This window comes from Malania oleifera, chromosome 4 (assembly GCF_029873635.1).
Source record: "Malania oleifera isolate guangnan ecotype guangnan chromosome 4, ASM2987363v1, whole genome shotgun sequence".
Lineage (NCBI taxonomy): Eukaryota > Viridiplantae > Streptophyta > Magnoliopsida > Santalales > Ximeniaceae > Malania > Malania oleifera.
In genome coordinates, this window is record NC_080420.1 from 50,168,258 (window position 1) to 50,240,346 (window position 72,089).

Sequence of the window (72,089 nt, forward strand, 5' to 3'; positions counted from 1 at the left end):
AACAACTCAGTTGAATTCGTGCACAATATGTGAGCTTGAGAGCGAGAGAGAGCCTTGAGAATTTGAAAGCAATTTGAGAGAGACTTTGAATTTTTTCAGAATTTGAATTCTTGGTTCATTGATTCAATGATCTTTGAGGCTTATTTATAGACTTTAAAAAGTGTATAACTTGATCCCCAAGTGTCTTGGAGTATTCCCCAAGTTTTTACAAATTTTGAGCCCCAAGCAACCTCTTTTAAAAATTTGTCCGTTATGAATATTTCAAAACAGCCGCGTGGCAGATGACTGTCCATTTCTGGCAGTTGTCTATCCAATTAAAACAAAGGGGCAGAAAGGTGGTAGTTGGCTGTCCAAACCCACACAGATGCCTCAAAGTGCACTGGCAGTCGACTGTCCAGTTCTTGACAGTCGTCTGTCAACCTGTCAACTTCGAGCACCCTTCAGTAGTTTGATCATAAATTTTTCTATATAACTCCAAATTTGACGAGCTTGATGTAAAAAGAAATATAAGAAAATATCCTACAACTTTCATGTTGAACATATTTTAAAATAAGGAGTTTTGGATAGAGAAAAATATACATCAATGCAGATGTAGAAAAATTGACAGCATTTGAGAAATCCTCTTTTTGGTGCTCTTCATTCCAAAAATGATTCTAACCTTTTTGAAACAATTTTTGACCTAATAAAAATATTTTCCAAGTATATTCAAAGGTATCTAGGCCCAATAAATTTACCTAAGAGTTTCATGCATCTATATTGAAATTCTTTGAAGTACTTACATGAAATTTCCTAGACTTTTTCGAATTTTCAATTCTTGAATTCCTTGAGGTCTTTATGCTTGTTTCATCTTTCTTTGAGCTTTCCATGTTGATCACTTGGGCTTTCATTCTTTGAATCTATTTCTTTAATATCAATGCTCTCATGATCTTCGGGCTTTAAACTTTAAATTCATGTTTTAAACTTGATATAATCATCCTTGTCTGAGGTATAAGCTCTTATGAATTCTTTAACCTTGCATTCTTCATTTAGTCCTGAAAATACATCACTTAACATAGCATGTTAAGATCCTCTTGTTCGTTAGCATCAAAATAAGATGTTAAACCTTATAAGGCCAACAAGTATATTCAGGATTATGTTTTACAGAATGTACAAACAGGAAAGATGCTTTACAGTATACTATGATTATACAGTTTTACAGAACCATGACATGCAGATTTACAGTTATTTCAGAAGTACAGTTGACATAGATACAGTTTATTTCAGCGTCATGGTTAATACAATTATTACAGAATCATAGTAAAACAGATAATTATATAAAGAAACATATTATATAGTATCAGACCCTGATGGACCATTATAGTTTACAGAGCACGGTACCGTAGCTATATACAATTCAGAGTGTAACCACGTATTTAGATAATACGTGGTAGATAAGTCGATCGTGCCTAGTTGTGGACAGGCTCCCCACTAGATATGGGTTAAGGAGGGCCGATCTGACTGGCGGAGTATAGTGGTTTATCCTGGTAGGCCAGTCAGTGATAGATCCCACCTATGGGCCGCACAACCCTGTTATGAGGGGTTAAATCATGACATACAACTATCCATCCAGGGAAGTTTTTCAGTTATTATTATGTATATACAGTTGTACAGAAACAGAGGATATATGTATGTACATTAGAAGTATTATGAGTAAAAACCTAAAATACAGATATGTTAAGCAACATGGATATAGGTGGTGGTTTTATTATTTGTACCATATTTTTTCAAATTCAGTTATACATGATTATATAGAACCAGACTTTTATAGAATTGTAACTCATTTGCCACACACTAGCAATAACATATTTCGTCTTACTGAGCGTCGTCTCATCCCATTATTTTAACATTTTTTAGGTGATCCAGTTAGGCGAGCAGATCAGGCTCGCAGGTAGAGGGGCCTTAGTCCTACCCTATCAGTAGAGTGAGTATTTTTAGGAGTGATTTTTGTATAGCTCTAGTACAAATGATGGTGTTTATAAGGAATAGTTGTATATGTATATTTTAGGGAATATCTTAGCACTCTAGTATTGTGTATTTACGATGGTTATATGGATACAGCTTCCTACTGCATAGGTTGATAATTATATATATATATATATATATATATATATATATATATATCTGAAGGTATCAGAGATATGGAATTTCATAATATTTATTATTGGAAAGCCATAAAATATTGATTAAATATAGCAGGTTGTTACAATAATAATGTAGTTATGCTACGTAGCACCACTCCGATACCTTGTATATTAATATCTGTCATCATCATAGCCCGGAGTGGGTGCCGTGATAACCTGTGCATTCCCTGTATAACACTTATACAGTAGAAAAACAAAATATCCAAAACATATCCTAGAATACATAATACCAGAGTACTACAGTCCCACCTCTATATATACACACACATGTACATCATTTTCCAAAAATACCAAAATGCTAAGGGCTATGCTACTTAGCCCAAAACTCACCCCAAAACTATGCCAACTCAGTCGCCTCCTCCTCTATCTTTGAGCTGGCCCTGCACGTCTCTCTGGGTTACCTGAAATGTTCATAATGCTGGGGTGAGACACCTCTTAGTAAGGAGAAACATGTTATTACCAGTGTGTGGCGTATAAGTTTACATGTAAAACATAATCTTTAATTAAAACTGTAAATAAGCTATTAAGTAAAAATATTTATACTATAACCCACATCTATGTCATTTAAAATATAGTAATTCTGAGTTATCTATTCAATTATTCTTCTAGCTATAATAAGTAATCTCTGTTCTCTGTGTATACTATATATGTACATAATTCTGGAAACTCCCCTAGATGGTGTATGTCATGATTTAACCCCTCATGACAGGATTGTGTGGCCTGTAGACGAGACTAAACACTGGTTGGCCCACTAGTGTTAAACTAACTCTATTATTGTATATGTTTGTAGTACGAAAGGCCAGCTTTGTAACGCCCCAACCTGAGTCTGCCAGGGAGCACTGCATCTCTCCTCCTCCACCTGGACCAGACAACAGGGGGGCGGGCGTTATCGGACTAATGACTGGCCCCACAGATCAATACGTGTCATTTTCAGTGTGTTTTGTCCTCACTCACACACTTCCTGAGAAAATTTCCCAAGAGGTCACCCATCTCAATATTGCTCCAAGGCAAGCATGCTTAACCGTTGAGTTCTTATGGGAAAGCTCCCGAAAAGAAAGGTGCACCTTGTTGATATGGGTAGTAACATCTAATCCTTTTAAGTCTTTCATCCATGGGGTATCACAAGCTCCACCTGGTCCGGACGTCAGGGAGCCTCTACTCTACCTGTGGCATAATCAGCATTCAACAACATACTCTATCTAAGACGTATGATTGCATTATCTATATTGTATAGCTATGGTACCGTGCTCTGTAAACTGCTATGTTCCATCAGGGTCTGATACTATATAATACTATTTCTATATAATGTCTATCTGTTTTACCAAGATTTTGTATCAACTGTATTAACCATGATTCTGTAATTCTCTATATTAACCATGATGTTGTAATAACTGTAAATCTGTATAATCTGTATTTCTATATGTCATGGTTCTATGCACTGTATATCATGGTTCAGTAAAACCCTGTATAATCATGGTTTTGTAAAATACTGTATATTCAAGATTCTATGAAATACTGTATATCCATGACTCTGTAATCTAAATTTCATGGTACTGTGCAAATTGTATGTCATAATTTTGTATAAACATGTAAACTATAATTTTGTAAAATACTGTATAGTCGTAGCTCTATAAATAAATTGTATAATATGTATATCATAATTCTGTAAAAACTATATAATCATAATTTTGTAAATCTGTATAAAATTCTGTAGTATTCCAATATTTATCATGCCACACAATTAAATAAAACTCATTAAATATAATTTGTAAAACTTTATAATTTCCATGCTCTTATTTATTAAAAAAACAATACCGTATAACTCATAATCAAATACTATACTTTACTAGTAAAATTTCTAATTTAACTGGCATAACATATTTCTCTTACCTGACTATCTGAGAGTTGTTTATTACTTTCCTGATTCACACTTGCGGTGTTCGTAATTTCAACGCCCTAAAATTATACACATGTATTTTCCCTAGTCAATCAACTGAATTTCCCAAAATGATAATATTACAATTTTCAGAACCCACATATTCCTAATTTATTTAATGAATATCAAACAAAAAAATATTATTATTTTTACCTTATTTCCTAGGAAAATATCTGCCAAAACTCAAACTCATGCCTGCAGCTTTTACACCATAACCATGTATTTCAAAAAATTCCAATTCCTTAGTTCAACTCCAAAACTATATTCATATTTACATTTCTAAGTCTATACATCCAACAATCCAGATAAACAACCCATAGACACTCAAATAACACCCTTACCTTAGTTTTGGGTCGGTGCCCTGGAACCCCAAACTGAAATTTCACTACGCCTATGTTGTAGAGAATCTTCCCAGGAACCCTGTGGTGGTTCCTAATTGTTGAAACGAGGCTTAAAGGAACCGTAATCGAAGGAATTTGAAAAAGGGTTCGTAGGGTTTGGGAGGAGAGAGAGAGAGAGAGAGAGAGAGAGAGAGTGTGTGTGTGTGTGTGTGTGTTTAATTTTATGTTTTTTTCCAATGACTCTCGGGTTCCTTTATAATTTCAGCACTGCAACCAAAAACTGTCGACGATTTTCTCTTATTCTCAGAAAACCATCGCTGATTTTTCCAAAATTTACTGTTTACTATTTACCATCTCGTGGTTAAAACCCAATATTGTCGCCAGTTTTCTTCTCCCTTCAAAAAAATCATTGCCGGTTTTCTTCCCCCTTCAGAAAAATCGTCGGCCAAAATTCCACTTTTCCTATTTTCTTTTATTTATTATATTTTCGGGTCTCTACATTATTCCACTTTTCCTATTTTATTTTATTTATTAGATTTTCGGGTCTCTACATTATTTTGTAACACCCAAACCTGGGTTTGTTAGGAAGCACTGCGTCTCTCCTCCTCCACTTGGACTAGACAACAAGGGCGGGCCTTATCAGACTAATGACTAGCCCCACAGACAAATTCATGTCCTTTTCAGTGTGTTTTGTCCTCACTCACACACTTCCTGAGAAAACTTCCCAGAAGGTCACTCATCCCAAGATTACTCCAAGTCAAGCATGCTTAACCGTGGAGTTCTTATGTGAAGGCTCCCGAAAAGAAAGGTGCACTTTGTTGATATGGATAGTAACATCTAATCTTTTTAAGTCTTTCTTCCACAGGGTATCACAGAGAGACTCCTTTTTTTTTATCCACGTAGCAGTTGCAACATGAGACCATATCAAATCCCAGTTTCCGCACTCTCTCATCTACAAAAAGACATTGGAACATGGCTTTCCACATACGCAGCGGTACTTTTTTAGGAAGTAGTTTATGTCAGACCCACTCCATCCATGGGCACTGCTCCCCTTTAATTCTTATCACCTCCCAAGATGAAGGCTGTTGAAAATTTTCCATTTATGGAAGGCTTCCAAATAAACACATCAGACCTCGTTTTGTGCTTTATAGACGACAACAAAATCTCATCCATCTTAAGGACCCCTACCAAATCTTTTAGCATATCAATATCCTAATTCTCAAACTCTCCGTAGTCTTGAATCTTTAACTCAGGATGCTAGATCGTGTAAGAACACTCGGCAAGGGGACCACTGCTCAACCACTTATCAAACCAAAAAGAAGTTTTTCCTTCTTTAACCTTCACATAAACATTATCATATACCTCTCGAAAAACCTTTAAGATTGTCTTCCAAAACCGAGAGCCCGTATGAGTAGAATTGGTTGAAACCATGTGACCTGATTTAACATATTTAGCCTTAAATAAATGGATCCAAAGATTATCTAACATCATAAGTCTCCAAAAAAACTTCATATGAAAAGATCTTTGAACGTCATTATGATCTCTAATGCCAACACCCCCTTCATCTAAGGGTTTACAAACCTTTGACTAAGCACGTCATTTCATTTTTACCCTACCATTACTCCCCACTCCCCCCCAAGATAAAAGAAGAGAGAATTTAATTAATATTTCTTATCACCACCAAAGGAACTGAGAGAACCGCTAGCATATGAATCGTCATGCATGATAAAACATGTCGAGTAAGGATGAGACGACCTCCCTGAGACAGCAACCTCATTTTCCAACTCACTACCTTATTTCGAATTTTTAAGACCAACAGTTCAAGCATTCTAGTAGTAAGGCGTTCGGAAATCAAAGGTGCCCAAGGTACATCATTGGAAATTTTCCTTCTGAAAAACCCGTCAATCGAAATAGCCCCTTTCTTTTGGAAATGTTGATCTTGTTGGACATAAAGAGAGCTGATTTCTCCTTGTTGATTAATTGGCTAGACCAACTTTCATAAAATCCAATGTCTTCAATAGAATCTTTAAAGATATTCTTTCTCTGTTAGCAAAAACAAGCAAGTTGTAACGCCCCAAACCCTTAAACCCGGGTCTAGTGCGTTATACCTGATAAAAACCTGATAATCCATAAATCCATAATATACATACGCAGTGGAAAACATAAACATAATCTCTATATAACATATACTATAATACTGTAATACCAGAGTTTACTATTTTCTACCTATAATCCATAAAATCCATCCATCACTTGCATTTCCAAAAATACATACATCCCTAGAAAATTTCAGTATTTTCACAATCATCCTTACTCAACAGCCATAAAACATAAACATATACATCCCCAAAATATGATCAATATATACCCTTTCTTATATAGTCTTAAAAAATGCTAAAATACCCTCGAGCTCCTAAGCCCGACCTCAAGGATGTCCCGAAAAAGAAACATTCATATTTGGGTGAGACACATCTCAGTAAAGGAAGAAACATACATATTAAAACAGCGTGTGATCAACATGAGGTAAATAGATATCATTTTAATAACATTTGAAAAAACATTATCATAAACACTGAAATCATTTTCAGAACCTAAAAAATCACATGCAAATATTTAACCCACGAGATTACTTGAAGATAGGGGTGATTACCCGCCCATACAAGTAGCACCTCTCTGCTCTGATACTTAAGTAACCCTAAGGTCACAACTAAAGTATACCAAGGCACTCACCTTACTTAGTAAGCCCTCAAGTGTTAACTTGGTCTCGTATTCACACATTCAACAATAGTTTACCGGCAAAGGCCCTAAGGATAGAAATTATACTCGCCCATACAAGTAGGTTCCCTCTGCCCTAGTACGTTATGCAGCTATTGCCACATCTAAAGCTACTAGTGCACTCACCTTTCTCAGCAAGCCCTCAGGCAGAGAGTTTGCCTCGCCTAATCGTAATATGTTCTATATACATAATTACTTCTAATATCGTAGTACATTCTTCCTTTTTGTCATTATTTAATTCACACATATCTATTCATGTTCATAGCTTAACATTACATTACATTTCACTCTACGTAATCTTCAATATTTCATCGTTCACATTTGTCATTTCATTCCATTATCGTTTCATTGTCATTTCATAACGTTTTCATCTTATTCCTTCGTACTACAGCTGGTCTTTAGCCATCATCAGTTAGTCTACAGCTCCTTTTAGCTGTCATCAGTTAGTCTACGCAGAAGTGTGCTAGAATCTGCTAACATGACTGTCTTTCAGTTGTCTTACATTTATATGGTTGCATTTAGCATACACAAGCAACATAGTCCATAACATATTTTATTCTTAATACTTTACTTACTTAGCCTGCATCTCATACATTTAACATATATTTGCACATAATCTCATGTCACACAATTTATCAGTAAAATTCATATATATATTTCTCGTAAAAAAAGTCAACCCAAATTTAACATTTATATGCTAAAAATACATTTCATTTCTTACGTAATTCCTCAGAAATTACTTTTCACTTTCATCCATTTACTTTCACATATACATATCTATATAAGCAATCCTAGGCTCAGAAAACACAGTTTTACATGGCTAACATTTTATACCCATATGGAAACATATATACTTAAATAGACATAATCCATTTTAATTTATGAAAAACTTGATTTAATATGTAATTTCCCCTTACTTGAACTATGCTGGCAGGATCCCCGAACCAATACCCGCAGCGTTCACTTGGACCCTGGATCAAAAATTCTATTTTAATTAAAATAAATTCCAACTAACTCAAATCTTAAGAAAAATGCTTATTTACTACTTCCTAGACTCCAAATAACAATATTCGTGAAGGAAATCCCAAAATAACTCACTTATCCTAATTTTGGGATGTTTTCCAAACCTCTCAAGCCAACAATCAGCTCCTAGAGCCTTACAGAGAATGATCCTACGAACCTCGTGGTGGTTTTGGATCGTCAAACCAGGTCAAAACCGGCTTGAAATCGAAGAGAGAAGGTTGGAAAACCATTTTAGAGAGAGAGAGAGAGAGAGAGAGAGAGAGAGAGAGAGAGAGAGAGAGAATGGTTCGCGAATTCCCTCGCTGAAATGAAGAAAACTCTATTTATAGGCAGGACTTCATCGACGAGACAAGTGGGTTTGTCGACGAGGCACTGTAGAGATTTCGTTGACGAGAACATACATTCGTCGACGAAATTCAGAGTTTCCAAAATATACTCTCTCGGGATTCCTTAGTCGATGAAAAACTGAGTTCGTCGACGAGCTTTAGAAGGACACTCATCGACGAAGACAGGACATTCGTCGACGAGGCCTGCTTTTCTTTTGAAAAATTCTTCATTTCCCCCTTTTTATCCATCAATCCATTTCATTCATTATATTTTCTAATTATTTTAATTTCCGGGTCATTACACAAGTCATCCGCATATAATAAATGAGATATTAAAAGAGCTCCCCTCGGAAGATAAAACTTCCAATCCCACCTTCCTCAAAATTCTTTTTTAATAATCTAGAAAGAATCTCTTCCATCAAAATAAATAAATGTGGAGATAGTGAATCACCTTATCGAATGCCCCGTTGGAACTTGAAAAAACTCCTATAAATACCATTCATCATGATTGAAAACCATGGGGTTTTAACACTGTCTGCTATTAAGTTACAAACTTGACTAGAAAAGTCAAAACCCTCCAAGACCCAAATCACCATGTGTATACTCCACTACTCTATAAATTTTTTTTTTTTCAATTTGAAGGATTAATTATAAAAAAAATAGATAGAATTCGAAGGGAATTTTAATTTGAGTAAGAGAAAAATAAATAGAAGGGAATTTTTTAACAGTATGGATAGTTAGAGTTGTATTTCAATTTTATTTTTAATTTGAAGAAATAATTGGGGAAGAGAAAATAGAAGCTAAAGGGTATTTTTAATTAGATTAGAGTAGCTATAGGAGTGTTCTAGGATTTTAAAAAACCACTTCAAACAGTTCCACATAAGGTATCCAACAAAATATTTTTCAGGAGAAAATGAAGGGAAAACAAGACAGAAGACTCACAAGAAAGCAGTCCAAAGCCACTTAAGATTACGAATACTATATTTTCTGAATTGAAGTAAAAGATAAGTAAATAAACTAAAATAAATCCAAATGTCCAACACCAAAGTTATCAAAAGTTACAAACTTGGATGGAGCCAAGTGAAGCAATTTACTGGGCTAGAGTACGCTGTTCAATCTGCATGAGTTGTTTTGCTGCATCAATCATTGTTGGCCTATCTTCTACTGTTAAATTGATGCACCTCAGGGCAACTGTTGCAAAATCCTGCAACTGCTGCTCCATCCCAGGCCTTCCAGCTGCCTCTTTCAATACTAGTGGATCACGCAACCTGTTGTTCTCAACAAAATACTTCATGGGGTTGGATACTTCATCAAAATCACCTATATCCCAATCAATTTGGCGCCAGTCGTACCTTTGTCCAGTCAAAAGCGCCACAAGAAGCATACCAAAAGAATAAACATCAGCTTTCTCGGTCAAACAACCGGTAGTAAAGTTCTCTGGTGCAACGAATCCAAACGATCCATAGACAATACCAACTTTTACTTGTGTTTCACCTTCAGGAATGGATATGCAAAAAGAGAAATCAGACAATTTGGCAGAATTACTTTGATCCAGAATTATGTTCTCAGGCACAATGCGCCTGTGGATGACGGGTCTGGGAAGGGCAGTGTGTAGGTATGCAACTGCATTTGCTACGTCCACTGCGACCCTTAACCTGCATCTCCATGGTAGAGGTTGCCACTCTGCTGTGTAGGACACAAAAAGACTACGGCTCAAAGTTCCCTCAATCTCCGCACACTCGAACACTGGAATAGGGATTTCGGTCTCCAAGCAGCATCCTAAGAGCTTCAGAACATTCCTATGATTGCTCATCCAGGATGCAATCACAATCTCATTAATAACTGAACTAATATTCTTAAATGTTGAATATTCCTTGATGCAAATTGGTCTACCCTGAAGAGAGCCCTTGTAGAGTGTATAATTTGTATAATGGCCATCTTTTTTAAAAACATGGCGTTGGTCACAGATGTTTTTTGCTTTTTTAAGTTCTTCGACAGAGAAGCACCGGATAGGACAACATTTTCCATAGGAAGAAGCAATCACCTCTTTGAGTAACATTGCACCATTTTGCATCAATGCTGTCTCAGCTTCTTTTCTCCTATTTCTTTTCAAGCATGCAGTCAACATGTTTCTATTTGCAAGCCATCAAACAACCAAGAAGTTTTGGCCTTAAAAATCAGATAAGGTGCAAAGATATACAATTAAAGTAATTACTTACAATAGGCTTCATTTTTGTATGAAAATCTACTATTCATTAAGAAAATTCAATTTAAAAAAAAAAAAAAAAAAAGATTTGTGGAGGCAAAATTGTTTTGGTGAAAAAAAGGGCATCAGCTGCCTGCCTTCAAATTGATAGACCAACGAGTTATTTTTCTTGTTCTTCCAACAATTTCAAAAAGGAAAAAGAAAATAAAGAAATTACAGCCAAACATAAACCACAAATATACCAGATAAAGAGTAGGGACATCAAAAATATGAAATGAAAACTAGCACATGAACCAGACTTCAGCTATGGTAAAATTAAAACAAAACATAAATAGAAACAAGATAAAGGTTTGAGAATTCATGAATAAACACAGCCAAATTCAAACTTCCATTCAATTCTCTTTCAATTTCCAGTTGTAAAGAATTCTTTCAAAGCCGTTACAGACGAAAGAAGAAATCAAATTACGCATAAGAAAAAATCATCCATAAGTGAAATAAATTCCTAAGGATAAACGATCTTTGATAGAGAGAGTGAAAAGAGATGCACCTTTTTAATTTGAAGGTCAGAAATATAGATATGATCCAATGCCTGATGTGCCCACTGTCCTTGCTGGTGAAAGAAAGAGAGGAAAATAAAGAGAACTAGCAGGAAAATTATGCTTTTAAATATTTTAGCCCATTTGACCAAGGATTCTTCCTTTTAATTTCTTGGAAAGTTCATGTGCTCTTCTCTGCAACCACTTGTTCCTTGTGTGGAGTTTTTGCCTGGTTTATCTTTTTTTAAGAAAAATATATTAAATAATATCCTATTCTGGAAAGTATTTCCCAGAATAATAAATATAGGCAAATCTCGCTACTTGGTCTAACGAGATTTACTTGTCACGCATTTAGACCAGATTGGGCTGTCATTTAAATCTCGCTACTTAATGCAGCGCTGCACCAAATAACGAGATTTGTTGTGCATATGGAATTTTTTGTGTTCTCTTTTATTTATTTATTTATTTATTATAATAATGATTAATTAAATTATTGGAGGGAATAATTATTTATTAATTTAAATTTTCACATAAAATAAATTACATTTTGTAATTTAGTTAAAAATATTATTTTTATCATAAATTAATATAACAGTCATACATTATAAATATACACTAATAGCAAGATTATATTTAATTAAATAGAGAAATCTTCTATTATTTTATTGAGTAGAAAATATTTAAATATTAATTAAAAATAATTATTATTGAAATTGTTAACTAAGAATCTTAATAATTCTAATTTGTTTTTTTTTTTATTTCTTCTAGCTTTCTTCCCTTCCACAAAATCTTAGATGCAAATAGAGCCTGACAGTTTTGTTCATTCTACAAATCTACAAAATTATCCAAGAAATAGCCCTCATCTAAGAATTTTTTGAAGACTTTAGGTTTAGATCTCAGTGTCTATTTATTTGCATGGTAAGAGGAAATTATCGCCATCCCCTTTCTTTGTAACAGCTTGCACCATGCAAGACAACCCTCCACCAGGAAAAAGGAACTAGCAAATAACATCGATACTACCTTACTCTACCTTAAGAATACCATTCCAAATATCTCTTGGAAATCATCCATCGGCACTATGAAATTTGCATGTCCCACCCACTGTCCAAGCTTCATAGTCACTTGCTTGGCTACTTCTAGAGTACGCTGAGCCGCGGAACTGACCACTTATATACGTCCTAAATCCTCCAAGTTCAAGTTACGTCTCTATGCTTCTTGCTTTTTGACAAAGTTATGTGTAACCCTAGTTTCCACCATTGTAGAGGTCCTCTTCCCATTGATTCGCAGATCCAGAAACATAAAGTCATACACTTGGGTAACTTTTGGTACTTTTTTCCTGCCTCTCCAACACGTTGAGTAACTGCACTGCACACATCCTCGGGGTCATCCTCATCATCTCCATTTGCCCCCTCTACAATGGAAGCTTCCTAGACATTGAGCGATGACTTGAGATAGCAATCAATAACTTTGTGAGGGCCTCAACATAGTTATTAAAGGTCCAATCTCATCCAGTGCTACACGCAGAAACTCCTTGGACATTTTCCCATTTCGATCATTTGGTACCGTTTTCAAAGCTGCCTCCAGTGGATGCATTGAAAAGATTGAAAAACATGTTTCAAACAACTACAACTAGAAAAAATTGGCTATTTGCATCCGAGCACGTCGCAATTAGGAGTTTGCCCTTGTACTTACCGTACAAGTGTATCCTGTCCACATATATGATGGGAGGGTAGTGACAAAAACCCTGAATAGATGCTACAAATGACCAAAACACGGATACAAAGGTTGTGGTGTTCTCGCTACCTGGAACAAGACTCCACCTCCACCTGACTATAGTCCCAGGATTATACGCGCACATCGCTTCCATTCACTTCGGCAACGTTTGATAGGACTTCTCCCAATTGCTGAATACTTGGACAATTGCGTTCTGTTTGCCCAATCAAACCTTCTTATACAAGATCAAATAGCCGAAGCGACAATCTATGAACTTCTTTAATGTGGCAATCGACGTCGACGCATCTTCCCTTATCATATTCATTATCTGCCTAGCAATGAGGGACGATGTGATTTAGTTATGGTCCTGTGAGAGAAGTTCGTTCAGACACGTGTGCGAACCACCATATTGGGTAATTTCGAATAATCGGTGTTTCATCTGATACATTGCAAGCAATCTCCATCTGCAATCGTGCTCCTTACACCTAGCAACCCATAACTCTAGGGTAGATCGTACAACGTGAAAGTCATGGTGGGTTCGAGTGTAATACATTCGCACTACCGCGATCAACTGATCTTTCGACCTGAAGAGCATCCCCCTACTCAGCTCAGAGCATTCATCCCAACGAGTCACTCATATAGGAAGCTCATCTACCACAGTTAAATCTGAAGCAACTACGTCAATATTACCGTACATCGGAGGCTCGTCCATGAACTGGGCATCATACGTGGCATCATCTATTTCACGGGGGGGTGGGTTCACATCATTGGGGAACTCATTTAACCTTTCACTTGTTTCCTGCGTGTACGTGTCTTCATCTTGAAGATTAACATCATTCATAATGTTCATTCCTTCGTCCAATACGTCGTTCGCAATGGCGAATAACAATCCTAGACCCTCTGTCGAGATTTCTTCGCAACCTCCCTGCGAATATGTGTCAGGAACAAGTATTTGGTACATCAGCGGCTCGAACGACGATTCCGGATATTTGGTAAAATCCACAGTAGGCATACCACCAACCTCCGCACTCATATCAATATGACGTGTTTGTTGGGTGTCTTCCTCCACTTCTTCCAAACACTCGGCAGGCGCCTCTGGCTGCCTAACCGCGGTTACACCCATTTAAGGAATGGTTTCGATATATAATTGCACAGTTAAATATGTCGGACCTACGCTGTGTGGATCCGATACAATGCGCAGACCATAATCATCATATATGGGAACTACCTTATAGAGGACTATATTATTGAACCCTCGCAAAGGGTTTCTTTCGATCACCCACAACGCATATTGATCTAAATCAATTTGCAAATATTTGTATACCTTCGTATACAATTTATTTAATTTACACTTATGACCAATTTGAATTAGTCGAACTAGTGGAATACTATAACTAACACCATCTGCTCCGGTTATAATGTTCCCCTTATATACAACAAAACCATCACCAGAGCACTGCTTGATCTTCCTATCATTTAGATCGGTGCTCGGAAAATAAAAAATACCTACGTAAAACAAAATTATATGTATAAGTGAAATGTGTTACTTATAATAATCAAGAATTAATTTCACTAAGTATACGAGACAGTATACACATCCTTTTAACGCAACTACACTAGTTATCTATTATTCAGATTTTATCATCTAACTAGTGCAATCTTCCCTATACATTCATAAGCATGCAATCTTCCCTATATGTTTCACTCATCATTTCAAAAATATTTTTGCATGCATTTAATTATTTTTATTTTAGTACATGGTTACTTTTATGGGAAAAGTTTTACTGAAATTTCGGCAACATGTCGTCTGTAATTTGAACATTTTTCCATTTTTACCATGTCCCTGAAACATTTGCAAGCAATATAATAATTTAGTTTGAGCATGCGAGAATCTATAATATCTACTAGCATACAATTCACATCACTGCATCAACCATACAAGAGGCATTTAGATCAAATTGTCACCCAGTTTACAAATCAAATTGAAATAATAACCTCCCACTGCTGGTTAATGTATATTTAAATATTTTCTATTAAAAATAATATAAGATTATTATTTTTAATTAACAATAATCTTGTTATTAAAGTATATTTACAGCATATTACTATAAAATTAATATGTCATAATACATAGTAAAATAATATATAGCCATTTTTAAATAAATTTTGAATAAAAATAATAATATTTTTATAGTTAGAAACTTAAAAGCTAATTATTTTAATTTTTAATGAAAATTTAATTATTTTTGATTAATTAAAATAACATAATATTATTTATTAATTAACAATAATTTTATTATTAACATATATTTATAACATTTGATTATCACATTAATTTATGTTAAAAATAGTATCTATAACTAAATTAATTTTTTGATTTATTTAATGTTAATTTAAATTTATAGATGGTTCTTTTTATTCGTTCCATAATTTAATTATATTTTATTAATAATTAATAGGTTATAATGCATAATAAAAGAATATTTGGTTAATTTTTAATTGACATTTTAATTAATAATTATGTTTATTGTTACTTTTAATTAATATTTAAATATTTTTATTAAATAAAATAATATAATACTACTATTTGATTAACAATAATCTTGTTCATAATTTATACATATGATTATCATGTTAATTTATATTAAAATAATATTATTAAAATAATTAATCATGTGAATCATGCCCCCATAAAAATCCTAACATAAAAAATTTATAATTCCATGCATATGACTTCAAAATTAGAACTAAATTGAATGATCATGAAAATTGAAATAAATTTACACATTCATGATTTATATATTCAAATAAACATGAGATGAAATAAAAACTATAATCTCAAAAATTTGCATATTAATTGATCAAATACTCAAATAATCATGAAAGTAAATAAAAGACCCTAATATAAAATAGTATATGATCATGAAAATTGAAATAAATTTGCACATTTACATGTGAATTTTGGCATCAATATAGCATACCTTAAATTTATGTCAATTTAATAAAAAAATTTGCCCAACAAAGTTTTTATTCTAACAACTACTATATATGCCTCTTAAATAATAAATATTTTAATTGAATTTTTAGGAGAATGCTTAAAAAAAATAAAATTAAAATTCTATCAAATAATTGATATGCATGATCCTATCATTTGCAATTTGAATTTATAATTATTTAGAAATAATGAATTAATGAATATTCCATACTTGAATTAATGAATTTAGCATTACAAATCAATATCCGATTTTTTTTTAAAAAAAATTAAACATAAATAAGTTAAATAAATATATATATATATATATATATATATATATATATATATATATATGGTTAATATCAATTCGATTTTGTCGACTGAAGATCAAATTGAAAGTCTTGGTTCTCCCATTCCCTAAACCAAACCAAACCAATTCACCTTCAAAACCAACTAATTTTGGTTCAATTCGGTTTGGTGTGGTTAATTTCGTTGGTTTTAATCGGTTTTGTTACACTCCAACTTTCCAACATGGTTCAAGAATAGAGTATATATATAGTAGGGTTATAAATATCAAATGTAATTTTTAATCTTAAAATTTATTTGTTTTTAAAAAATTATTTTATAAATTTAACCATAATCCTTACCACTCCAATTTGCAAAATATCAAATATCAAATATAACCTTAGGACTGTAAACTCCCTCCTCCTTTAATTCTCCTTTCTCTGAATCTATCTGAGTTGCATGGCCTGAGCTCTGTTTCGGTGCCTGTCTGGAGTGTCTGGGTGTGTTTTGAATCAGCTCCCAAGCTTTGCTCCTCTGCCTTCTGCAACTTAGCAGAGCCTCTCTAACTTCTGAGCAAGCTGCTGCTTCTCTGCTTCCCTCTAAGGTTCTCCAATTCGGCAGAGTCTCACTCCTCTAACTCTCTTTAAGTTTTCTTCTCACTCAATTTCAACAGGGATTTCTTACTGCCTTGAATGGTGTGGAGCTACAGTGCGAGACTCCCTATAAATAGGCAGTCTCCATTTGGCACCAATTCCCCTAACGGAATTCCCCTCCAACGATCTGGCAGGGGAATAATTCTCTTTAATCATTCGCACACGAGATTTTCTGCATTTCATTTCTTATTGTTTTAAATTCCAATTAACTGATTTTATGCTTCTCAGGTGAACCTGGTGATCCAGGTGGTAGTCCAGAAATGGAGGGCTCAGAATCTTGGCCAGGTGGCATCTCGGATGGAAGGCCTTCAATTTTGTTTCCTATATTTTCCATTTTTTTTAAATTTTTGAATGTACCCCCGGGTGGCTATGTACTATAATCACTATTTGTAACCCTTGTATTTCCCCGCACTTAGATCTTTATTTCCCTATGTATTATGTACTTTTTTCTTTTTTGGTATATTTTTGTGCATATGTATCCCCGTACTCCTTCCCCTGCACCTTTTGTAAATGGAAAAATCCTGCTCAAAACCTAAAACTTAATTAAGGCTTTGAAGGATTTCCACAAAATTTTAAAACTCTAAGTGTTGGGAAGTGATCTTCGAGCAACAATTGCACAAGCAAAACTAAGCAACCAAAATATGAGACCAGATTTACGTGGTTCGGTCCACTGTGACCTACGTCCACGAGAGAGCAGAAAATCACTATAATCACCGGGAGAATTACATTAGGAGAAGGAGGAGGCTACTGCCCTCAACTCCTCTCTCACTCTCACTACAAGGATTCACTCTGCCTCACACGCAGCACTCTGCAACTCACACAACACAGCAGCACACAACTCTTTGCAACTTCACCACACACTACTTCTTCAATTCACCACACACTCCACACGCACATATATTACATATATATACACAAACAAAGGGAGAGGAATTCAAACAAGGTAGCTGCAAGGCCAGCTGGTAGGCAGATTGTTAGTGGTCGTCCATCTCCAGCTTCAACAATTTCAACTGGGTGCGGTTGCCGACACACATACGAGCCACACATCCTAACAATCTCCACCTTGGCGAGTATCAACTCCCAAGTCCACAGCTCCACCTTGAAATGAACTCGATCAATGCAAGTCTTCATAGTTTGGTTCAAACGTTTGAACCATGCAAAGAGAACCACCTTCTTCATCAGCAAACCAAACTCGTCTATTTGTTTCTGATGATGTGTCGCTATTATCATCTGATGTTGAACCACCAACCACTGTGGTTCCTATCAACTGATACAATCCACGAGACTCCTTCCTAGTGAATATCATCGAGTTGCGTCGTGTCACCTCCATAGCTCCACCTGCGACAAATATTTTACAACCCTTAGAATCCAACCGACTAAGGGAGATCAAATTTCTTCGCATCCTTGGTACGAAGCTTACGTCATCCAAAATACGAACCGCTCCAACAGGCGTCTTCAGCTTCACAAATCTAATCCCTCTTACATCGCATGAAGGCACATCACCAAGTGATACCGTACCGCGAACTTTTTTGAAAGAATGGAAAAATTCTTTCTTAAAACAGATATGAACTGAACTCCCAGAGTCCAAAACCCATCCATCATCGTTTGGATTGTCATGAGCATTCATGTTCTTCTTCATCAATTTTTGGCACTCTCTCTTCATATGGTCGTGCCTTTTGCAGTATCAACACTGCACATTTCTTCGACTGATTTGTTGACGTGAGCTGCTCACCGTTACAAGGGCCTCGTCATTGTCATGCCATGTGACATGCTCCGATACATTGACACCGTCTCGTGCCTTCTTTTCTTTTTCGTATCTTTTTCGATCTTCGTAGTCCCTCTTGAAGTGCCCCTTTTTATCACACCAGAACATACGACCTCGCTCGTATCTCGTCCTCTTGACTTTGAACGCCATTGCTTACCTCCGAGCTTTCGATCTTTGCTTCTTCCTTGTCTCTCACTGTTAGCCACTAAAGCTTGCTCACGAGACGTCACAGTCGGCTTTCTTAACGTCTCAGAATCTTGAAGTGATGCCATCACATCATCCAACTTCAAGGTTTCCTTCCCCACGAGCGATGCAGTTACTAGACCATCAAATGAAGCTGGTAGAGACGAAAAAAGTAGAATTGCCTTATCTTCTTCATCAATCTTTACGCTGAGGCTCAACAACTGGGTCAAAAATCTTGCTATAATCATTTATGTGATCAAAAAGGCTGCTTCCCTCGTTCATTCGAAGTTGATACAGTTTCTTCTTCAGAAACAATTTATTGGTAAGGGACTTTGCCATATACCTTTGCTCCAATTTCTTTCAGAGCTCCATTGATGAGGTTTCGTCTAACACCGAATACTTAACTTCATTTACCAAACACAATCGGATTGTGCTGACCATCTTCATCTCTAATTCAGTCCAATCATCATCTTTGAAATCATCTGGCTTCTTCCCGATCAACGACTTGATCAAGCCTTGATGAACCAAAATGTCCGTCACCGTGCTCTGCCATAAACTGAAGTTGTTCTGCCCATCGAACTTCTCCACCTCAAACTTTGAAGTGCCAATACCTGCCATTATGCTCCAAATCTCACAAAATGGACAATACCAATGGCTTCGGAATGGCTGAAAACCTAAGAAATGGTTCAAGCCGCTCGAAAAACCGACCTGAAATGGCTTCGAAAAGCCCGGTTAAACTTCTAGTCAAATCAATCAAGAAAAGTCAACTATCTATTAACTTTAACGGAATATTCCTCCATTAATGAAATATCCCTGACGACGTTAACGACCACTAACGCCGTTTACTGACGCCGTCTGATGATGTGGTGCAGCGGTCCCCACCTGTTGACGTGTCCTGGGACCCACCTCCTGTGGGGTTCACTGCTAACATGGCATGGGACCACATCCCGTGGGGCCCACTTGCTGACGTGTCTAGGGGCCCACCTGCTGATGTGGATTGTACGTGGCAGCTGACGCGGCGCTGACTCAGCGCTTACGTGGCTGCTGACGTCAGCGTCTTCAACCTCCGAATCGTGAGCCAGACATTCGCTGGCCCGTGGGCGCGCGTGACTCACTTCCCTGATCAGCCGCCAGCGCATAAATGCATGTGAAGGCGCGTGGCAACGCGGTCTTTCCGCCTGACACGCATGTGGCTTCGTCCGAGCTCCGGTTACCGCCGTTGGCTTCGTCTCGGCAAGAGGAATGTTGTGGTGGTCTTAAAATTGAGTTTCGAGCTACTGGGTAGAGGCTCAAACCTGGGAATTTTGCTTCAATCCGGCGATTTTGCTCCAACCTCGCTCTAATACCATTTTTTGAGAAGTGATCTTCGAGCAACAATCGCACAAGCAAAACTAAGCAACCAAAATATAAGATCAGATTTACGTGGTTCGGTCCACTGTGACCTACGTCCACGGGAGAGCAGAAAATCACTATAATTACCGGGAGAATTACATTAGGAGGAGGAGGAGGCTACTGCCCTCAACTCCTCTCTCACTCTCACTACAAGGATTCACTCTGCCTCACACGCAGCACTCTGCAACTCACACAACACAGCAGCACACAACTCTTTGCAACTTCACCACACACTACTTCTTCAATTCACCACACACTCCACACGCACATATATTACATATATATACACAAACAAAGGGAGAGGAATTCAAACAAGGTAGCTGCAAAGTCAGCTGGTAGGCAGATTGTTAGTGGTCGTCCATCTCCAGCTTCAACAATTTCAGCTGGGTGCGACTGCCTACACACATATGAGCCACACATCCTAACACCAAGTTCCAAGAATACTTAATTGCGGGACTCAAAAACTTGTAAACCTAATAAAAGACACAAAATGGAATTTAACTAATGATTAAAGAAACCTATCCTAGCGGGACTCAAGTTTTTTGAATTTAGAGATTAATTTTGTAAATGAACAAAGCTTTACTAAAACCAAAACAAGTTGAAGATCCTTGTGGAAATTTTCTAACATATCTATTTTCTAATATTAAATATTAGAGATCACTATTCCAGCATATTCAAGTGCATTAGGTCCATAATTAAATTCCAACAAAATATTTTTTTTCACAAGATTATGAAGACAAAACAAAAGAGAAGACTCACAAGAAAGCAGTCCAAACCCACTAAAGATTACAAACACTATTTTCTCGGAATCCAAGTAAAAGACAAATAAATAAACTAAAATATACCCAAACGTCCAACACCAAAGTTATCAAAAATTACAAATTTGGATGGAGCCTTCAATCTGCTTGAGTTGTTTTGCTGTATGAATCATTGTTGGCCTATCTTCAACTGTTAAATTGATGCACCTCAATGCAACTGTTGCAAAATCCTGCAACTGCTGCTCCATCTCGGCCCTTCCAGCTGCTTCTTCCAATACTACAGGATCCACAGTCTCACTCAACCTGTTGTTTTCAACATAATACTTCATCGGAGTGGGTACGTCATTAAGATTATTTTCATATAGATTAACTCGCCACCAAAAGTCCCTTTGTCCGGTCAAAAGCAGCAGCAGAAGCATATCAAAAGAATAAACATCAGCTTTCTCAGCCAAACAATGGGTATTAAAGTCCTCTGATGCAAGAAATCCAAGTTCCACATACATAATCAATTTCTGCGTACAGCTCGCCTTCAGGAATGGATATGCAAAGAAAGAAATCAGACAATTTGGCAACATTACATTGATCCAGTAAAATGTTCTCAGGCATAAGGCCCCTGTGGATGATGGGTCTGGAGAGGGCAGTGTGTAGATATGCAACTGCATTTGCTATGTCCATTGCAATCCTTAACCTGCATTTCCATGGTAGAGGCTGCCACTCTGCTCCATAAAGACTATGACCCAGAGTTCCCTTAATCTCTGTAAACTCAAATACTTGAATAGGGATTTTGGTCTCCAAGCAGCATCCTAAGAGCTTCAGAACATTCTAATGAATGCTCATCTGGGATGCAATCACAGTGTCATTAATAACTCAACTAATATTCACATCTGGCAAAAATTTCTTAACGCAAATCGGTCTACCCCGAAGAGAGCCCTTGTACAGTTTATAATAGTCATCGTCTTTAAAAAAGTTTCGTCAGTCGGAGAAGTTTACTGCTTCTTCGTGCTCTTTGAGAGGGAAGCACCGGTTAGAACAACATTTTCCATAAGAAGCAATCATTCCTTTCCTCAACATTGCACCATTTTGCATCAATGATGTCTATAAGCTGCCAAAGTATACAACTATTTGAAAATTCCACTTGATCCCACATTAGAAAAATATAATAGAGAATAGGTGTTTATATATATGATTGGGCCCAAGAAATAATTATTTAACTAGATCTAATAGCTTAAGTTATTAAGTAAAGTGGTAATCTAATTTACAATGAAGTTTTATAAAAGATGAGTTTAAACATACAATTTTCGATAAATTTCTCATTTCTTCCTTAAAATCCACTGAGCTAATGTTCAATTTTATAACTATTACACTATATATAAAACCCATTATAATTTTCTCTTCTAACATCCCCCAACATGGGCACCACAAAGGGGAAAGAGAATTCCAAAATCCAAATGGTAATTTTTTTCATGTGGTTGTTTATTGTCCAATAATAAGAAGGGTGGAGAGAGTTTCTCTCAATTACATATTCTTTAAAATGAGTTAGTTGTGGACACATTGCAACCACTATGTGCATGCTCCACTACTCTATAAATTTTTTTTTTATTTGAAGGATTAATTAATATAAAAAATGGATAGAAGTTGAAGGGAATTTTAATTTGATAGAGAGAACAAGTGTGGATAGTTACAGGTGTATTTAAATTTTATTTTTAATTTGACGAAATAATTGTGGAAGAGTAAATAGAAGCTATAGTGTATTTTCAATTAGATTGGAGGAGTAGCTATAGGAGTGTCATAGGCTTTTAAAAAACCACTTCAAACCAGTTACACATAAGGTATCCAACAAAATATTTTTCAGGAGAAAATGAAGAGAAAACCAGAGAGAAGGCTCACAAGAAAGCAGTCCAAACACACTTCAGATTACAAATACTATCTTTTCTGAATCCAAGTAAAAGATAAGTAAATAAACTAAAATAAATCCAAATGCCCAACACCAAAGTTATCAAAAGTTACAAACTTGGATGGAGCCAAGTGAAGCAATTTACTGGGCTAGAGTACACTGTTCAATCTGCACGAGTTGTATTGCTGCATCAATCATTGTTGGCCTATCTTCTACTGTTAAATTGATGCACCTCAGGGCAACTGTTGCAAAATCCTGCAACTGCTGCTCCATCCCAGGCCTTCCAGCTGCCTCTTTCAATACTACAGGATCCACAATCTCACTCAACCTGTTGTTCTCAACAAAATACTTTGCGGGGTTGGATACTTCATCAAGATCATCTATATCCCTCTCAATTTGGCGCCAGAAGTACCTTTGTCTGGTCAAAAGCACCAGCAGAAGCATACCAAAAGAATAAACATCAGCTTTCTCGGTCAAAAAACCGGTAGAAAAATTCTCTGGTGCAATGAATCCCATCGTTCCATAAGGATCAACTTTTACTTGTGTTTCACCTTCAGGAATGGATATGCAAAAAGAGAAATTAGACAATTTGCCACTCTGCTGTGTAGGACACAAAAAGACTACGGCTCAAAGTTCCCTAATCTCCGCAAACTCTAACATGGGAATAGGGATTTCGGTCTCCAAGCAGCATCCTAAGAGCTTCAGAACATTCTTATGAATGGTCATCCAGGATGCAATCACAATCTCATTAATAACTGAACTAATATTCGTAGCTGGCGAATATTCCTTAATGCAAATTGGCCTACCCTGAAGAGAGCCCTTGTAGAGTGCATGGAAGCCATCTTTTGTAAAAACATGGCGTTGGACACAGATGTTTTTTGCTTTTTTCAGTTCTTTGACAGAGAAGCACCGGATAGGACAACATTTTCCATAAGAAGAAGCAATCACCTCTTTGAGTAACATTGTACCATTTTGCATCAATGCAGTCTCAGCAGTCGCTTCTTTTCAAGCATGCGGTCAACATGTTTCTATTTGCAAGCCATCAAACAACCAAGAAGTTTTGGCCTTAAAAATCAGATAAGGTGCAAAGATATACAATTAAAGTAATTACATACGATAGGCTTCATTTTTGTAAGAAAATCTACTATTCGTTGAGAAAATTCAATTTAAAAAAAAAAAAGATTTGTGGAGGCAAAATTGTTTTGGTGAAAAAAAGGGCATCAGCTGCCTGCCTTCAAATTGATAGACCAACGAGTTATTTTTCTTGTTCTTCCAACAATTTCAAAAAAGAAAAAGAAAATAAAGAAATTACAGCCAAACATAAACCACAAATATACCAGATAAAGAGCAGGGACATCAAATATATGAAATGAAAACTAGCATATGAACCAGACTTCAGCTATGGTAAAATTAAAACAAAACATAAATAGAAACAAGATAAAGGTTCGAGAATTCATGAATAAACACGGCCAAACTCAAACTTCCATTCAATTCTCTTTCAATTTCCAGTTGTAAAGAATTCTTTCAAAGCCGTTACAGACGAAAGAAGAAATCAAATTACGCGTAAGAAAAAATCATCCATAAGTGAAATAAATTCCTAAGGATAAACGATCTTTGATAGAGTGAAAAGAGATGCACTTTTTTAATTTGAAGGTCAGAAATATAGATATGATCCAATGCCTGATGCGCCCACTGTCCTTGCTGGGGAGAGAAAGAGAGGGAAATAAAGAGAACTAGCAGGAAAATTATACTTTTTAATATTTTGGCCCATTTGACCAAGGATTCTTCCTTTTAATTTCTTGGAAAGTTCATGTGCTCTTCTATGCAACCACTTGTTCCTTCTTGCTGACTGAAGAAGACCTGGAGTTTTTTCTCAATTTATCTTTTTTTTTTTTAAATATATTAAATAATACCCTTTTCTGTGAAGTATTTCCTAGAATGACTTTATGTAATCTCGCTACTTAGTCCAGAGAGATTTAAACAAATCTTGCTGAACCAAGTAGCGAGATTTGCCACGTGTCACGCCCAAGATAAATATAGGCAAATCTCGCTACTTGGTCTAACGAGATTTGCTTGTCACGTGTCTAGACCAGATTGGACTGCCATTTAAATTTCGCTACTCGATGCAACAAAAAATTTTTAAATCTCATTGCACCAAGTAGTGCATATGGAATTTTTTGTATTCTCCTTATTTATTTATTTATTATAATAATAATTAATTAAATTATTGGAGGGAAGAATCATTTATTAATTTAAATTTTCACATAGAATAAATTACATTTTATAATTTAGTTAAAAATATTATTTTTATCATAAATTAATATAACAGTCATACATTATAAATATACACTAATAGTAAGATTATATTTAATTAAATAGAGAAATCTTCTATTATTTTATTGAGTAAACAATATTTAAATATTAATTAAAAATAATTATTATTGAAATTGTTAACTAAGAAGCTTCATAATTCTAATTTGTTTTCTTTTTTTATTTCTTCTGGCTTCCTTCCCTTCCACAAAATCTTAGATGCAAATAGAGCCTAATAGTTTTGTTCATTCTACAAATCTACAAAATTATACAAGAAATGATCCTCATTTGAGAATTTCTTGAAGACTTTAGTTTTAGATCCGAGTGCCTATTTATTTGCACAGTTAAGAGGAACTTATCGTCATCTCCTTTTTTTGTAACAGCTTGCACCATGCATGTAAGAACTCGAACTGTGATAGATAGGTTTAAATAATTAAGAGAGGGATAAAATTGGTATTTGAACAGGTTTCGTCGATGAAGCCAGAATTTGTCGACAAAGGTCATGCATCTCTCGTTGATGAAGTTCAAAGGCTCGTCGACGAGAAGAAGTCGAGGAGTTTCGGGAACCGGTGATATCAGGATTCCTCGACGAATCCTTCGTCTCGTCCACGAGAGGACTATAGAGCCTCGTCGACAAGGACACCATCTCATCAACAAGTTTACCCGAGTCAAAGGGGCTATAAATAGAAATTTCATTGCTTAACCATTAAGAAACTTCAAATATATATATATATATATATATATATATATATCTCTAGAACTCTCCCTACTCTTTATCTCTCTAGATTTCTTCGTCATTTGTCACGAGAATCGTGAATCTGAAGTTATCACGAGGATCGTGGAAGGATTCTCTACAAGTTCTACGGATTGGAATCTCGTTTTGGAGATTTTTGGGTTTCGGCTTAAAATCGAGGTAAGGCTCGATTTTCGAGTCTAATCCGGTAGTTTTGTAGGGAACGGTGTTGTGAGTATATTTTGTACAATTGATTGTAGATTCTGGAACTTGGTTCGCTGTTTAGGGACCTTAGAGTTCGGGATTGGCTATTTGGGGAAAAGGTAAGGGGAATTGTGTTTATATTGGTTATTTTTTAAATCGGACTCGGTAGAATTGTGGTTCACAATCCTGTGTGTGTTTTGACTACTCCTTTGAGGGGATCTAACAGGGAAAATTATGAGTTTTTCATGATTACAATTTTGGGAAAAGGGGGCGACGGGCTACATCCCTGGTTTTGTTGAAAACCAAAAGTATATGTTGATTTATACTGTGTTATAGGGATGGCCATGCCTTGACATGTTCAAACTGTATATGTTTGGAAAATCGTGATTTTAGATTACCAAAAGGGTATGGTTTGTTTGGTTATATGAGCATGTATATGCTGTATCTTAGTGAAATAGGAACGGGGTTCCGAATGGTTCCAAGTTTCAAAATTTGGATTTTTTTGAAGAGTGCGCAATACCACTTGATTGGCCGGCTTTCAAGCCGAAGGGTGTGCGAACACCAGATTTGCATCGATTCAACGCTGATGTTATGCCAGGTTACTGGGGGGCACCGGCGTTTGCCGAAGGGTGTGAAATATCACCAGACTGCCAGCGTAGGCCGAAGGGTATGAAATATCACCAGACTGCCGGCGTTGGCCGAAGGGTGTGAAATATCACCAGATTGCCAGTTTTTACCGAAGGGTGTGAAATACCACCAGACAAGCCGGCTTCGAGCCGAAGAGTGTGGCGACACTAGATTGTATTGCTTGTTTTGTGAAAATACTGGAACTGGTTTTGATTATTTTGACTATTGAACAATGCATGTTAGTATGTCATGATAACACTCAAATGCCACACACCGATATAACCTATGTTCTTCCTTACTAAGAGGTGTCTCACCCCTACTGTACATATATTTTTACAGGTCCTTCGAGCAACTGGAACTAGCATCTTGGTGTAGGAAGCATAGTGGCCAGTGTACTACGGTTAGCGCTTGGGTAAGTGTGAGGACTGTATTTTGATAGGTTGCCATTTTGGGATGTGTTGGGCACCCAGTTGTACGTTGTATGATAGAGCCTATCTTTGCTCATATATAGACTTTGGGATGGTATTGCATATGTATATATAGAATGACCTTTTTCCGCTGCGTATATGATTGTGTTTGGATGTGTTTAGGGTGCCTGGGAGCCCCACGGGGTTGGACCCTCAACCGTTATACTGTATCTGTGGATGATTTGTATGAGACAGGGATAGATTAGGTTACATTTTCACCCCTGGGTCCCATTTTAGGGTTCAAGGTGTGACAATGCAAGACAACCCCCCACTAGGGAAAAGAAACTAGCAAACAACATCAATACTACCTTACTTTACCTTAAGAATACCATTCCAAATATCACTTGGAAATCATCCATTGGCACTGTGAAATTTGCATGTCCCACCCACTATCCAAGCTTCATAGTCACTTGCTTGGCTACTTCTAGAGTATGTTGAGCCACAGAACTGACCACTTCTCCATGAATAGGATCAAACTTATTCCATGGTATTTATATGAGATTCCTCTTTACTTATTCTTAAGCAAGTCCCCGCCCCACACTCATTAAGGAAAATTCTTCATATCAAGCATGGAAATTTTGAGTGTATTCTAGTTTAGAAGCAATAGACTATGGAACAAGGATTTTCACCACAAGAATTTTTCCCTCTTGTGATGAACGAAACACCTGTTTATTCTGGACATCCTCCACCATATAAACAACTTAATCTTCAGGCACAAATCTTGCAGAAGATCATTGCATACAATATAATTCCGAGGTCTAAATCCTTTGATCATGTATAATTCTTCGATTGTTTTATTATGTGGTGCTTACTAAAAGGGAAGAAATTAGAATTATCCAGCATTATACTGAAATGGATGGTGATGAAGCTTGAATCTCCTAGAATTGGGCTTCCATGCGGCGGCATTCTTTCCTTAATCTTTGCCCATTTTCAGGTCCTCTCTCCAGCTTCAAAAATAGTGAAACGAACCCATTACCATGTTTTCTCATCTACTACACTAAAATGAATGGGTTACAAAAAGTATACCGAGGGTTGGATGTTTCGGGGCAATAGGCCGACAAGACCTGCACAAGAAAAAAGGGATCCAGCTCCTGAAGAAGCTGATATGCCACCTTGGTTTGTTCCGTTTATCATAATTATACTCGCTTTAGTTCTAAAATGCGAGAAAACTTTGCTTCTCTTCAGGATAAAATCTCAATCATTGATGACAAGTATACCTCGTTAGATAATTGTATTGCTAAGATAGAGCATCATGTCATTAAACATGACACTGATTCGGATAACGAGGGTAATGAAAATACTTATGAGGAAGAAGTTGAAGATGAAGAAGGTGAAGGAGAAGAAGAAGAAAAAGATGAAGATGAAAATGCAGGAGATGAAGAAGAAGAAGAAGGCTCACAACAATCCAAAGGAAAAGGAGTTGTTGAAGATAGTGACACTAACTCTGATACATAGACTTTTGATGGTGTTTTTTCTATTTTGTATGCTACACATGCTCAAATTCTGAATGTATTTTGCCTTTTTGTTGCTGTAAAAAGGGGGAGTCTATGTAAGCAAAGATTATGAGTCTTTATATGTATTTGTTTCTAGCTTTGCAACCCTGAACCTTTGAAATGCTTTGTTATTAGCTTGACGTATTATAAGTTCTAATGTAAATGATAATATGCAAACTTTGAAACTTCTGATCTTATGACTTAAAAGAAATTATTAAGTATGATGATTGACAGGGGGAGTATCATGCTTTATCACTTGTATATAATCATTACTCAATTGATGTCATGCATTATATTTTACAATTGGTATCACATATACTCTAAATGCTATTCGAACTTGATCATCACATTTTCTCTTTAATCGATGTCAAAAGGGGGAGAAGTGTTTAGCAAAAATTGAGTTAAACAAAAATTGAGCTTGAACATAATATATATTCACAAGAAGGAGAAGTGTATTGATATACTTGAACTTGAATGACACATGATTTTAAAATAAAGAAATGAGCATGATTGATGAAATTAATATTGATTCTACTACGATGAAGCTTATTGAAAAGGGGGAGTCTTTTTAAGGCTTACTCAAATTTTTGCTTCTTATTTGTCATCATCAAAAAGGGGGAGATTGTTGGCCTTACAAGGCTTAATATCATATTTTGATGCCAACAAACAAGTAGGACTTAACATGCTTCAGTTGAGTGTTGTATTTTTAGGAATCAATGTTGAAAGTATTCATGTAGCATGGATCAAAGTCTGAAGATCATAAGAGCATAAGGATTAAAGAGATTAACATGAAAGCACAAAGAAAATAAAGCTTAAACCTCAAAATGCCATATCATGAAAGCTCAGAGAAGTCTGAAAGATCAGAGACCATCAACAAAGAGAATTCAGAGCAAAGAAGAATCAAAGGGGTCTTTAGGACAAGTCTTTGTAAGTACTTTAAGTTTATTCAAATATGAAATTTTTATTTTGAAGCTCATTAGGCAAAGAGACTTAGAGACCTTAAGATAAAACTTGGAACATGTTTTTAAAGTTAATCAAATCTATATTCCAAGATTATCTAAGCAAAAATGAGAGAGAAATCAAAAAATGACTAGAAAAGAAAAACATTCAGTAGACAGACGATTGTCTGTTAATAGACAAATGACTAGCCAAGCTAACAAAGCTTAAAACTTAAACACAGAAGCCTGACAGACAATTGTCAAGGCTCTGACAGACGACTGCCAGTGCAAAGTGAGAAGACTATAAACGTTTTACCAAACGAATTTCCACCTTCAGTGTTATTGAAAACCTTAAAATTACTCATGGACAGATGACCGCCACCTCATATTCTGGTGACAGACGACCGCCACTCAAGGGACAGACGACTGCCACCTTTCTGCCTATGTTTTTACAGTTATATTATATGGACAGATGACTGCCAGGACTTCACAGTCATCTGCCTTGTGGCATTTTTCTGATTTCCAATGGATATAATTTTTAAAATTCAAATATTTGGAAACTCAAATAATTTTAATTTTTTGAAACAACTCTGAGTATTCTAGGGGAACAAGCAATGAGGTTTTCTACATCTATAAATACCCCCAAGACACATTGATTTCAAGACACCAAGATCATTAAAAAATCATATTTTGCTGTCTTACTCTCTCATTCTGAAATTTTGAAAGTGCTTCAATTGCTTACATCCATGCTCGAAGTTAAAAGAAGTTTTTGCTGAGTCTCTCACTATGCTTGAGCATCGAGTTGTTGATTCTTTCATTTATTGAAAGATACCTACGGTAATAAGTTTCTAAGAGCTTCATTCTGAAATTCATATTCTGAATTTACTAAAATATATAAGTGTTTCAAATTTGTACTAATTAGCTCTTTGAGGAGCAAGTTCTTGTATGTCTTGTTTTCTATCTTTGTAATAGGATTAGTTGACAGTTCGAGTATTGAATCGTTGGACCAAACAAGGGGATATTGTTTGGAGAAGGCAGAATCTAGCCTTACCCAAGAAGTACTTGTAATTGGTTGTGTTCCGTCTGGTAAAGGAACAGTAATAGTGAATCCTTTGGCGATTTTGTCAAGGGCGAGGACGTAGGCTGTGTTGAAGCCGAACCTCGTAAAAATCTCTGTTTTCTTCTTTCTCTACTCTACTCTTTATTTTCCTTTTTACAAAAGATACAATCTGTGTGATTGCTTTAAATTTTAATTATGAATGTTTGGTTATTAAATAGATCGGAAGGTAATTCTTTTTGGATAAATCAGCATTGAATGCGGAAACCGAAAGGGGCTATGTTGGTTGATTATCTTGACCTATTAATCTGAGAGTTTATTTAAAAACTAAACATTAGGAAGAAGAATAATTGTGACACATGGCTTACACTGAGTTCAGCAAATTTTCACATGTATACAGGGTTATTGTTACATAAATTGAGTGTTTGTTCTTGCCGTGTTGATTGTGATTGTTTCTAAGTCTTGATTGTCATTACAACTTAAAAGAACTAATCATAAAGGGAATAAATTTTTTTTTAATAACCAATTCATCCCCCTCTTGGGAAGCTATTCCAATTTCAACAATATTAGAACTAATCATGTCAACTACTACTCTCACGGCCAAGGTCTGTCCTACCACACTGACACGAAAATCATCAATGGTTGCCGTGATCTTTCTGAAATCATCATTCTAGGAAGAACATAGAACACCGCCAACGAGTCCTTGTCTAGCAACAACACAAACCTCGACCTACATTACCCATTTCCTACATCCTATACTCTAGTATGTACACATCAATACACCTAACCAAGTCTACAATGTAACGACTCGAAGAATAATGATATTTAAATAATAAAGAGGGAGGGAAATGGAAATAGTAACAGAAGGAGGCAGCCGACTTCGTCGATGAATGCTTCGATGACATTGCATTTTGGAGGTGATAATTCCAAGGAATTTCCCAGGCCTTGTTGACGAACACAGGGCTTTCGTCGACGAGTGTTCTTTAGGATCTCGTTGACGACATTCCATCTCGTTGACGAGAAGATACCGAGATTAAATCTCTAGAAGTCTGAAATTTGTCGACGAGGGTGCAGGTTCGTTAACGAGGTGACGTGGCTCGTCGATGAATCTCATAGTATAAATAGTGCTTAACCTCAATTTTTATGCAGATCCCTCTCCCATTTTTCTTCGATTTCGGCCCTATCGGTCACCGGATTGACGATCTAAGGTCACCACGAAGCTCTTGGCGGAGTTCTCTTCAAGTCTGCTGGGGTGGATCGTTGGTGGGATCGAGTCGAATTTCTTCCCAGAATCAGGGTAAGGCCTTTTAGTCAATTTTTGGCCTTTTGGTAGTTGTAGGAAATGATGTAGACGAAGAAATAATGATGTTTCATTCTGAGATATTTGATTTTCAGGGTGTTGAGTGGAGAACCCTGCGAGTGTAGGACCCGTCATAGTAGGGATTTTTAGTAGGAAACAGGTAAGGGAAATATGTTATGTTAGGTTATTCGAGTATGATTTTAGTATAAAATTATATATATATATATATATATATATTCTAGCAGAGTATTATTCACAGCAAAGATTTATACCGTTTATCAAGTATGATTAATATGTTTTAAAATTACTGTGTGGCTTGAAAATATGGATATAGTATAGAAACATGCTTTACAGTATTTTTCATAGATATGTTTTATGGAATATACAGACAGTGAATATATTTTACAGCAATTACAGAAATACCATGATTATATAGTTTTACAGTACCATGACATACAAATTTACAGTTAATTATAGAAACACAGTTGATATAGATACAGTTTTCTACAGCGTCATGGTTGATACATTTATTACAGAATCATGGTAAAATAGATAGTGGTATATAGAGATGTATTATATAGTATCAGACGCTGTTGGACCATTACAGTTTACCGAGCATGGTACCGTTACTACATACAGTATATAGAGTGCAACCACCTATTCAGATAATATGTGGTATAATAGTCGATCATATAGAGCCCACGAGTGGACAGGCTCCCCATCAGATATGGGTTGAGGAGGGTTGATCAGACTGATGGAGTATAGTAGTTTATTCCTGGTTGGCCAGCCAGGGTAGATCCCGCCTTTGGGCCGCATAACCCTATCATGAGGGGTTAAATCATGACACACAGTTATCCACGGGGAAGTTTTCAGTTATTACTATGTTTATACAGATTTATAGAGACAGAAAATATATATATATATATATATATATATGTATTTACAGATTCAATGAGACATGATTATATCGTAATAGATTTTCATAGTATTGTAACTCATTTGCCACACACTAGCAATAACATATTTCGTCTTACTGAGCGTTGGCTCATCCCATTACTTTAACATTTTTTAGGTGATCCAAGTAGGCAAGCAGACCAGGCTCACAGATAGAGGGGCCTCAGTATTGCCCTGACAATAGAGTGAGTATTTTGGGAATATTTTTTGTATGGCCCTAGCCTGTTGAGGGTATTTTTGAAAAACAGTCATATATGTATATTTTGAGAAACATTTTAGCACTCTGGTATTGTATATAATTATATATAGTTGTGTTCATCTGATTTCCGCTTCTTGCTGCTTAGGTTGATGGTAGGGTTTAATTCAGTTTGGCATCAAAGCATTATAAATGTTATAGTATAAAAAATAAATAAAAAATCCAGTTAAATAGCAGGTCGTTACATACAAGACCTAACAACCTGGTTAGCTCTGATACTAGCTGATTTCACAAAACTTGGAATCATTTTGAAACTCACATTTCTATACTCATTAGGGTACGGTATTTAGCCGCCACATAGTTGTTTTACAAAATGCCTGGAACAATTACATACAACCATACATTCCACACTTATTTGGTTTACGGCAAATCATATCATTTTCCAATTCAGGAATACAGTTTTATACAAATATGGATATCAGTCATCTCAATAATACATTTTAAACAAAACAAACGATTTTCCAAACAAAGTAGAGATGATATCCGAAATCCCCAAATTTTTCCTAAAACTGTAACTCGAGAATCCCGTATTTTACCCGATAGATTTCCTCAAATAAGTTACCAAAATATACATACAATCGTAGCCTACAAGCTTACTGATCCCAATTTCAAAAAGTAACTGATATAAATTGAATCCCCTTACCTTAACCCGAATTCCAACTACGAACTCTATGGTCCCTAAAACTACGAACCGAGACTCCAAAACCTATAAACCACAGTACAATACAAGCTTACAACTCATACTACTATACATATTTCGAATCAGAAAAGAAAACCAAGCCTTACCTCGATTTTGGCCCGAAACTCGAAACTACTCGAAACGAGATTCTAATATGCTAGAAATGTAGAGAATCCTTCCCCGATCCTCACAGTAACGTCGGACTTATGAATCAGGCAACAAACGGCAAAGAAATCAAGAGAGAGAGAGAGAGAGAGGATATTTAGCTAACTTAGCTTGGAAGCAACTCATTTGAATATTTATAACCCTTTGACTCGGCCGCTCTCGTCAACGAATTGGCGTCCTCATCAATGAGTCCGCCATTACCTTTGTCGACGAGGAGGTGGCCTCATCGACGAGCTCGAGGTTCCAGATTTTCCAAAATCCCTTGGGATCTCCTCGTCAACGAGACATTGAATTTTGTTGTCGAGAACAAAAGGGACTTCGTTGATGAACTCTGGCTTCGTCGACGAAGCTTGCCCAAATTACCACTTACCCTTCTTTTGAATACTTAATCCACATATTACGATTCGGGTTCTTACACTATATATATATATATATATATATATATATATGTTAAAATCAGATTTTCAGTGTCGATTTCATTTTCTCTTCACTCTCTCTCTCTCTAACTTATGGTTCCTCCTCCTTCTCTCTTCATTTACGGATCAATTTTACCCTGTTTTAATGATTAGGAACCACCACAATGATTTAGGGGTGATTCTCTGCAAGTTGATTGGAGCAAATTGTTGATTTAGGGTCCTTGGGCACCACTCCAAAATCAAGGTAAGTAAGTTATTTTCGGGTTTAAATGATTGTTTGGAATATGTGGACCACAGGAAATGAATTATATGATAAATATACTAGGGTTGAGTTAAATGAACTGGTGATAATGCGATTTCAGGGTTTGGAGTTCTGAATGTTGCGGGTGTGGATTTAGGGTTTTTAGCAAACCTCTCAGGAAATAGGTAAGGGGATAGATTAAGTTAGGTATTTTCAGAAAGTTAATCATTGAATATACATTACTTGATTCATAAATGTATATATATGAATTAGTATAGTTTTTGGGAATACTAATGTTGAATTGAGGAAACCTTGAAAACAGATTTAATATTATTTTTATCAACAAAATATGTTTTCCCAGGCTAGATAATATATTACAGAGTAGTACTCACTTGTGTGTGGCATGAGTATAAATTTTACTTTAAATAATGGTATGTCAAAATATTTTATGATTTCACAAAACAATCATGATTTGATTTATGATTTCACAAAACAATCATGATTTGATGACAGTTTTAAGAAAAACTATAAACAGTACAAGAAAAGCTATAAACAGTACAGAAATTATATTTTTAGTATATTATGATATTCAGCCGACGCAGATGCCGTGATATTCAGCTGGTGCAAATGCTATGACTATATATATTTATAACAGTTATTCAGAAAATATTATCATTACAGATTTTACATAGAATCATGGAACAGTATTATTATAGCTATTTATGTAATATATTGTACGATAGTAGAACCCTGATGACTTAGTTTAGTTTTAGAGCAAGGTACCGTAGCTATCTGTTGACCTCATAGGTCATATCCTGTTTTGATTATGACAAATACTCTAGTATTTAATGGTTGATGAGTTTGTGTGCAAGATCAATTGGAAGTTTCATATGGTGCACGCACATGGACTTGAAAGAAACTGAAGACCCAAAGTGTTTATTTTATTATTTATATTTCATATTTTTACTCGGGTCTGTAATAGTAAATAGGAAATAGTCTATAATAATCGATGCATCACATGCATGATAGAGTAGATTAGCTCAGAGGATTATCGAATGACCTTAGGGATCTCCTTCGGTCGACCGATGGCAGATTTTTGGGGTTAACTCACAAAAACCATAGATTGTCTTTAGGACCCTAAATATTGCATAAAAATGTCCCCCAGAGTCTTGAAAATAAGCATCATATAATTACGGACAGTTTAATAAAGGGAAAAAGACCAAAATTCCTGCCATTCGGTCGACCGAACTCAATTACATTGAGATCTTCGGTCGATTGAACTCCCATCGGGTCAATAAATTGACCGCTCGGTCGACCGACCAAGATTATATAGGCAACGCCCTGGTTGACTGAACCCCCACGTGGGAATTTCCAATCGCTCGGTCGACCGAACCACATAGTTCAAACTGACCGGTCGACCGAACCGTGCGGATTTGGAAAATCGCCTTTGAAACCTTCAAGATGGTTGACCATACATTTAGTTCAATTTGTCCATGATCGACGAAAATGGACACTACGGTCAACTGAACCTCAAGTACGGTCGACCGAGCCTCTTAAGTTGTTGAATTTTTACCGAGAGTTAAACTGGGTTAACTTTAATTAAACTTACTTAATCTTTTTTAAAAATACCCAGCATGTCCCCAACGGCTATATTTTTTTCCAAATTCTATATATAGCCCTTCATTTGCAAAAATTAAGCATGGATTAGGATTTGAGATTAAGAAAAATTCTTTTAAACTATCTTTGTCCAAAATCTCTATATCTTCATATCTCTTCAATCCTATTACAAAAATCTACCTCCTATACTCATCTAGTCATTAATCTTTAGAGAAGGTAGTGTTCTTCATACTTTTTGTATAAGCTAAACTCTCCCTTGTTTATATTTGATTATGTGTTGATTTTTAGAGAGTTCACTAAGGTTTTCCCATAATATTTCATTCATAAATATTTGATTGAGAAAAGCCCTTGTGTGGCTTAAGATCTTGCATCCTCATTGCAAGTTTTCATAAGCTTGATTTGTGCTTTGACGAACACTTTTTAGCAAGATTGAAAACCCTATTATCTACTGTGCTTGATATTTGAAAAATATTGTTCGAGATATTTGTTAGGGTTATAGAAAGCTTACGATTAATCGCATTACAAGCACATTGAATTGACATAAAAAACCTCACTTTCACTTACACACGTTGATTTACATCTTGTTTGAGAGTTACCACATTGGTTAACAAAATCCCACTTGAGCTTGATATCCTATCATATGTAAGTGCGTTGTTTGGTTGAGCATATTGGTACATATCTGCCTAGTTTAAGAAGCATATTTGGTTGTACACAAAACTTTGTATTTCATTATTGTATTCCAGACACGAGCCTGAAGAGGGATATTAGCCTTGGTAAATAGTCCCAGATTGGCTTTGACCTGGTTAGGAAAGCTAGGTACACCATCCTGTTAAGGTGTGTTTAGGTTAAGGTCAGCTTCTCTAATTGACCTAGTTGTAACTGGTGCCACTCCACCTGTTAAGTAAGTAATAGAGGTAATCCTTGTGCTTGTGAGCCAAGGAGGGGATGTAGGCAGTATTGGTTGAACCCTGATAACATATCGTGTGTGCATTTTATTTTTCTGCAAATTTATTTATTACACGTGTATGTTATATTGTAAATGTTGCACGGGATTTACTTTCTGCATATTAATCTTGTCTGCACATTTGGGATTGCTTAGAAAGACCCTAGGTTGCGAAATAATACGGATATATTACTTAACCTAGGAGAAAAAGTTTAAAATTCCAATTCACCCCCCTCTTGGGAATACACCAATTGCAACACTATCATATCAAGTAGTGCTACTAGACGTCTCAGATAGAGTGTGGGAGATGGATAATCGATTGAGCCCAATGTAGTAGTGTCCCCCCCCCCGGCAGTCCGGACCAGGCTAGGCAAGCCAATAATACTTACAGACTAATCAGTTTTGGCTTAGCGTGGTAGACCAACAATTGTTAGGTCCCACCTACGGGCTGCACAACCTAGTCATGTGGGGGTAATACATGACATCAGCTAGCTATCCATTCAGGGTATGATTTCAGTAATATACATATATAGAAGATGATTTGTATGTATACAAAAATTTAGTATGACACAGTATGTTATGTTGAAATATGATTTATTCAGATTTATACAAAATTGTTTTACCAGATTTGTTAAATGCAGTTAAACTATGTACAAATTTTCCTTATCATATACAATTTACCATATACTGTATATGTTTATAACACAATAATACTTATGTTGCCACACACTGATATTAGTCCGTCTCCCGTATTGAGAGATGTCTCACCCCATAAATACAAACATTCCAGAAAACCCAGAAAGATGAGCGGAGCGAGCTCCGAGATAGAGGAGGCTATTAGTGCTATTCTGGCTGAAGGGTAAGTAGTTGGGTTGAGATCAAGATGGATTTTTGGGAGTATGACCCTAGGATAATTATGGTCTTATTTTTTTTCGGGGGGGATGTATATGTGTATTTATAGATACAGTAAAACTCTGGTATTGTATATAAGGTTAAGTATATTATGGTTTCCGCTGCATAGTTGACATGTATGTATAAACAGGTTGATCCCCAGTACCCCTTTGGGTCCGTGTTGACTTTGATTATGTTTCATGGTATCGGAGTTCTATTATTATTAATCTGTGAATATATATATATATATATATACATATATATATGTATATTCAGGGCATTACACCCAGTATCTTTATAAAGTCCTCCTATTTCAAGTCTAAGTCATAGTGGTTGAGAGTTATGGTGTATTCCTAAGAGGGGGGTGAATTGGATATTTTAAAAAAATTTCCTAGGTGAATTTATCCATATTTTAATTCCACAATTAGTATAACACTGGCTATTACACAATTAGTATAACATAGGCTATTACACTCAGTATCTTTATAGAGTCCTCTTATTTCAAGTCTAAGTCGCGGTGGTTGAGAGTTATGGTGTATTCCCAAGAGGGGGGTGAATTGGATTTTTTTTTTATAAAAAATTCCTTGGTGAATTTATCCATATTTTAATTCCACAATCAGTATAACACAACCCAGGGTCTTTCTAAACAAGCAAGAATCCCACAAATAATAATGTATGTAAATATTTAAAATAGTTATAACATTTAGCACAAATTGAACATACGCATGCAAGTGCGGAAAGTAAAGTGTGGAAATTGAATAGAGTAGGGAAGAGGGAGCACAAACGCAAAATTTTTAAAGAGGTTCGGTAACTCCCGCCTATGTCCTCACCTTGGGCAAACCACCCAAGGATTCCACTATCCGCTCCTTAAAACTGGGGCGGAGCTTCCCGTTGCAATCCGCTTCTTATCATGGCGAAACTTTCCTTTACAATCCGCTGCTTACGAGAGGCATAGCCAACTCTTTACAACCCACTACTTACACGAGGCGTAGCTACCTCTTCCCGATTCACAACTCGAACCGTAAATACAAGTGATATGAAATTTTGCGTACAAGTAAAATGCTTCTCAAATAAGATGATTTGTACAAATAAAACTATTAATGCACTCTCAAATGATTTTCAAATGAAGTTTGGTAGAGTATGATAAAACCTCTCAAAAATATTTTGCAATTAATTGAGTGAGAGAATGGAAAATGATTTTTTTTTTTCAAATGACATTTGATAAATCAAGAAGTCTCTCAAGCAATTAATATATGAGTTAAAATATGCTCAAGGCTTTTTGTAATACTCAGCAAGAATTTTCTCCAAAAATAATATTTCAAAGAAAGAGTAGGGTAGTGAATTTCTTTAAGATTGACCTTTGAAAAGCATCAATTGGCAAGAAGACTTTCAAGCAATATATATTGGTATAAATATATTCTCAAGCTCAAACCTTGCTTGTAAACCCCAAAAATAATTCCCCCAGTTGGCTTTTAGCACGACCTTTCATCCTCAAACTGCATGGAGTACTTGTGTCCATTGCTGCATGCCTGTGTGCTAGATTTTAGAGGTGGCTGGATTCGGTACTTACCATTAGTGGAGCTTGCTTACAACAACAACTACCAAGCCAGTATTGGGATGGCCCCATATGAAGCATTGTATGGTCGGAGATGTCAATCTCCATTACATTGGGATGAAATTGGAGAGAAGCGGATATTGGGGCCAGAGATGGTACAGCTAGCTTTTGAGAAAATCAAGTTTATCCAGGAGAAAATTAAGACAGCTCAAAGCCGATAGAAAAGTGTTGACTCTATGAGTCCAATCTGGTTTTTGATAATGACAAATCACTTGATATTTGATCTGTGCATTGAGTTTGTGAACAGGACTTAAACTGAGCATGCACAGAAAGATAACGAGTCATGGATGCCATAAAGTAAAGCTTATACATATTAGAAAGTACCATGGAACTCAAAGAGTATGAGAATCAAGATGCAAGCAGCAAAGTTCAAGAATGTCTTGGGAATGGGTATTTAGAACTCATGTATCTACATTTTCGTATGATTTATCTTGAAGTTCAATATAACTTAGAATGATTTTAGGATTCATGCATTTCATGTACATCATTAGAGTACTTACATGGGCTTAGAAATGTGTTTAAAATCAGGAAAACTTGTTTTGTAAAAGACCCAAGCAAAGAATCAAAGTAGAATTTTAAACTGGAAATGAATATGTGTGAAAAGGGGGACTTCGGTAGCCTAAAGTTAACCTCAGGCGCCTGAAGAATTTCTTCAGTAGCCTGAAGATTAAGTTCGGTAGCCTGAAGAATTAAATGGGAAAGAAAAAACCTGGCAAAGGTACCTCGTTTGCCTGACCTTGGAACCTCAGGCACCTAAAGTTGACACTTTAGGAGCCTGAAGTCGAGTTCGGCTGCCTGAACTCGTGGGAAAGCCTAAAAATCAATTCTTTATTAAAAAGATACGTGAGGTATCTTATTGATCCAACGGCTGAGATCAATTCTAAGGGTAATATACTATATATTATGAATATCTAAACTCTAGAAAAGAGAGAGACACACAAGAAAGAGAAGAACACAGCTTGTTGCAAGTTTGTTGATTATCTACTCTTAGTGCTATTCGTTTGCCTATACATCAATCTCATATCTTCAAGTTTGGGCAAATCAATTCAGATTTTCAAAGGGAACTTGTTTACTCTACTGTATTTTAATCTAGTATTGAGGTTTGATCTTTCAAGTTATTAGTCTTGTGATTTTTGCATATCATCTCATTGTTTGTTTCTTGACTAGTATTGAAAAGTATTGATCTTGAGTGTGCCTTTCATACAAAAATTAATTTTCTAAGAGATCATTACTTGAGAAATTTTATCTAACTTGGTAGATTAAATTTTGGTTCAAGAGCATATAAATATACATATATTGTCTTAAAGGGCTTCTTATTGAAAAACCTAGTTTTTGATTAAAAGAGTGATCTTGAAAGTATCTTTATATATATCAAGCTATTTTAAACAAGATCATTATTTGTTTTATGGTGTGTGACTTATTGAAAGGTTTGATTCAAGTGTGTGGTTTCTAAAATGATATATCTTTAGATACATTAGAACTTGATTTAATATCCTTGATACTTATAAATATAATTTTAATTGAGGGATATTTTTCTGCAAATTAATATACTCAGTTTTGTGGTTGAGTACTTGAAATAAAACTTTGTGATTTTGATTGAGTGTATATTCAAGACAAAGTTTTTGCCAACAAGTTCACTTCAATTATATAAGTGTGCATTTTTGCAAAGTGAACCAAGAACCCTAGATTATTCCAAAACGTTTTGAATTTATCTTTACTTGAAAGTCTTGGTTAAAAAGGGATTTGTGTGTTGAGGCATACCGTACATAAAATGATTTTATCATTTTCATTCATTCACGAGCTTCAAGTTATATCATATGTCAATGTTTTAGGAATTTGAATTGTACTCACCAGCTTTTGTTAGAAGCATTGTTTTTGAGTGTATTTTCAAGATTCTATTGTATACACGGTTCGGTGTGTGAACCGGTGTGAGAGGAGAGAATTGTATCTCTTGTAAGCAGCAGAGTATGAGGAAGTTGTGCCTCTTGTAAGCAGTGTATTGTAAGGGAAGCTCCGTCCCACTTTAAGGAGCAGGGTTAGTGAATCCTTGAGTAGTTGCTCAAGGCAAGGACGTAGGCTAAGTAGGCTGAACCTCGTAAAAGCGTGGTTGCATTCTCTCTTCCCTTATCTTTTTATTTTTCGTATCGTATTTCAATTTCTAGCTTGCTTGTGTATGTTGAATAATTTCACACCAACTTGATAAGTGACTAATTAAACTTAGATATAGGGATTGATTGGTAAATAGGTTTCAAAGAATTTTTTAAAATATCCAATTCACCCCCCCCCCTCTTGGGATTACACCTTAATCAACAAAAAGTTATGCAGATATTTGTCGATGAGCGCTGGTATTTGATGAGGGTGATAATGTGTTTTTAAAGATTGCGTCGATGAAAGGAGTAATGAGATTTGGGAGGAAGGGTAAGCTTAGCCCTAGGTATATTGGGTTATTTGAAATATTGGAAAGAGTTGGCCCAATTGCCCATAGGTTAGCGTTACCCCTAGCACTATCCAAAATCCATGATGTATTTCATGTGTCCATGTTGAAGAAATATATCCCAGATCCATTTCACATAATAAGTTATGAAACATTGGAGATTGCTAAGACCTTATCTTATGAAGAAATACCAGTTCAAGTCTTAGATTATAAATAGCAGGAATTACGCACCAAGAAAATCCCACTAGTGAAAGTACTCTGGAAGAATCATACAGTTGAGGAAGCTTCGTGGGAGTTGGAGGAGGAGATGCATCAGAAGTACCCACACCTATTCAGTGGGGTCCAGCTATAGTTAGAAAGGAAGCTAATGGTTCAGGTAAGAAATAATGTAAATAGGTTGGTTTTTGTGCAGGTTAATCAATTGTATGTAATAGTTTTCTGTTTTGGTTGGTTTTAGGAGAATTTTTTTTGGCTATTGTAATCTCCTATAACTGTAAATGTAACCACGGTATTCCTCCACCATAAGTGAGGGTAATTAACAAAATTTCAACGTTTTTCTTTAAGGATTGGTGCAAATGATGAATAGCAAATTTTGAGGACAAAATTTTTATAAGGAGGGGAGGATGTAGAGACCCATAAAAAAAATAATAACAATGAAAATGATAAAGGAAAAAGACATGAAAAGAAGGAAAAAGAAATTTTAAAAGGGGGCATCAGTAGGGGCTCGTCAACGAGAGCCCTGCGCTTGTCAACATCGAGATCCCAAGAGCAAAGAATTTCAGGCCATTAAGGGTTTGTTGACAAACCCATTATCTTCGTCGATGAAAAACCCTTCTATAACTTGTCTACGATTACACGTGTCTCATCGATGAGGACACGTGGCCAGCAGTCCATGTATATATATATATATATGTTAAAATTAGATTTTCAGTGTCGATTTCATTTTCTATTCACTCTCTCTCTCTAACTTATGGTTCCTCCTTCTTCTCTCTTCATTTACGGATGAATTTTACCTCGTTTTAATGATTAGGAACCACCACGATGATTTAGGGGTGATTCTCTACAAGTTGATCGAAGCGGATTGTTGATTTGGGGTCCTTGGGTACCACTCCAAAATCAAGGTAAGTAAGTTATTTTAGGGTTTAAATGATTATTTGGAATATGTGGACCACAGGAAATGTATTAGATAATAAATATACAAGGGTTGAGTTAAATGAACTAGTGATAATGCGATTTTAGGGTTTGGAGTTCTGAATGTCGCGGGCGTGGATTTAGGGTTTTTAGCAAACCTCTCAGCAAACAAGTAAGGGGATAGATTAAGTCAGGTATTTTTTAAAAATTAATTATTGAATATACAGTATTTAATTCAGAAATGTATATATATGAATTAGTATAGTTTTTGGGAATACTGATGTTGAATTGAGGAAACCTTGAAAACAGACTTAATATTATTTTTATCAACAAAATATGTTTTCCCAGGCTAGATAATATATTACAGAGTAGTACTCACTTGTGTGTGGTATGAGTATAAATTTTACTTTAAATAATGGTATGTCAAAATATTTTTTGATTTCACAGAACAAGCATGATTTGATGACGGTTTTTAGAAAAACTATAAATAGTATAGAAATTATATTTTCAGTATATTATGATATTCAGCCGATGCAGATGCTGTGATATTCAGTCAGGGTCAATGCCGTGACTAGATATATTTATAACAGTTATTTAGAAAATATTATCATTGCATATTTTACATAGAATCATGGAACAATATTATAACAACTATTTATGTAATGTACTGTATGATAGTTGAACCTTGATGACTTAGTTTAGTTTTAAAGCATGGTACCATAGCTTTCTGTTGACCTCATAGGTTATATCCCATTTTGATTAAGACAAATACTTTAGTATTTAATGGTTGATGAGTTTGTGTGCAGGATTAATTGGAAGTTTTATATGGTGCATGCATATGGACTTGAAAGAAACTGAAGACCCAAAGTGTTTATTTTGTTATTTATATTTCATATTTTTACTTGGGTCTGTAATAATAAATAGGAAATAGTCTGTAATAATCAATGCATTACATGCATGACAGGGTAGATTAGCTCAAAGGATTATTAAATGACCGTAGGGATCCCCTTCGATCGACCATTGCCAGATTTTTGGGGTTAACTCATAAAGACCATAGATTGTCTTTAGGACCCTAAATATGGCATAAAAATGTCCCCCATAGTCTTGAAAAAATACATCATATAATTAGGAACAATTTAATAAGGGGAAAAAAACTGAAATGCCTGCCATTCGGTCGACCGAACTCATACAATGAGATCTTCGGTCGACCAAACTCCCTTCGGGTCAATAAGTTGACCGCTCAGTTGACTGACCAAGATTATATAGGCAATGCCCTAGTTGACCGAACCCCCACGTGGGAATTTCCAATCGCTTGGTCGACCGAACCACCTAGTTCAAATTGACCCGGTCGATCGAACCGCGCTGTTGACTCTACGAGTCCAATCCAGCTTTGATAATGACAAATCACTTGGTTTTTAATCTGTGCATTGAGTTTGTGAACAGGAACTATATTATGCATGCACGGAAGGATAACGAGTCATGGAAGCCTTAAAGTAAAGCACAAAAATCTTGGCAAGATCCATGGAACTCAAAGAGTACGAGAATCAAGATGCTAGTGACAAAGTTCGAGGACATCTTGGTAATGGGTACTTAGATCTCATGTATTTACATTTTCGTATGATTTAATTTGAGGCTCAACATATACTTTAAAATGATTTTAGGGCTCATGCATTTCATGAACATTATTAGGAGACATTCATGGACTTAGAAATAATGTCAAAACCCTAAAAAATGTTTTTATAAAAGAGCCAAGAAAGAAAGCAAAACAGATTTTTGAATTGGAAAGTAAATATGCAAAAATTGGGGACTTCGGTTGACTGAACTTTAAGTTCGATTGGCTGAAGAATTTCCTTATACTTCTGAAGAATAAGTTCAGTCATCTGACTATTTTTGGGTGAAAAACAGAAACTGGCAGAAGCACCTTAGATGACTAAACCTTGACCTCAGTCGTCTGAACTTGACACATTGGTCATCTGAACCTTGACCTCGGTCATCTAACCCTATGTCCAGGCTATTTTTTCGAAGGATAAAAGTGACTTCGGTCGTCTGGGCCCTAGACCTCAAACGTTTGAACTTGCTGGAAAGATTAAAAATTTAATTTTTATTGTGTAAACACGCGAGCTATCTTTTGAACCACTGATTGAGATCAATTCTAAGGGTAAGACACTATAAATACTGATTATCTAAACCCTAGTATGTAAGATAAGACACACAAGAAAAGAAGAGCACATCTTATTGAAAGAGAATAGAGAAACTTGAGCTGATTGATATACGATTGCCTGCACTTCATTCTTCTCATCGACTTTGAGCAAATCAACTCAGAAAATCAGAAGGGAACTCACGTATACATTTTGTAATTCATCTTGGTATTAAGGTTTGGTGATTCAAGTTATTTTTTCAAGAGCTTCTCATCTCATCACTTCTTGTGTGTGGTTGTTAAAGGATCTATATTTTAGATATATTAATGCTTGATTAAATATCCTTGGTGTTTTATAAATATATATTTTATTGAGGGATATTTTTCTGCACAACAATATATTCAGTTTGTGAGTGTTGAACATCATTATCTATATATATATATATATATATATATATATATATATACATACATACATACATACTTGCATATAACAAAGATTGTGTTGAGATTGAATATTTGAAAGGAATTTTTGTGAATGTAATTGATATAATCTTCAAAGCATTTTTATAAGTTCACAAAAGATATATTTTTGCATTTTAGTAAAGTGAACTAGAACCCTAAAATTCTTCAAAGTGCTTGAATATATATTTATTTGGGAGATTTGATAAAAAGAGTATTGTATGTTGAAGCATAATTATTCATAAAACAATTGTATCGTTTTCATACATTCTGAGCTTCAAGTTATATCATATGTTAACGTATTAGGAATTTGAATTGTACTCAAGAGCTTTTGTTTGGAAGCATTTTTGAGTGTTTTTATAGATTCTATTGTATTCATGGTTCAGTGTGTGAACCAAGGTTTGAGGAGAGAGTTGTATCTCTTGTAAGTAGTGAAGTAGGAGGGAGTTGTGCCTCTTGTAAGCAGCTGATTGTAAGGGAAGCTCCATCCCAATTTAAGAAGTAGGGATTTTAGTGAAATCCTTGAGTGGTTGCTCAAGGCGAGGACGTAGGCTGAGTTGGCTGAACCTCATAAAAACCGCGTTTGTCTTCTCTCTTCCCTTTACTATTTACTTTCAGCACTACATTTAAATTGTTCGTCTTGCATGTGTAGGTTGAATAACATTACACACAATTAATTGGGTAATAAGAACTCATTACTAAATATACAAGTAGGGATTAAGTGGTAAATAAATTCAAAGAATTTTAAAATACCCAATTCACCCCCCCCTCTTTGGATTACACCTAATTCAACAATTGGTATCAGAGCGGGTTTACATAGACTTGATAGTTAATTTGTAAAAAGATCGCATGGCACAAATTGGTGTAACTCCATTCGGTGAGGGACACTCATCCACAAGACCACCCATTTTCTGTGGTCTAAACTACACCTATTGGAAACGTAGGATGAGCATATATCTATTGAACGTAGATTGGAAGGTTTGGAAAATAGTGACAAAGGGAAATCACATTCCCATGAAAGTAATTGATAAAATTGATGTACCTAAAACTGAAGATGAGTATACAGAGGAGGACTGGAAGTCAGTACAAATCAATGCCACTTCCATGAACTTACTTTTCTGTGCACTAGATGTAAATGAATTTAATAGGATAATGGCATGTAACTCGGCTAAAGAAATTTGGGAAAAAATAGAAGTTACATATAAAGGTACTAAGGAAGTCAAGGAGAGTAGGATAGACATGCTCACCAATGAATATGAAGCATTTAAAATGACAGTTGATGAATCTATACAAACCATGTACACTAGATTCACACACATCATTAATTCCTTAAATGCACTTGGAAAGACTTACCCTACTTATGAGTTGATCAGAAAAATACTAAGGGGATTACCTCAAGTGTAGCAGAAAGGAGAAATCTCAAGGAGATGTCGGCGGACGAACTCATTGGATCGCTCATCACCTATGAGTTGGCAATAAACAAGAGGAAAAATGAGCAAAGCAAAGCAAAGAAGGTCACTCCACTTAAGGCATCATCATGCTATTCAAGTGAAGGTAGTGATTCCGAAACGGATGATGACATGGCCTTGCTAACAAAGAAGTTCGAGAAGTTCTTGAAGAAGAACAAGAAGTTCGACAGAAAATTCCAGAACTCTAAATCGGAAAGAGGAGAGCCTAGCATGAAGAAAAAGAAGGAGGATCCACCAACATGCTACAACTATCGAGAAGTTGGACACATCAAGCTGGAGTGCCCCAAACTAGTTAAAGCCTCAAAGAAAAAGAAGAAGGCGCTGAAATTTGGTTGGGATACTCGCAGCACTAGTGGTTTAGAACCCGAATCCAGCGATGACGAGATTGCCAATTTGTGTCTAATGGCACATGATAACCTTGAGGTGCAATCATCATTTTCATCATCTTCATATTATTCTAGTGAGTCTGAAAATGAAAATGACTTGATTTCATATGATGAAATGAAACAAGAATACATATACTCTATTAAAATGCTTGAGAAGAAAACAAATAAAATCTCTGAGTTGAAAAGAAAAATCAAAGAACTTTCAAATTTGGTTGAACGCCAAAATGAATCTCACGCATCTTTCATAAAAGTTAAAGATTTGAAAATTGAGGAGTTAGAAAAGGATTTGAAAGATAAAGCTGAAATTATTTGTAAATTTACTGAGGGACAAAACAATTTTGAAAAGCTCCTAGGATCTCTAAAAAAGGAACGGCTTGGCTTTAATGGAAAGGAAAATCTAAAGAATAAACACCTTTACATGGGTTATTTTAGAAGAGAGTCAAAGTCATATGTTCCAACTAAGAATTAATATAGAAACACTACATGCTTTAAATGTAGAAGGTTGGCTCACATACAATTCGACTGTCCTTTCAAAAATAAAGACGTAAAAATCAAGAAAGTATCTAAGGTCAAAGGTCAATCTAGCACTAACCCCCCTGGACCCAAGAAAATCTAGGTACCAAAGTTAGTTGTTTGATTGTGTTTTGCAGATATGCTTAAGATCAGCATCCTCAAAAGATAGATGGTATATGGATAGTGGATGCTCACGTCACATGACCAGGGATAAAGCAAAGTTCACATCCATCACACCCAAGGATGAAGGATTTGTCACCTTTGGAGATAATGCTAAGGGAAGGATCACAGGTGTAGGTAAAGTTGGTAATAATTCTTCATTAATTATTGATGATGTTCTACTGGTGGAAGGTTTAAAGCACAATTGACTAAGTATAAGCCAACTATGTGATAAAGGTTACAAAGTGTCGTTTGAACATGACAAGTGCATAGTTGAACATAAAACTGATAATAAGATACTATTCACGGTTGAACATCATGAAAACGTATATACCACAAGCCTTGATAACTTAACCTCACAAAGTCTGACATGCTTTTCTGATATAAATGAAATAAGCTGGATTTGGCATAGGAGACTAGGACACACAAGCATGGATTTAATCTCAAAACTTGTTAAGAAAGAATTAGTTAAGGGACTGCCTAAGACTAAATTTTTGAAAGATAAAATTTGTGATGCATGCCAACTAGGAAAACAAGTAAGAACAAACTTTAAGAAGAAGAAAGAGATCTCCACTATTAGGCCACTCCAAATGTTGCACTTAGACTTATTTGGACCAAACCCAATTCAGAGTTTAGGAGGAAAATCATACGCCTTTGTCATAGTTGATGAATTTTCAAGATTCACATGGGTATTATTCTTAGGACACAAAGATGAAACATGTGAAAAATTCATAAACCTGTGCAAGAAAATCCAAAATGAAAAGGGATATACAATCACTATAATTAGAAGTGATAGGGGTAGAGAATTTAAAAATCAAGGCATGGAAGACTATTGTAATTCATTAGGAATTGCCCATAACTTTTCAGCACCTAGAACACCACAATAGAACAGTGCAGTTGAAAGGAAGAATAGGTTTATACAAGAAATGACCAGAACTATGCTTAACGAACATAAATTACCTAAGTACTTTTGGGCTGAGGCAATGAATACCGCCTGCTATGTTCTAAATAGAGTATTGATTAGACCATCACTCAATAAGACTCGTTATGAATTATGAAATGGCCATAGACCAAACATATCATATTTTCATGTCTTTGGCTGGAAATGTTTCGTGCTTAAAGATAATGAGCACCTAGGAAAGTTTGATGTGAAATCTGATGAAGGCATCCTCCTAGGGTATGCATTAGATAGTAAAGCTTATAGAGTATATAACAAATGAACATTGATGGTCATAGAATCTATTCATGTAGTGTGTCAAATCCCTTCTCCAAAAGAACTGATGAAGATGAAATTGAATTAAACAAGGAATTTGAAGAACTATCAATTGAGAATGATTCAAAAAAGAAAAATGAACTTAAGGAACCATCCATTGAAATTGATCAAATTGAAAATGAGGTTAATGAACCACCTAAAGAATGGAAATATATAAAGAATCATCCCATTGATCAAATAATAGGTGAACCATTACGTGGAGTAGCCACTCGCTCCTCTCTTAGGAACATGATTAGTCATTTTGCATTTCTATCTCAAGAAGAACCTAAGAATGTGAGTGAAACTATAGAGGATGAATCTTGGGTGTTGTCTATGCAAGAAGAGTTAAATCAGTTTGAGAGGAATAAAGTATGGACACTAGTTCCCAGACCTGAGGATAAATCAATCATTGGAACCAAATGGATATATAGGAATAAGAAAGATGAACATGGGATAGTTGTGATAAATAAGGCTAGAATAGTAGCTCAGGGATATAATCAATAAGAAGGTATATATTTTAACGAAACATTTGCACCTCTAGCTAGAATGGAAAACATTCAAATGCTTTTAGCATATGCTGCTTTTAAAGATTTCAAACTATATCTAATGGACATCAAAAGAGCATTTTTAAATGGCTACATAAATGAAGAAGTCTATATAGAACAACCCCCAAGCTTTGAAAACCATAAGAATCCAGATCATGTGTATAGACTGACAAAAGTCTTATACTGTTTAAAGCAAGCTCCTAGAGCTTGGTATGAAAGGTTAAGTGGTTTTCTATTAGAAAATGGATTTATAAGAGGAAAGATAGATACAACCCTATTCATTAAGTCCAAGAAAGATGATATTCTCCTAGTGCAAGTATATGTAGATGACATCATATTTGGCGCTTCAAATAAAGAACTGTGTGATGAATTTGCCAATACCATGCAAAATGAATTTGCGATAAGCATAATGGGAGAATTAAATCTCTTCCTAGGACTTCAAATCAAACAAGAAAAACATGGAATATGCTTAAATCAATCAAAGTATATTAGAGACTTACTCAAAAAGTTTAATATGGAAGATGGAAAAAATACTTGGTACACCTATGAGCACTTCATTGAAAATAGACAAAGATGAACAAGGTATACTAGTAGATGTCAAACGTTATCATGGAATGATGTTAACTTATTATACTTGACTACCAGTAGACCTGATATAATATTTAGCGTATGTTTGTGCAAGAGATTTCAGTCTGCACCAAAAAGTCACATTTGTTAGCCGGTAAACAAATACTTAGGTACCTAATAGGAACCGTGAAAATTGGATTATGGTATCCTAAGTCCACATCTTTTGAGATTCTCAGCTATTCAGATGCTGATTTTGTGGGTAGCAAAGTGGATAGGAAGAGCACGAGTGGTACTTATCATTTCTTAGGACATTCCTTAGTCTCTTGGTTTTCCAAGAAACAAAATTCAGTAGCTCTTTCCATAGGTGAGGCTAAATACATAGCGGCAAGTAGTTGTTGTGCTCAAACGCTTTACATGAAGCAACAACTGAAGGATTTTGGATTAAGTTATGAAACAATCCCTGTTAGATACGATAATACGAGTACAATAAATATTTCAAAGAATCCCATATTACATTCACAAAACTACGCACATAGAAATATGACATCACTTTCTTCGTGACCATGTACAAAAAGGGGATGTGACACTAGAGTTTGTATGCACGGATGAACAATGGGCAGATATATTCACGAAACCACTTGCGAAGGATAGGTTTATCCAAATTAGGAGTGAATTAGGTCTCATGCATAGTCAAGAGTTTGCCTAGAATTATGTTAGATGATATAATTCAGGGGAAGCAACATCACTTACAATGTAATCACTTGGTATCATATTAATCAAATTTTCAGTATTGCATTAATCCACAATTGGTATCAAAAATTCGACATAATACCTAATTCAACATTTGGTATCCTCATGTAATATTTGAAATTTATGTGTTAGCAAGGAGGATAGTTGATATCAAAAAGCATGAGAAGGAATTGTTTTTACCTAATGGTTGAACACGTTTTAAAATCTTAAGATTTCTAAGGGAAGAAGCACATAAGGGTACGTCTACTTATGTTTTATTATTTTACACCTTTTTGACGATGTCAAAAGGGGGAGAAAATTGGGAGCAAAAATAATAGAAATCTAGATAAAAGCCATAAATAAGAGAAATCGAGAAAAAGGAGCAAAAATTAAAACTTTGTGTTGGGGAGAAATATCAGGAGCAAAAACTATTGGCAAAACTAATTGTGCAAAAGTGGGAGAAGTAAAATAAAAAAAAAAATTGTTGAAACATCATGAGCATTTTATCATTCATTGAATATTTGATGCATTAATTGAGGGGGAGCCTTATTTGGTGTAACCCATTATATATTTTTGCTAGTGCATTTGTTATCATAAAAAATGGGGAGCTTGTTGACTCTACGAGTCTAATCCGGTTTTGATGGTGACAAATCACTTGGTATTTGATCTATGCCTTGAGTTTGTGAACAAGAACTATATTGAGCATGCATGAAAGGATAACGAGTCATGGAAGCCTTAAAGTAAAGCACACAAATCTTGGCAAGATCCATGAAACTCAAAGAGTACGAGAATCAAGATGCTAGAGGCAAAGTTCAAGAACATCTTGGGAAGGGTACTTAGATCTCATGTATTTACATTTTCGTATGTTTTAATTTAAGACTCAACATATACCTTAGAATGATTTTAGCATTCATGCATTTCATGAATATCATTAGGGGACATTCATGGACTTAGAAATAATGCCAAAACCCTGAAAAATGTTTTTATAAAAGAGCCAAGAAAGAAAGCAAAACAGATTTTTGAATTGGAAAGTAAATAAGCAAAACATGGGGACTTCGGTTAACTGAACTTTAAGTTCGGTTGGCTGAAGAATTTCCTCATACATCTGAAGAATAAGTTTAGTCATCTGAATATTTTTGGGTGAAAAACAGAAACTGGCAGAAGCACCTCAGATGACTAAACCTTGACCTCGGTCGTCTAAACTTGACACATTGGTCATCTGAACCTTGACCTCGGTCATCTGACCCTATGTCCAGGCTATTTTTTCGAAGGATAAAAGTGACTTCGGTCGTCTGGGCCCTAGACCTCAAACGTTTGAACTTGCTGGAAAGATTAAAAATTTAATTTTTATTGTGTAAACACGCAAGCTATCTTTTGATTTAATGATTGAGATCAATTCTAAGGGTAAGACACTATAAATACTGATTATCTAAACCCTAGTATGTAAGATAAGACACACAAGAAAAGAAGAGCACATCTTATTGAAAGAGAATAGAGAAACTTGAGCTGATTGATATACGATTGCCTGCACTTCATTCTTCTCATCAACTTTGAGCAAATCAACTCAGAAAATCAGAAGGGAACTCAGGTATACATTTTGTAATTCATCTTGGTATTGAGGTTTGGTGATTCAAGTTATTTTTTCAAGAGCTTCTCATCTCATCACTGCTATTGAATATCTTTAGAGAATTTGATCTTGAGCATTCTTAACCATATAGAAATTTTGTTTACAAGTTCATTATTTGAAAAAGTTTACTTTGTCATTAAGATATATATTTTTCAAAGAACCCCTCATTTAGAAATCTATAGTTAAAAGGTGCTGAGTGATAGAGAATAAGCAAATGTTATATTTAGATAATCTCCCTGCTTGGTAAAAGATTTGTTTTTCTTCATTGGTTAAAAAGATTTGATTCTTGTGTGTGGTTGTTAAAGGATCTATATTTTAGATATAATAACACTTGATTAAATATCCTTGGTGTTTTATAAATATACATTTTATTGAGGGATATTTTTCTGAACAATAATATATTCAATTTGTGAGTGTTGAACATCATTATCTATATATATATATATATATATATATATATATATATATATATACACATACTTGCATATAACAAAGATTGTGTTGAGATTGAATATTTGAAAGGATCCTTTTTGAGTGTAATTGATATAATCTTCAAAGCCTTTTTATAAGTTGACAAAAGATATATTTGTGCATTTTAGCAAAGTGAACTAGAACCCTAAAATTCTTCAAAGTGCTTAAATATATATATATATATATATATATATATATATATTTAGGAGATTTGATAAAAAGAGTATTGTATTTTGAAGTATAATTATTCATAAAACGATTGTATCATTTTCATACATTCTGAGCTTCAAGTTATATCATATGTTAATGTATTAGGAATTTGAATTGTACTCATGAGCTTTTGTTTGGAAGCATTTTTGAGTGTTTTTACAGATTCTATTGTATTCATGGTTCAGTGTGTGAATCGAGGTTTGAGGAGAGAGTTGTATCTCTTGTAAGAAGCAGAGTAGGAGGGAGTTGTGCCTCTTGTAAGCATCGGATTGTAAGGGAAGCTCCATCCCAATTTAAGGAGCAGGGATTTTAGTGAAATCCTTGAGTGGTTGCTTAAGGCGAGGACATAGGCCGAGTTAGCTGAACCTTGTAAAAACTGCGTTTATCTTCTCTCTTCCCTTTACTATTTACTTTCAGCACTACATTTAAATTGTTTGTCTTGCATGTGTAGGTTGAATAACATTACACAAAATTAATTGGCTAATAAGAACTCGTTGCTAAATATACAAGTAAGGATTAAGTGGTAAATAGATTCAAAGAATATTAAAATACCCAATTCACCCCCCCCCCCTCTTAGGATTACAACTAATTCAACACGCGCGGATTTGGAAAATTGCCTTTGAAACCCTCAAGATGGTCGACCATACATTTAGTTCAATTTGTCCACGATCGACCGAACTGGACACTACGGTCAACTGAACCGCAAGTACGGTGGACTAAGCCTCTCGAGTTGTTGAATTTTTACCGAGAGTTAAACTGGGTTAACTTTAATTAAACTTACTTAATCTTTTTTTTTAAATACCCAACGTGTCCCCAATGGCTATATTTTTTTTTCCAAATTCTATATATAGCCCTTCATTTGCAAAAATTAAGCATGGATTAGGATTTGAGATTAGGAAAAATTCTTTGAAAATATCTTTGTCCAAAATCTCTATATCTTCACGTCTCTTCAATTTTATTGCAAAATTCTACCTCCTATACCTATCTAGTCATTAATCTTTAAAGAAGGTAGTGTTCGTCATACTCTTTGTATAAGCTAAAATCTCCCATGTTTATATTTGATTATGTGTTGATTTTTGGAGAGTTCACTATGGTTTTTCCCATAATATTTCATTCATAAATATTTGATTGGGAAAAGCCCTTGTGTGGCTTAAGATCTTGCACCCTCATTGCAAGTTTTCATCAGCTTGATTTGTGCTTTGATGAAAACATTTTTAGCAAGATTGAAAACCCTATTATCTACTATGCTTGATATTTAAGAAATATTGTTTGAAATATTTATTAGGGTTATAGAAACCTTATGATTAATCACATTACAAGAATATTGAATTGACATCAAAAACCTCACTCTCATTTACACACATTGATTTACATCTTGTTTGAGAGTTACCATATTGGTTAACAAAATCCCATTTGAGCTTGATATCCTATTATATATGAGTGTGTTATTTGGTTGAGCATATTGGTATATATCTGCCTAGTTTAAGAAGCATATTTGGTTGTACACAAAAATTTGTATTTCATTATTGTACTTCAGGCACGGGCCTAGAGAGGGATATTAGATTTGGTAAATAGTCCCAGATTGGCCTTGACTCGGTTAGGAAAGCTAGGTACACCATCTTTTTAAGGTGTGTTTAGGTTGAGGCCAGCCCCTCTAATTGACCTGGTTGTAACTTGTGCCACTCCACCCGTTAAGTGAGCAATAGATGTAATCATTGTGCTTTTGAGCCAAGGCGGGGACGTAGGCAGCATTGGCTGAACCCCAATAACATATCATGTGTGCATTTTATTTTTCTGCAAATTTATTTACTACACGTGTATGTTATATTGTAAATGTTGCACAGGATTTACTTTCCGCATATTAATCTTGTCTGCACATTTGGGATTGCTTAGAAACACCCTGGGTTGTGAAATAATACTGATATCCTACTTAACCTAGGAGAAAAAGTTTAAAATTCCAATTCACCCCCCTCTTGGGAATACACCAATTTCAATACTATCATATCAGGTAGTGCTACTAGACGTCTCAGATAGAGTGTGGGAGATGGATAGTCGATTGAGCCCAGTGTAGTAGTGTGCTCCCCTAGTAGTTTGGACCAGGCTAGGCAGGCCAATCATACTTACAGACTAATTAGTTTTAGCTTAGTGTGGTAGGCCAACAATTGCTAGGTCCCGCCTACGGGCTACACAACCTAGTCATGTGGGGGTAATACATGGCATCAACTAGCTATCCATCCAGGGTATGATTTCAGCAATATACATATATAGAAGATGATTTATATGTATACAAAAATTTAGTATGACACAGTATGTTATGTTGAAATATGATTTATTCAGATTTATACAAAATTATTTTCCAGATTTGTCAAACGCAGTAAAACTATGTACATATTTTCCTTACTTATCATATACAGTTTACCATGTACAGTGTATGCTTATAACGCAATAATACTTATGTTGCCACACACTGATATTAGTCTATCTCCCTTATTGAGAGATGTCTCACCCCATAAATACAAACATTCCAGAAAACCCAGAAAGATGAGTGGAGCGAGCTCCGCGATAGAGGAGGCTATTAGTACTACCATGGCTGAAGGGTAAGTAGTTGGGTTTAGATCAGGATGGATTTTTTGGGGTATGACCCTAGGATAATTATAGTCTGTTTTTTTTTTTTTTTTGGGATGTATATGTGTATTTATGGATACAGTAAAACTATGGTATTGTATATAAGGTTAAGTATATTATGGTTTCCGCTGCATAGTTGACATGTATGTATAAACAAGTTGATCCCCGGTACCCCTTTGGGTCCAGGTTGACTTTGATTATGTTTCATGGTATCAGAGTTCTATTATTATTAATATGTGAATATATATATATATATATATATACATATATTCAAGGCTTACATCCAGTATCTTTATAAAGTCCTCCTATTTCAAGTCTAAGTCATAGTGGTTGAGAGTTATGGTGTATTCCCAAGAGGAGGGTGAATTGGATATTTAAAAAAATTTTCCTAGGTGAATTTATCCATATTTTAATTCCACAATCAGTATAACATAGACTATTACACCCAGTATCTTTATAGAGTCCTCTTATTTCAAGTCTAAGTCACAGTGGTTGAGAGTTATGGTGTATTCCCAAGAGGGGGCGTGAATTGGATATTTAAAAAAAAAATTTCCTAGGTAAATTTATCCATATTTTAATTCCACAATTAGTATAACACAACATAGGGTCTTTCTAAACAAGCATGAATCCCACAAATAATAATGTATGTAAATATTTAAAATAATTATATCATTTAGCACAAGTGCGGAAAGTGAAGTGTAGAAATTGAATAGAGTATGGAAGAGGGAGCACAAAATTAAAATTTTTAACGAGGTTCGGCAACTCCCACCTATGTCCTCACCTTGGGCAAACCACCCAAGGATTCCACTATCCGCTCCTTAAAACTGGGACGGAGCTTCCCCTTACAATCCGCTTCTTATCAGGGCGAAGCTTTCCTTTACAATCCGCTGCTTACAAAAGGCGTAGCCACCTCTTTACTATCCGCTACTTACATGAGGCGTAGCTACCTCTTCCTGGTTCACAACCCGAACCGTAAATACAAATGATATGAAATTTTGCATACAAGTAAAATGCTTTTCAAATAAGCTGATTTGTACAAATAAAATTCTTAGTGCACTCTCAAATGATTTTCAAATGAAGTTTGGTAGAGTATGATAAAACCTCTCAAAAATATTTTGCAATTAATTGAGTGAGAGAATGGAAAATGATTTTCTTTTCAAATGACATTTGATAAATCAATAAGTCTCTCAAACAATTAATATATGAGTTAAAATATGCTTAAGGATTTTTGTAATACTCAGCAAGAATTTTCTCCAAAAATAATATTTCAAAGAAAGAGTAGGAGAGTGAATTTCTTCAAGAATGATCTTTGAAAAGCATCAAATGGCAAGAAGACTTTCAAGCAATATATATTGGTATAAATATATTTTCAAGCTCAAACCTTGCTTGTTAACCTCAAAAATAATTCCCCCAAAAAGATTTTCAAGAAGAATAGGAGAAATAAGCTTTGATCTTCAAAAATGGAGTATAAAATACGTTTGGGAAATAGAGAATATGAAAGAATGTTCCCAAATGGTTTTTCTAACATTTGTCAAGTGTTTTAGGCTTGTATTTATATGGAAAACCCATTACTAGCCTTTTTATGGCTGTTGTAGTATTAAAATATAATTTAATTTGAAAACTAGCCGTTTCTCGACCGTTAGGGCGCTTTCTGCACGGACACCTTTTGGTTTTTTAGACATAAATTTTAGTATACAACTCCAAATTGGACATTATTGGTATCAACAGAAAGCTAAGAAAATATCTCACAACTTTTATGTTGAACACGTTTTAAGATAAGGAGTTTTAGATACAGAAAATAGCTCATCGATAAGACAAAAGTAACATGAAAGAAATTTTTCTACTGCGGACACTATTCAATATTGTGAACATAATTTTTTATATGCAACTCCAAATTTAATGTGCTTAGTATCAACAAAATTATAAGAGAAAATTCCACAACTTTCATGTTGAACACATTTTAAGATAAGGAGTTATTGATAGTGAAAAGTGCTCATCAATGTGACGAAAGAAACATGAAGGGTTTTTTTTTTTAAAAAAAAAAAAAAACTTGTTTTGAAAAAATGTTTTCATGAGAAGTTTATGTTCCTAAGGTCAATCTAAGGTCTTGGTCATTTTGTGAAAGTTTCAATTCAAATCATATGATTATGCATGTACAAATTGAAACCTAATTACTATTACAACTTAAAGAATAAATAAAATTTTCATGCTTCTGCTCCTGAATATGGAATAAGCCAAAATTTGTGCTCGATTAGGTACTCCTTGACTTCCATTTTGCATTCCTTATTTGCGCCTTCTGCATCATAAATCTGTTCAAAGACTAAATGCACAAATGAGGTGTTGTTGTTTGTCATAATCAAAATAGGAATCAGACTCAAAAAGTCAACAGTGGTCTAGAAAAATTTGTGAACCCTTTTAATTTTTGTTTAAAAATAAGTTTTTTTAAAGCCTTAGTTGATGTCCCGTAATTTCAAAAATTAATCCTTTCAGAGCTAGGTTTTAGAAAAATCAAGTCTTTTTTCAGTTTTTGATCCTCTAAATTTTCTAGAGAACTTCCTGTTCCTTTTATAGAATTTTCCAAGTCTTTTAGTAATAAAGGCCAGTTCATCTTGATCTAAGTCACTTGATTCACTATCTTTATCATTTGAGCTTTCTTTTGGTGCTTTAAGAGCTATGGATTTCTTATTCTTATTTTCAGGATTTCTTTATTTTATAGTCATTTCATAAGTGAGTAGTGATCCTATGAGTTCATCTAGAGATGTGATTTTAAGGTTTCTTTCTTTGGTAATGGCCATAGCCTTTGGTTCCCATATGGATGGAAGACCCCTAAGTATTTTTCGGATCATCTCATAGGTGGAATAAGTTTTTCCTAAAGCATTTAAGGAGTTTATTATGTGGGTGAATTTAGTATACATACTAGTGATGGATTAATCGGGATTCATCTTGAGGCCTCATATTCACTGGTTAGCATATCTATTTGATTATCTCTTACATCTTCGGTTCCTTCATAGGTTACTTGTTTGTCCTATATTTCTTTAACTATCTTGCAAGTCATGACTCTATTAAATTCATTGATATCTAGTGCACAATATAGGGCATTAATTGCACTAGAATTTACTTGAAACATTTTATAATCAAGTTTAGTTATGTCTTTTTCTTCTTTTGGGACTTGTTTTTCGTCTACCAACTTAGTAGGAATTAAGTCACCATCCATGACAACCTTCCAAGCCTTCTAATCCATAGTTTGAAGGTAGATTCTCATACGTTGTTTCCAAAAGATATAACTCAGTCCACAAAAGATAGGTGGTCATGTTGAGGATTGACCCTCTCCGAAGGGAGCTACTCCTATATTTGTCATGTAGATCTTTGTGTAACTACTATTTAGGATTTGTTACTACTTAGCTCTCATACTAATTGAAAGTGGAATAGTGATCCCAAGAGGGGGGTAAATTGAGTTATTAAAATCTTTAAGTTTCTTTTACAAATTATTACTTACTTGTTTAATACACACAACAAAACTTAAGTAAACCAATCAATTCACAATTAAAACTCAAACAATCCACAAATTAACTGAAAACTTAAACAACCAATCAATTTAAGAGTAACCAACCACAAATAACAAACCAATCCCAATTTGAAGACCTTTGTGGAATTTCAGCTTTGCTTTTGTAAGTAGCCCTGCAAGTAAATTGCAAGCCCTATTTTTTAATTGATTTTAATGCGTTCTCTTAATTAAGATTTCCGCAAATTAACCAACACACTACCTTGTTGGTTTCTGCAAACGGTTAATTGAAACATACTTTTGTTAAATTAAGAGTCTTTTTTTTAATTCAACGTTTGAGCCTTGCAACCTGCACTTAGCATATACACACACAATATATGAAGTATTGAAATTTAAAAGAATAAGGAAAGAAGTACACCACTTTTTTACGAGGTTCAGCTTATCCCTAGCCTACGTCCTCACCTTTGGCTAAAACCACCAAAGAATTCCACTATGAACGCCCCTTTCCAAGTGGAGCAAACCTTTTACAAAAATCCCTCTTTTTCAGGAAGAGAAACCTCTCCAAGCGATCATCCCACACTTGGTTCAATGATCCAAATCAGCCTTGAACCGTCAAAGTACAACAAGAAAGGTACAAGAATCTGTGTACAAGATAACTCTCAAAACAGAGCAAATTTGTACAAGTTAGAGCACTTAAATATACTTCAATCAAATATAAAGATACAAAGTATGAAACTCAAGATTACAGATCACCAAGGGTTCTTTAGTGATTGACAAAACTCAATATTAGAACCGAAGGCTTATGAATCAAGAGCAATTTAGACGAATTCTCCTAACTAGAGTGTGAGTAAGAAAGAGTTTTGTGAGAGATTGAGAGTTGAATGCTTGGATGCTGTGTGATTACTTGGTGATTTGATTTCTTGGGTTTAAAGGAGTATTTATAGACTTTTTAGGGTGAGTTTCCCTATTTTCCAAGTTACTTGGAGTGTCCACCAAGTTTCTATAACATTCATCTTTGAAAAACTAATTTTTAAAATTTTCCTATTAAAGTTCAAAATTTAAAATCTCATAGAGTCAGTCGATTAGATAGGTGATTGGGTAGTTATTTTTACAGGGTCAGTCGGCTGGACAGGTGGCCAAAACCCTTCTGTCTGCCAGAAAAAACAATTCTAGGAAATTGTCAGTTGGCTTACTGAACTTTGTTCAAAAATGTCAGTCGGTTGGACAGGTCCTCATGTCAGTCGGCTAATGGATTACAGTTAAAAAAGTGTCAGTCGGTTGGATAGATATTCAACCTGAGGTTTTTGTCAGTCGGCTGAGCAATATAGCCTGCTTAGGTCACTCGGCTGACCAGTTTCATTTTTAGAAAAACTTTCATTTCTTTTTATTTTTAAACCCTTGTTATTTGAAAGACTCAAATGTAATTTTCAAAAACATTTTCTAGGGTTTTTTAAAAACTGGTCTCTAAGTCTATGATGCATCCTAATAAGCTTCATAATTCTAAATTATATTTGAACTGAAGTACTAACAAACAACTTTCTAAACATAAACTCTTTAAGCACTAAGTCTTCAAGCTTCTTGTCCATCTCTTGAAGTTCAACTTGACTTCAAGTCCCAAATGCCTTTAAGCTTTAAGTTTGACGTGCATTGCTTCTATACTTCGAGAAGCTTTCATTTGATTGACTTTAATTTCAAACTTTCTTCCGTGATAACCATGAGAGTATTTTGATAATTCAATCCTAAAATAAAGTCACTCAACAACTTATGTTAATATATCCTTCATTTGTTATCATCAAAACAAGATTGAAAAGCCTAATTAGGCCAACACCCCCTTTTGAACTAGTTCTTCTTCGAATCGATTTGGGTCCTTGAAACCGGTATGAAACTGGTTTAGCTTTTTCAATTTTTTTTATTTTTAATATTATTTAAACTTTCAATAATTCACAATAAATTCATAAAAATCATAAATATTCAGAAAAATTGTAGAAAAAATAAGGAAAAAAAACTTTTAAAAATTCTTAAAATGTCTTTGACTCACTTTTCCTTGTTTTTTTTTTTCTCTTATAACGGTTTTTGTACCATGTTAATTAATTAAAATTTGAAAAATGTGAAAATTGCAAAAATTCAAAAAAAAAATCACAAAAATTTTAGGAAAATATTTTTTAATTTGACCTTCATCATTTTGCTTAATTGTCTTTTTATTATTTTAAAATTCAGGAAAAGCACAAAATTCAGGGAAAATTACAAGAATCACAAAATGTATTTTGAGGCTAGAATAATGTTTTTGCACTTATAAAAATCACAAAAGTTCTAAAAAATCATAAAAAAAAATCTTAAAAAATACTTTTGAGGTTCGGGAAATTGTTTTCATCCCGAATGAGTCAGAAAACCTCCCGAAATAGTATTTTCCATACTTAGAAAGACCCTATAAAATTTCAAAGTGCCGGAAATTTATTTTGTATGATACTTTCTCGACTTTCCATCCTTATGATTGCAACAAAAGGGTATGAGATTTTTAAACTTCACGTACCCAGGTTTTGAGGGAATATGTATATTATGTACATATTTGGGTGATTTATGAGAAGTAAGCTGTGCTCCCAAGAGTAGGTGGGTGAATTAGGTTTTTAAAACTTCTTTAGAAAAAATACAACACCTTTTAAATCTTGAGTTGATTTTAATTACACTTTTACAATCAACAACTCAACTATTTATCAACCACCAAACTTGATAATAGTTGTTATGTAAAGATAATGTTACCAATTCAATTTCCAATACTAACAATTTCAATTTTTAAGATTTTAATTTAATTCAATCATAAACTCCTTGTTTAAAATCAGTGTTCAATAATATTTCAACTTCCAGTAAATATTAAAACATCCACGCAGTTAATATATTTACAGAAATTTAAAGAGATTTAGGAAGATGAGAGAGACACCGTATTTTTACAAGGTTCAACTTACAGCCTATGTCCTTGCCCCAAGCAACCGCTGTGACGATTCCAACTTTCTTTATTAGGCCAAAGTTACAACCTCTCTCCTTCTCAAGTGGAGTTCCCTCTCTAACGAGAATTCCCTCTCATTAGGCAACGATCCAACAATTATGAATCGTCAAGAAAATAAGAACCAAAGAACGGCTTCTGTTCGTACAAGTAAACACTCTCAGCAAGAGCAAATTTGTACAATTCAAATTCAATATACTTAAGCAATAATCAATATAAAGAGATGAAGCTTAAAGTAAATATGACCGGGTTTCTCAATTAGAAAAGCTAAGACCCTTGAACTTTTATCAGCAAATTCACAGCAGATACTTTAGCAAAGATATTTAGCAAGAGAACTTTTGAGAGTAGAAAGATATTTGCTTGATTGCTAATTGTTTGTGTGTATAATTCTTGGGTTTAGTATGTATTTATAGATAGAAAAGTCAACTTTTTGTAGTCCCCAAATTTACTTGTAGTATTCCCCAAGTTTTAACAAAGTTTGGGGTCCAGGCAATCAATTTAGGAAATTTTCCCTCGCTGTTTTAATTTTAAAAAAATGAAGGTCAGTCAACTAAACTATCGAAGTCAGTTGCCTGTGCCTTTATAATTCAACGAAATTTCAAACACAGTATAGAGTCACTCGCCTGATGCTACTCTGTCTGCTCAATTTACTCAGCATAAAAATTTTTAGTCGATTGAGCAATCATGGTCAGTTGCCTGAAGTTACCACTTTCCAAAAACATTGAATTTTCAATCCGTTAAAGATGTCAGTCAATTGATCAAACAAGGCCAACCACCTGAACTTGCAATTTTTCAAAAACTTTTCTTTTCAACCTTACATTTTTGAAAACTTAAATGAAATATAAAGATACTTCTATTCACTAAGTCTTCATGCATTACTTCCTTTCTTTATGTTTGTCTTGACTTCATGCTTCAATAGTCTTTTAGCTTCATAAGATCTTCTATCTTTAAGCTCAAACCTTCAAAATACTTTGTCAAGCACTTGTTCTTGAACCCTTGAGTCACTTGATCTTGATACTTGAGTTATCTAAAATATCATCACTTAACCAAACATGTTAAGTTCCCTTGATTTGTTATCATCAAAATAAGATTCTTAAGCCTTGTTAGGCCAACAATCTCCTTCTTTTTTATGATGATAAATAAGGAGCAAAAATAAGTAAGCCTTAAAAAGGCTCCCCCTTACGATAAGCATTAACTTAACAATATTTGTAACATATATATATATATATATATATATATATATATATATATCATGAATGTACTTTCAAAAAAATCAATGTCAATGAATTTTTCAAGTATCAATATCTTCAATCATATCATATTATATCAAAATTCAAATTCATGCTCAAATTTTCAATTTGTAGTGAGCCTACTTAAAAACTAAAAATTTTTGTCCAAAAATTCTCCCCCTTTTGACTTCAATCAAAAGTAGATAGATATCAAGAAACACAAACAAAAATTAAAGCAAAGAGCAACCATAAGCATATGATATAATCATGTGTAACCCAATAAGAAATAAATCCAAAAGGTAAAAACACACATAAAGATGTGTTGATACAACCATAAAGTGTTCAAATAAAAATAAAGTTATTGTAATGACCTGCTTATCTTATCATATAACAAAACATAATTAGTAAAATAGTCAACCTGAACCCGTGGGTAACGGGGACACCTGTCAAAGACAGCGGAACCTAGGCAGCATTAAATGTAAATCACCATCTCATAACCACAAAGTACATAATACATAGTCAAATATAATCCAAAAGACAGTGTTTATATAAAAACTCTCAAAAATAAAAAATATATCTTGGATCCAACATCAAAATCTCCTGATCCTTGTTCAAACTTACCCTCCTAATGGGGTAGTACAACTGACTCAACGGCGGCCTCGATCCGTTGGTCTTTCTAGGTTTCCTAAAAATTATTTAATGTTCGTCGGGTGAGACACTTCTCAGTAAGGGAAAATAAACTAAATACAGTTATGTGGCAACATGAATACTTGGTGCTATCATACATACACAGTACATTTCATATACTAGAAAACATTCATCATAACATAGTGAATAATCATAACTTTCATAATTTCTAATAATTCATACTGATCATGACATGTCTAATATAACTAATAATGCTGAAATTTACCCAGGATGTATAGCTAGCTGATGTCATGTATTACCCCCCATGATGGGTTATGCAGCCCGAAGGCGGGACTCGACAATGGCTGGCCAACCACTTCCGAGTCAAAAATGTCTATAAGTATGATGGGCCAGCTAAACCCTAGTCTAGATTGCTAGGTGGACATCTACAACTCTACACTGAAACCCACATTGACTATCCATCTCCCAACCCCTTATGGGGCGGTTAGCACAAGTCTGAACATAATAATTTGATCTATATAGCTACCGTACCGTGCTCCTGTAACTAAACTGAACTATCATCCGGGTTCTGATAACATATAATATATGATAATATACTTTTCTAACATAAATAGATTGATAGCATTTTCTGAAATAACATACATACATATGGCCTTGCGCCGAACATTCATAAATATGGCCTTACACCGAAATCATACGTAAAACATGGCCTTGCGCCGGCTATCAATCACGACCTTGCGCCAAATATTTCATACATATCATTCTGAATAAATAATTCATTTATCATGTATTTTAAAAACCATAATATACTACATTGTTGCATAATTTCTAGAAACATACTTCATTTATAAAAGTTGCCATAGTATATTAATTTTCACATATAAAAAAATATTCATGCCACACATTGTTGAATAAAACCATACATTTGATTCTGAAATCATATTTATTGTATTACAGCAGTATTTTCCCAACTATGCATTTTCTCAATCATATTCAAATATAATACATATTTTCTAAACATAAATCTACTAATAATGTAATAATAGTTTTCATGGAAAAATGACTGCTTTAGTTTATTCCCTTACCTAATTCCTGAGAAGAAATCCCCTAAAATACACTCGTCCTACACCTGCAGGGTTTCCCATTCAATACTCTGAAAATGAGAACTCTCAGAACTAAACTTCAGTATTTTTCCACGAATAACATTTTCCATAACTATGGGAAGACCAAATTTTGCATAGAAAGTCTTACCTTAAATCAGGGACGAATTTCAACTCTACCCCACCAACGATCCACTCTGGCAGACTTAGAGAGAACTTCCCCATGAGTGTCATGGTGGCCTCAGATCATTGATCCGGCAACTAATGGGGCCGAAATCGAAGAGAGAGAAGGGAGGAACCGTAGAGGAGAGAGAGAGAGAGAGAGAGAGAGAGAGAGAGAATTTTTTTATGATTTTCTGCGTAAAAATCCGAGGTTTGGGCTATTTATACTATGGGCTTTGCTGATGAGCCACGTCACCTCATCGACGAGATCAAGAGGTAATTCGTCAACGAACTTTCCCCTTCATCGACGAAATTGACAGTCACCTAAAACATCCTCTTGGTATCTTCTCATCGATGAAGCACGCCTTCGTCGACGAGCCTATACTGCCACATTGTCGACGAATGCTTTCTTTTATTATTATTTAAATACTATTTTTCTTCGGGTCATTACAGCTATGCAGTTCTAGCATCTACATCATCATCATCTTCATCGTCATCTCCTTCTTCATCATCAACTTCTTTGTCTTCTTCATCTTCATCAGTAGCATCAATAGAGCTTATATCCATTGGAGCTTTGCCATAAGAAGAGGATGGGCCGGCCATGTGATGTTGAATCCGACTGAGCCATTGATCTAGTGAAGAATAGTTGACTTGAAGAGATGCAAAATTATCATGAAGTGAGCTAAGTACAGATCTCATTTCTCCACTAAAATCAGTAAATTGTTGGTGATAAGCAAGGAATAATGATGGTGCAACATCAAACGAAGGAGCAGGCTGCTGATCTTGAGGTTGTGGCTCAGGAGCTTGTCTTTTGCGCCGTTCACCTTTAGGAAACCAGCCTTGTTTGTGCTTCATATACCCCATTTGTTTGAGTGTGGTAAAGGAGAAAATATCATAGTGGGTATGTTTGATAAACAAGTCAGTTGGAGAGGCAACATGGAGATGAGCAAAAAGGAGGTTCAGAATTCCTCCATAAAGTAGAATTACTCGGTGAGCTTCAGTTCGAGAGATCATCCATTTAAGAATTAAGCTTGATAAATCAAGCTTCTTCTCTTTCAGCAAACACCACATAACAAAGCAGTCCAAATATGGCACATAGTAATGAGAACCAACCTGAGGCAGAATGTTGTATGTGATGATCTTTTGGAGGATTTCTGCCTAAAGGTTCAATTGTTTGTTAAGTGGAGGATGTCCAAAGTAAACAGGCTCTTTAACCATAATTAGAGATAAAAATTCTTCAGGAGTGAACCCTTGTTCCATGATCCATGATTGCCCAGAGGCAGGACATTCAAATTCTCCTTGGCAGATATTGAAAATAGTGGCCAAGGTTTGTGGAGTAAGGGCAATGGATTTTCCTATAACTTCGGTAGTGGTTACCGAATCTCTTTAACTATATTCACATCAAAAATTTTGACCAAATTTTGATTGAGTCCTTTGGGTTGGTAAGTAACAAAAATTTTCCATCCTAGTTTCCTAAACATGGGTAAGATTTTAGGAAATTCTTCTTCAAAGAACGTATTGTCCAAAACCTTACCGAGAATCGGATCAGTTGTACAGAAATGATCTTTGTATAACCACCTTGCATTAGGAGTGACAAGCCAATTCTCGATCGAAGAGTTATCATCTTGCCATAAGGATGATGCTTTATTGCCAGTCGTTTTTGTTCAAGGCATTGTGAGTTCAAGAGAGAACACCAAACAGTAAAACCATAGAAATTTGTGAGGGAAAGGTTTGGAATGATGTTCTTCAAGTTTTAATCGAAGGGTTTTGAGTGTAGAAGCTCTAAGGTTTGAAAGGGAATAAGTGAGGAAAATAGAGATACTAGGGTCAGGTGCCTGAGGGTTTGAAAAATTAGGTTTTCGCACACTATAAGTATTTAAAATACCCTCAGTCAGTCGACTAAAATCGAGGGTCAGTCTCTTGACAATTTAGCGCACATTTAAATTTTTACTCAGACAATAACGAGTCAGTTGACTGAGGCTTAGAGGGTTAGTCGCCTGACTTTACTGATTCTGAAATTTTTAGAAAGTCAAAAAAGAATCAGTCGACAGTGGCTAATTTTTCAACCTGAACTCACTTGCCTTTCAAACACTATTTTACTACTCATTCATTATCCTCTTTAAACAACTTCCCTGCTATGTAACAATCCTAGTTCTCTTCTTATAGATATAAATCTATCTTCTGGAAGAGGTTTGGTAAAAATATCTACCCATTGGTCACTTGTATTTACAAACTCTAGTAAGATATCTTCTTTTTGCACATGATCTCTTTAAAAGTGATGTCTTCTGTCTATATGTTTGGTTTTTGAGTGTGATATAGGATTTTTGGAGATATTTATAGCACTGGTATTGTCACATTTTATAGGTATTGCTGAATACTCTAAATTAAAATCCCTTATATGTTATTTCATATAGAGTGTTTGTGCACAACAGCTACCTGCTACCATATATTCGGCTTCAGCAGTAGACAAGGCTACGAAATTTTATTTCTTAGAGAACCAAGACACAAGAGATCGTTATAGAAAGTGACAAGTTCCACTTGTACTTTTTCTATCTATTTTACATCCAACATAATCAGCGTCTAAATAACTGATCATTTCAAAGTTGGTGTCCTTAGGATACCATAGGCCTAAGTCAATAATACCTATTAAGTATCTTAAGATTCTTTTTACGACTATTTGGCAAGATTCTTTAGGGGCTAACTGAAACCGGGCACACATGCATATATTGAACATAATGTCTGGTCTACTTGCTGTCAAATATAGTAGACTCCCTATTATGCCTCAGTAATTTTTCATATCAAATGATTTTCCTTTTTCATCTTTATCAAGACTTATGGCTTGCTTAATTTGAATTTCTAAGAAGTAATTTAATTCTCCCATCATACTCATTTTAAATTCATCTTGCATTCATTTGGGAAAGTCCTTACATAGATCTTCGCTTGTAGCACAAAATATGATATCATCTGCATATATTTGAATGATAGGCATATGTTTATTTTTAGATTTAATGAACAATGTGTTGTCCACCTTTCCTCTTAAAAAGCCATTTTCCAGTAGAAATCTACTTAACCTCTCATACCAAGCTCTAGGGGCTTGTTTTAGTCCATATAATGCTTTTTTTAATTTAAATACACAATCAGGATAATGAATATCTTCAAAACCGAGAGGTTGTTCCACATAGACTTCTTCATTTATATATCCATTTAAGAATGCACTCTTCACATCCATTTGATAGAGTTTGAATTCTTTGTAAGATGCATAAACTAATAATATTCTTATGGCTTCCATTTTAGCTACGGGGGCAAAGGTCTCATCATAGTTTATTCCTTCTTCTTGATTATATCCTTAAGCAACAAGTCTAGCTTTGTTACGTAGTACTATACTGTTCATCCTTTTTATTCCTAAATACCCATTTGGTTCCAATTGTTGAACGATTATTGGGTCTAGGAACTAAATTCCATACTTTATTTTTTTTCAAATTGATTTAATTCTTCTTGCATAGCTACTATCCAAGAATCATCACTTAAGACTTCTTCTATATTCTTGGGTTCTTCTTGAGATAGAAAAGCGTAATGATTGCATAAATTTTTCAATGAGGATCTAGTGGATATACCACATGAAGGTTCTCCTATGATTTGTTTTTTTTAATGATTTCTTCCAAATTTCCATTCTTTAGGTAGTTCGGATTTTTCGGTAGATTTATCATTTGAGGTTGATTCATTGTTCTCATCTTTGACTTATTTAATTTCTAAGTCTTCTAGTTTTTGTGTTGTTTCAGCTTCCTCAATGTCAATTGATTTAGTAAATGGATGAAAGTTGAGGTGTAGTCCCAAGAGGGGGGTGAATTGGGTTACTAAAATTTTCTTTTAATTCTTTTCAAGAATTCTTAAACCACTTGTTAATTTAACAATCACACAGCAAGAGTTTAGTTGATTATTTAATCCATAAACCAACACACAACACAAGTAATCAAAACCCAATCAACCAAGAACCAATCAACAACTTTAAAGTAAACAACCAAAACTACCAAATTAAGATATAATATGCCAGCTTCTTGGCAATTCTCAGCTTTTACAAGAATTCAAGATATTTGCTTGTTTGTAGCCCTGTGAATATATTTATATGTAAGCCCTGTATTGATGGATTTGATTTCTCAATATGATGCAAAATATGAAATCCTACACTCCTTCCAAGAACTTGGACTTTTAAATAAAATTTCAGTTAATTAGTCTTTGGTGTTAACCAATTAACGTACTCCCTTACGATTTTCACAATTTGTATTGATCAACCAACGTACTTCCTTTTGGTTTTCACAAATCCCAAAATAAAATTAATCTTTAGTTTATTTAATATCCAATTCATGCAGTGTTTATGATCAAAAATTAAATTCAACCACACAGTTAATATATGTTGAAAAGTAAAGAGAGTAAGGCAGGAGAGTGACACCATGTTTTTTACGAGGTTCGGCTTATCCCCAACCTACATCCTCGCCTTAGGCCAATACCACGTAAGGATTCCATTATACCTTTCCTTTTTGGGTGCAACAAACCTTTACAAGCAATACCCCATGCTCAAGCACTCCTTCAGTAGGCTATAGCAACGCCTCTCCAAGCGATATCCCATGCTCGGTCACTCCTTCAGTAGGCTAGTGCAGTGCCTCTCCAAGCGATACCCCATGCTTTGTCCAACAATTCAACAACCTGGAATCGTTCAAGAACTACAAGAAATAAGAAATAAGTTCTACGTACAAGAATACTCTCACACAGAGCAGATTAGTACAATTTCAAACACTAGATACTTCAATATTTAAATATAAAATTAAAATAAGATTGAAGCTCTAGTAAGATTTCACCAATATCCTTCTCTAGATGAGGATCAGTAGTAGAAATCAGAATAGGATGGATCAGCACTTCAGTATTCTCAGCTAATTAGATTTTGCAATAAGTGAGCAAGAGAGAGCTTTGAAAGATCAAGTGTACTTTCAGCTTTGAAACAGATTTTTTAATTCTTGGTTTTTGTGTTGTTGTAATTTGATTTGCAATTCATATATTTATAGGCTTAGAAAAGTAATTTTGTGTTTCCTAAGATTACTTGGAGTGTCGTCCAAACCTTTAGAAAATTTGGGGCACAAGAAACCTTTATTTGAAATTTAAAATAACAATTTTTAGATGACTAAAGTATCGGGTTCAGTCCTATGATGTTCCTCAACACACTGAAAAATTTGCACTGGACACAAGGTCAGACGACTGAACTGAAGGTTCAGTCTTCTGAAGTCCCAAATCAGATGACTAAACTGAGGGTTCAAGCTTCTGAGGGTGTACTGCCTCTTCTGTATTCCTTTAGAAAAATCTTCAGAAGACTGAACTAATTTTTCAGTCCTTTAAAGTACATCTTCAGTCTTCTGAGGGTGCACCTCAGTCGTTTGGGCATACCAAATTCAGATTTTTCATTTTGGTTTTCAAAAATCCTTTTTGCTCTCTTACTTTGATTTCTTATAAAACATTTTCCAAGGTTTTAAATAAGGTCTCAAAGTTAATGAATAACCCTAGAAGAGCTTTCAACATATTTCCATAAGATATTTAAAACATGAAATACTTACATAAATCTCTTAAACCCTACAACTCTAGGCTTTGAAGTCTTCCATGATATTTTTGCTTTCCCTCCATCTTGTCTTCAAGCTTCAATATACTTTAGCAAGTTCTCATTCATGCTTTCATGATCTTCAAGCTTTATTAGATCATCTTTGAATCTATGCCTTTTAAGCTTCATTTGATCATCTTTCTTTGAAATATAAGCTTTTAATGATCTTTGTGAGCACTTGACCTTGTATTCTCTTTCTTGAGTCTTGCCACACCATCACTTAACCAAATATGTTAAGTTCCTCTG

The 72,089-nt window shown here is 35.0% G+C and overlaps 2 protein-coding genes across 2 annotated transcripts; both read right to left on the reverse strand.

Moving 5' to 3' along the window:
• Positions 1–9,577: 9,577 nt before the first annotated feature.
• Positions 9,578–23,481, reverse strand: LOC131153283 (serine/threonine-protein kinase ZRK1-like). The gene is made up of 2 exons (XM_058105488.1): positions 23,099–23,481; positions 9,578–9,689 (listed from the first exon to the last, which is right to left on the reverse strand). Exons 1-2 carry the CDS (start codon positions 23,454–23,456, stop codon positions 9,640–9,642), a joined length of 408 nt encoding a protein of 135 aa, XP_057961471.1. The 5' UTR covers positions 23,457–23,481; the 3' UTR covers positions 9,578–9,639.
• Positions 23,482–23,567: 86 nt separating this feature from the next.
• Positions 23,568–23,903, reverse strand: LOC131153799 (non-functional pseudokinase ZRK6-like). The gene has a single exon (XM_058106258.1). The coding sequence runs from the start codon at positions 23,901–23,903 to the stop codon at positions 23,568–23,570; it is 336 nt and encodes a 111-aa protein (XP_057962241.1).
• Positions 23,904–72,089: the final 48,186 nt, after the last annotated feature.

Excerpts from the sequence above, each read along its gene's own strand:
- LOC131153283 (XM_058105488.1), bottom strand. The coding sequence starts at position 23,456 with ATGGGATTCATTGCACCAGAGAATTTTTCTACCGGTTTTTTGACCGAG. Across the intron at positions 9,690-23,098 it reads ACTCGTGCAGATTGAACAGT|CGTACTCTAGCCCAGTAAAT; the intron begins GTACTCTAGCCC and ends CAGATTGAACAG.
- LOC131153799 (XM_058106258.1), bottom strand. The coding sequence starts at position 23,903 with ATGTTACTCAAAGAGGTGATTGCTTCTTCTTATGGAAAATGTTGTCCT.